Here is a 72,089-nt window from a genome sequence, read left to right on the forward strand (position 1 = left end):
CTGAAGTGATAAGTTTCAAACAGGAGATCAGAGGGCTCAAGCATGAGAATAAACAGTTGCACAGGCTCGTACATGACTATGCTACAAACATGAAGAGGAAGCTCGACTTGCTGCAGGAATCTGATGGTCAGATTTTACTTGATCATCAGAGGTTTGTGGGTTTGTTCCAAAGGCATTATTGCGTTCGTGTTTTGGGGCTATACCGCGTAATGAAGCTTCAAATGATCAACCTTCGATGCCTCCTCCTTCTGGGGTTCTGCCTAGTACTGAGGCTTCGAATAATCACCCTCTGGTGCCTCATCTTTCTGGGGCTCTGCCGACTGCTGAGACTTCTCCTAAGCAACCTTTGTGAAGGCTCCCTCTTGTTTGTTTATTTTGATTCATATATATGTACTTATTTGTAACTTATCGGAGATATCAATAAACAAGCTTTGCTTCATTTCAACGTATTGTGTTGAATACACCAAGGCCTTCTTCACTAAGTTCTTTGAATTTTTCCTTTTGTTGAAGCTTGTATGTTGAAGCTTTGTGAGTGAAGCATGTAGGTTGAGGTAGTGCTCCCTTAATTTCTCGAGTGAGGAAAACTTCTCGTTTGGAGACTTGAAAAATCCAAGTCACTGAGTGGTTTGAGACTTCCGAGTATCAAGGTGCATTAGCATATGGTAGGAGTCTCCCAAGTCTCCGGTCGAGGGAGTTAACGAATGAGGCATTTCCTTTCTAAGTGGTAGCCCAAAACTCCTTCTTCATATATATTTGTTATGAAAGTTGTTAGGCCCAAAGAAGAGGATGCCTAGGCAATTTTTTCTTTTGATTTTTTTTTTCCTAAATTTTTGAATTTTCGAATTTCTGAAAAAAAAAAAATATATATATATATATATATTTTAAAGATTTGTAGGTGAAGCTTTGGTGTTGAAGCTTTGTAGGTGAAGCTTTGAGTTTGAAGCTTTGTTGGGTACCATGAATTGATTTTGCTTCACACTATCTTGATTAAGATAGTGTGAAGCTTTTGTAGGTGAAACTTTTGTGTTGAAGCTTTGTAGGTAAAGCTTTTGTGGTGGGTGAAGCTTTTATGGGTGAAGCTTTTGTGGTGGGGGAAGTTTTTGTGGTGCATGAAGCTTTTGTGGGTGAAGCTTTTGTGGTGGGGAAGCTTTTGTGGGTGAAGCTTTTGTGGTTGAGGAAACTTTTATGGGTGAAGCTTTTGTTGGTGAAGCTTTTATAGGTGAAGCTTTTGTGGGTGAAGCTTTTGTTGGTGGGTGAAGCTTTTCTGGATGGGTGAAGCTTTTGTGGGTGAAGCTTTTGTGAGTGAAGCTTTTGTATGTGAAGCTATTGTGGGTGAAGCTTTTGTAGGTGAAGCTTTTGTAGGTGAAGCTTTGTAGGTGAAGCTTTGGAGTTGAAGCTGTTGTTGGGTACCATTAATTGATTTTGCTTCACACTATTTTGATCAAGATAGTGTGGTCCTCCATTGATGAAGATTTTGTTGGTGAAGCTTTGGAGTTGAAGCTTTTGTTGGGTACCATGAATTGAATTTGCTTCACACTATCTTGATCAAGATAGTGTGAAGCTTTTGAGAATTTGTAGTTGTCCTCCTTTGATGAAGCTTTTGTTGGTGAAGCTTTTGTGGTGAAGCTTTGTTGGGTATGACGAATTGATTTTGCTTCACACTATCTTGATCAAGATAGTGTGAAGCTTTTGAGAATTTGTAGTTGCCCTCCATTGATGAAGGTTTGTTAAATTTCCCTTTTTTTTTTTTTTGGGAAACTAGAAATTTGAAAATATGGGAGAGACAACATATACAAATTTTGCTTCCACACTGTTGAGCAAGAGATTGTGATGCAAGTCACACCTTGTAGTAGTCGAAGGTTTGGATGAACCATATAAATTGAATTTGCTTCAAACAGTCTTGAATTTGCTTCGAAGATTTGAGAATTGTAGTTGCTCTCCATTGATGAAGCTTTTGTTGGCACCATAAATTGGTTTTGCTTTACACTATCTTGATCAAGAATGTGTGAAGCTTTTGAGAATTGTGGTTGCCCTCCATTGATGAAGCTCTTGTTGGTACCATAAATTGGTTTTGCTTCACACTGTCTTGATCAAGAGTGTGTGAAGCTTTTGAGAATTGTGGTTGAACTCCTTTGATGAAGCTCTTGTTGGCACCATAAATTGGTTTTGCGTCACACTGTCTTGATCAAGAGTGCGTGAAGCTTTTGAGAAATGTGGTTGCCCTCAATTGATGAAGCTCTTGTTGGCACCATAAATTGGTTTTGCTTCACACTGTCTTGATCAAGAGTGTGTGAAGCTTTTGAGAATTGTGGTTGAACTCCTTTGATGAAGCTCTTGTTGGCACCATAAATTGGTTTTGCTTCACACTGTCTTGATCAAGAGTGTGTGAAGCTTTTGAGAAATGTGGTTGCCCTCAATTGATGAAGCTCTTGTTGGCACCATAAATTGGTTTTGCTTCACACTGTCTTGATCAAGAGTGTGTGAAGCTTTTGAGAAATGTGGTTGCCCTCCATTGATGAAGTTTTTGTTGGCACCATAAATTGGTTTTGCTTCACACTGTCTTGATCACGAGTGTGTGAAGCTTTTGAGAATTGTGGTTGAACTCCTTTGATGAAGCTCTTGTTGGCACCATAAATTGGTTTTGCTTCATATTGTCTTGATCAAGAGTGTGTGAAGCTTTCTACGAGTTGTAATGTTTGCATTGTTACAGAGGGGAAATGTCTGAAGTAGATGCAAGATGGTTGAATAGCTTGATCTTCGTATGCCATGCACTGAAGTTGTTGTTGGCTTGCAATAAGACTTTATTGATGATTATAACTCTTGTTAGGCATAAGTGCTCCCCTAGTTGAGTTGTCAAGCTTGAGGGTTTTTTATTATTTGTGAATGCTAGGAGTTCACATGTACAAGTTGTACCACTCGTCTTCTGGTAGGTGGAATGAATGGTGAGTTGCTTTCATCATTTGGTTGGTGGTACGAAAATGAGTTCCTTCTTCACCTGGTTGGTGGCATGAGTGGCAAGTTGCCAAATGATATTAGAGTACAGGTTGTACACTTCATCACCTGGTTGGTGGCATGAAGGAAAGTATGAGTTGTACATGTTATCACTTGGTTGGTGGCACGAAGATGAGTTCCTTCTTCACCTGGTTGGTGGCATGAGTGGCAACTTGCCGAATGATATTAGAGTACGGGTTGTACATTTCATCACCTGGTTGGTGGCACGAAGATGAGTTCCTTCTTCACCTGGTTGGTGGCATGAGTGGCAAGTTGCCAAATGATATTAGGGTACGGGTTGTACATTTTATCACCTGGTTGGTGGCATGAATGAGAGTACGGGTTGTACATTTCATCACCTAGTTGGTGGCATGAAGATGAGTTCCTTCTTCACCTGGTTGGTGGTATGAGTGGCAAGTTGCCGAAGGATATTAGAGTACGGGTTGTACATATCATCACCTGGTTGGTCGCATGAAGATGAGTTTCTTCTTCACTTGGTTGGTGGCATGAGTGGCAAGTTGCCAAATGATGTTAGAGTACAGGTTGTACATTTCATCACCTGGTTGGTGGCATGAAGATGAGTTCCTTCTTCACCTGGTTGATAGCGTGAGTGGCAAGTTGCCAAATGATATTAGAGTACGGGTTGTACATTTCATCACCTGGTTGGTGGCATGAAGATGAGTTCCTTCTTCACCTATTTGGTGGCATGAGTGGCAAGTTACCAAATGATATTAGAGTACGGGTTGTACATTTCATCACCTGGTTGGTGGCATGAAGGAGAGTACAGGTTGTACATTTCATCACCTGGTTGGTGGCATGAAGATGAGTTCTTTCTTCACATTTCATCACCTGGTTGGTGAGAATAAGGGCAAGGTGTCAAGGCATATTGTAGTAAGTGTCGAAGACACAAAGTATGTTGAACCCTTTCGAAGCACAGGTGGCTTATGTATAGATGTGTTGGAATGTATGATGTTTATGTATGAATGTGTTGGAATGTATAATGTTATGTATAAATGTGTTGGAATGTATGATGTTTATGTTGATTGATATGAGTGATGCTTATGAATATTTTGCTATGCCTGAAGGGATCCATGCTTTTGATATTTGAACCATGTTGGTTGTAACACTTAGTATCACATACTTTGTGTCAAAGTATGCATGTTGAAGCTCTGAGTTTGAGTATAAGAGTAGGTCAGCGTAGACCAAGTGTTCCAGTGCTAGGAACGCAAAAGACTCAGAAGAAGTTGTCTGAATTCCCTCTTTTTTAAATATTTGCTGAATAGCTTGTGTGACAAAAGATCTCAAGCGGTTGAGAGTCAAAACATTTGTAATGTGTATGCCTTCTTATAATAGCATTTCCTTCAGTACCTAGTCCTCCACTTTGAAAGAGTGAGGCTTGGCCCCATAGTTATAATAGTCGACGGTACGTTCACCCTTGGTTGTCTTGATATGAACTTTTATCCCTCTTGTTGTAATAGGCTTGCTAAGAGTAAAAATCTTTCCTCTTACCAAGAGACAGATGCGTTTGGTGACTTAGCAAGTAGCTAAATGAGGCAGGAGATGATGTAATAGGTGTCTAAATGGCCAAGATCTCCTCACTTGGTAGAACTTGACTTCCACTTCCCACTTGTTGATAGGGGTTAACCATATAGGGGTTCCTTTGGTATGTCCTTACTTCGGGTAAGGTGTGGTTGTAAGCCTGTGCCATCACCTTAGAGTAAGTCTTCCAAGTGTTGGCATTGATCATGTACTTGAAGAAACAATCACGTAGGCCTTGAGGGCGGTATTGTCATCTGCCTCAGCGCAGCGAGAATACTCATGGCTGAAGCAACCGGTATACTCTCGTAGTGACTTGTCTGACTTCTGGCGAATAGTGTACAAGTCATCTGTAGAATGCAAGCGATCGGTCTGGAAGATGTGTTGAGAAACAAACAGTTTCCTCAGTTCCTCAAATGAGTCTATTGTCTCAGGTGGAAGACGACAATACTAGTTTAGAGCTTCACCAGAGAGGGTGGAGGGGAAGAGAAGACATCGCTCTTCGTCGGTGTGCATCTGATATGCCATGGTGGACTCAAAGAAGTTAAGGTGTTCAATTGGGTCATCCCTTCCAGTATATAGTTGTAAACCAAACTTTTGTTTTATCTTCGCTTGAAGGGGGTGTTGAGGATCTTCCTTGTGAGAGGGCCAGGCCTGGGTTGGTTCTAGTCAGGTATCTCGGCCTGACGTTCGGCCTTCAACTTGTTTACTTCTTCAAGGAGCTGTAGGACAAGAGGGTCCTGAGTGGAGCCATGTAACACTGGAATTTTCTTTCGAAAATCTCCATCGCCTCTTGGAAGTAGGAAAGTTTGAGCAAGGGCGTGTGGTTTTTTCTTGGACTCGCCGTACTGACTTATAGGGCGAGTTTGTCAGAATACCTCAGAGTCCCCTGTACCTTCATGTTCTTCTAGGACCTGTTGTTCCTTCCCTAGATTGGCAGCAGGCCTGGGTCGTGGGAGGGGACCGAGTCTTTTAGAAACCTTTGGGTCATTGATATTTGAGCATATGTGGAGAGGATTCTCTCGACGTTGCTTTAGGAAGTCTCGGCAGTCACGATAAACGGCTTTCGATCCTTCTAACCCTTCTGCCAGCATGTGTCTTCCTCCACTTCTCTTGCTTCAGGTCGAAGCATCTGGGTTGAGAGAAGTCTAATGTTGATCAATGTTTTAATGATTAGCTCGCTCCTCATCAGGGATACCCATGTCAAAGGGAGGTGACCCTCTGTGTTGGGGGGTACCCAAATGATGGTTGATGTCCACAGGGGCAACGAGCTCGCGTGTTTGAGTACACCTAGTTTCGTGGAGCGTCTCAAAGAGCTTTTCATACTGCTCCTGGAGGACCTCATTCTTCATTGCTATCTTGTTGTTCTGAGCTTCTAACTCATCGACTTTAGCTTGAAGAGCAACCCTTTTTCCTTCATTCTTTCGTTGTTTCGCACTAGGTGCAAAAAGGGTGTCATTCTGTGTGTTGTGGCTTCCTTCGCTCCCCATGTTAGAGAGGGATGCCTAGTCAAAAAAGAGTGTACGAATGGTGGAAACCAGGTTGGCAAAGCTGAATAGAGTGGGAATAAGTGTCGTTCCCACAGACGGCGCCAAATGTTGATGCACAAAATCAGTGAGGACTTTGGTACAACAGAAAGTGTTAAGTTTGTGACTTTCGCTAGATTGCTCAAGTCATTAGTGTGGATAAGTATGTAAATGGATAGAGACAGGGAAGCAAACACAAGATGTATGTGGTTCACCCAGATTGGCTACGTCCACGGAGTAGAGGAGTTTTCATTAATTGTGAAGGGTTTACACAAGTACATAGGTTCAGGCTCTCCTTTAGTGAGTACTAGTGAATGATTTAGTACAAATGACATTAGGAAATATTGTGAGAGAATGATCTCTATTTATAGAAGAGAGTTTCTAGTTTCATTCTGACATTGACACGTGTCGTGTTGTGATTGGCTTCTAATGTTAACACGTGTCGCGCTATGATTGGCTTCTGATGTCGACATGTGTCGTGCTGTGATTGGCCTCCTGGTTGGAGGGAAACTCTTTTGGGTCCTTGACGGTATAACGTTGACCGGTGCTCAGTAGTTTCGGGATTGGCCAAGTATGGTACAAACAAACTTGATATATCTTTTTTACAAATTTATAGAAAATATTATTAGACAATGGTGTAATTGGGTTTAACTGGTCTTTTTATCCTAAATTTTTTCCTTATATGTTGTCCATGGAACTTCATATTGGGCTAAAAGGCTGGCCCTCCATTGTTTGTGTACGCAACTTCTTTCTTGCTACCATTACATTGGGCTTCGATTAATGTACCAATCTATATATACTTCCGCCCAAACTGCCATTTTGAACTTTATTGGACCAATCTCAAGTGTGTGAAAGAACGAAAATAAAGGGCATAGGGATTGGTTGTTATTTGGACTCATATTCTTCAATTATAAATCTACCAACGCATATCATTGTTTTATTGGAATGAACGCCACATTGGTGGTGAACTAGTTTTACAAAAGTAATTCTCCTTGATAATAGTTTTACTTACACATTCACGATAGAAAAACATAATTTCTTCAATTAAATCTTTTTATGAATTGTTCATTAATGGTGTATTCATTTAAATAACTTTTAATTCTTTTTTTTTTTCAAAGCTGAAAAAGTTACAAAAGCACTATTACTAATAGTCAATTTAATACTGACTGTTGAGTTTGTTAATTTATAAGTGAGATGTCTTAGGTTCAATTCTCATCAAAAATGAATTTAAACCACATTATTATTAACCAATTAGGCTTAACCCACTCTCATATCCCCTAATATAGATATTATCGTTTGTTAAATATATATATATATACACACACACACACATATATATTATCAATTCAAAGTTTTTTCTTTGAGTTTTATGTTCAAAATATTCTTCCTTATGTCACCATGCAAGAATTATCTTTGCTTTTTGTTTTTTATGTTTTTGTTTTTTTTTGAACAAATGATAGTATTTACAATAAGAGGTAGGGGAGTGGGCTAAGCCTTACAATAGGTTTGCCATAATAATGTGGTTAACTTCGTCTTTGGTGAGAATTGAACCTAAGATCTCTCACTTATTACTAGACCATAGTACTATGTGACATGTTTGCTTTTTGTTAGAAGAATAAAAACACAGAGGTAGTAGTTATCACTTAATAATGCACTCTTTCTGGTCACATAAATTTTGCGTAGAAACCTAGACAATATGAGAGAAAACTGTATTAAATTAAAATCTACAATATGAGGAACGTAATTTTGATCCCATTTGATGTTCGACATTATCTTTTAGAAGGACGTCCTAAGTAAAATAGACACGATGATAAACATAAAATTATAGGAACAAATTTGTAGGACTTGTACAGAGAGAAAAGAGGACACATGGGCAAATGGAAACCTCAAAATAACCAGTCAAACCTCCACAAGCAACGGTCATGTATAAGAAAAATCAGTCCCTACAAATCCCAACATCGAAATACGGATACCCAATACTTTGGCGCCAAACAAGGCTTCAATATCAAATTACAGTTACAAAACTTTAACACAATAATCCCCGAGAGAGAGAGAAAAACACACAGAAGCTAAATCCACACACCAAAAAAAAACCCAGAGAGGAGAGAGAGTGTGTGTGGCATCCAGAGAGAGAGAATTGAAGAACATCAAGGGGAAAAAATGGCACAAGCACAACCACGTGGGGAAAAGCCCCAAGAGGTCCCAGAAATGGAGGTGAAAGAAAACCCAAGAAGCCCATCCTTCACATTCAATGCACAGGCACCTGAATTTGTGCCAAGATCACATGCCCAGATGCCCATTTCTGGTTATTTCTATCCCTGTTTTCACTTTCTTGGTGACAGTACTGCTTCCCCTGATTGGTTTTACATTGGGGACCAAGAATTGCCTCCTTACTTGATCTCCAATAATCCCAATATCAATCCGCTTTCCAATCGGTCCAAGAACGCGCTCCCAGATGATCTTCAACAGAAGATCATTAAGCAGGTAACTTGTCTTCGAATGTTCATTCTTTTTATCCGTATTGTATTGTATGTCAAGGAAAATGTGGTTATATCAAACTGTGAATCTTGATCATTGATCAGGTTGATTTTTGTTTGAATGTGTACCGGCATTCAATCGGACAAAAGAATTAAAGTTTCAAAATTATGTACCATATATCTGGTTTTTTATTAGGAATTAGATAAAACATGTCTGGATTTTCTGATCATGTTAGGCAAAATGGAATCGTCCTTGTATGACCTTCATTTGTTCCCTCCCACCATGGCTTTAGTAAGTAGATTACACATAGATTTAGATTCAACTATGTGTGACACATGAAATTTGGAAAACTTAATTGTCAGCCAATTTTTGTAACCGTTCAAGTTTTAGAGGTCTAGGGATACCAGCACCAATTGCCTTAGGGTGGGTTCAAAACCTCCGATTGCCATTGTCCAATTTAAGATGAGAAAGCATTACCAGGTTTTTCAGGCAGGGAATTTACCTCAGAAGCTATTGAAAGTGTTCGTCCAATTTTGTTAATGTTCCACGAGGAAATCTGTATCCAAAAATAGTTGGAGATCTCTCTAGAAATTAGAAGACCTCATTACTCTTTCAAATTTTGCGATGCATGAGATGTTAAATCATTTAACATATAGATTTGTTGTCACCCTTAATGATGTCTATAGTCATTAAACAATTAGGACTGGACTATGACAGCACCTTCTGAACCTAAGGACTATTTTTTTGCATAAAACAGGTGGAGTACCAGTTCAGTGACATGAGTCTGCTGGCAAATGAATCCTTAGCGAAACACATAAGTAAAGATCCTGAAGGATTTGGTAAACATTTTCGGAAACTAATTTATGCAGATTAAGTTAAAAAAAAATCCACAATTCAATTCATGCATGCTTTTGTATTTTATAACAGTTCCAATATCTGTTGTTGCCTCCACCAAGAAAATGAAGTCACTTATTAGTAACAACCATATGCTCTCGCAAGCACTGCGGTCTTCTTTAAAGCTTGTAAGTTGTCTGATTAAATTACTGATCAGGTTTTGTTGTCATTCTTTTCATTCGTGAATGGTATTACTCATTTGATCTTCAAGCTTTCATCCTGATTCTTCAATAAATTTATTGAAGGTTGTAAGTGAGGATGGCAAGAAGGTTAGACGTAAGCATCCTTTTACTGAAAAGGACAAAGAGGAATTGCAGGTAAAAGCAGATGCTTACTAAACAACATGGATTTAAGTGTCTTCATGAATCATTTATATGGTGTGTTTGTTCTTTTATCCGTTCTTGCAGTCTCGCACGGTTGTGGCAGAGAATTTGCCTGAAGATCACTCTCATCAAAACCTAGAGAAGATATTCAGTGTGGTTGGAAGGTTGGATTTTTCGCACCAAGTTTTTCCATGGTCTTTCCTTTTGTATTGTGTTATCATACATTTTGAGAGAATCATCACAGCATATTTACACTTTCTTTCAAGAACAGTGTGAAAACCATCCGAATATGCCATCCCCACGAATCCAATTCTTCCCGCTCCAAAGGCGATTTCATTGTCAGCAACAAGGTACAAGATTAAATTAACCAGTTTTGTCCTATTAGCCTATAATTCACAAGAACTCTTGTAGAAATTTTCTTATGATAATACATTTCTTCTCTAATTATGCAGCTGCATGCGCTTTTGGAGTATGAGACAATGGAAATAGCAGAGAGAGCGGTATGTTTAATGCTGTTATAACTTCAGATTCCATCCTTTGTTCTCTCTTAATATTTTTCATACATCAGGTTGATAAGTTGAGCGATGAAAGGAACTGGAGAAAAGGGCTCCGAGTAAGGATGCTGATCAGATGCTCGGTATGTCTTTATAAACATCAGAGAATGTGGTTGCTTGTAAGTTCAGTATATGCATATAGACCTCCACTTATTTAACAAGGCCTCGTTGCTTCTAAAACACCATGATTTTCAGCCAAAGTCTGTTTTGAAGAGCAGAAAGTCTGATTTCGATGGCATTTTAGAGGATGACGAACCACCGTATGATTGCGCAGTAGAAACTTCTCACCCAAGCAGCCCTGAATTGGTCATTGATAGTCCTAATGTAAGTCCTTTCTTGCATTAAAAAAAATCATGTTAACATGCCATTACATTGTCTTTTACAGCATGTACTGTATTTTCTGATCACGTTTTCATCGACATCCTAAGAGGCAAAATCCACTTATGCAAGAGGATCACACTTTTATCAAAGATATGAGATCAAATGCGATTAGTAAATGTGGTACATTATGTATTTCAAATAACACCTTGATCTCACATGAATACGTTTTTGGGTAGGTTGAAGAAAACTCGGCATTGTCCAAGAAAGGACTGGCCTGGGGGCGTGGTAAGGGACGAGGACGCGGGCAGAGCCAGAGCGGGCGTGGCCTGATTGCCCTGTCTCCGCTATCAACCAGCACCATCCAGTGTGAAGCATCTGCAAAACTGAATTCCAAGGGACCAAGAATGCCGGATGGGACTCGAGGCTTCACCATGGGAAGAGGCAAGCCAGTAAGCGCCATGAATTCGCCGTAAGAGAGTGAGTGATTTTGACGTTACTAGAAGAATATGTATATGGCTCTCTGCCTTCCCTAATTAAGGAGTCTTGACAAGAAGGGAGATTTTGGTTAAGCAGCCATTAATATGTGAAATGGGGGTAATTTGTTTATTGATTTTAATTGAGACGTATATTATGGTAAACAAATTTTGGGATGCCATTAGCTCTTGGCTGTTATCTAGACCCCATAGTGATCACCTTTTTTGTTTGGAATGTTTTTTTTTTTATAGAGGTACTTTGCATTTGGGATGGAATTTCAATTCTCTTTTGTACAATTCTATTTGAATAATGAAGTGGATGGACGAACTCTCTCTTTCAAAACTATCTTTATATAGTAATTTATAATATAAACGATTCTGATCACAAGAACAAAATATCGTAAATCAAATACAAAATGTTTTGTGGAGGACCATTTTGATAGCCAAGTATTGGTCTAACCAAATGCGCAGGTCAGGACACTAAAGGGTATATACTTCAAGGCAGTTTGATAATTATTTTATTTTTGGTTTTTCTTTTAGTGTTAGTGATGGAGGAGAAATACATGGGAAAAGGAGACCTGAGTGAGAGAAATATGTTGAAGAAATGCACACAAATAAAAACTAAAAACCAAAAACTATTATATGTTGTTTTCACTTTCAAGATTTTATTTCATGCATTCTTCCGTATTCTTTCTATTTTTCCTATTACTTTTCTTCTTACCTCTTTCACCATACACATTTTTTTTAAGAGAAAAAGAATAATACTTATGCATTATGGTGTGTATTCAATCCCAACTAATTCTTTTTACATTTTTTTTCAAACGATTAATTTATTAGATTAGATGTTAAATTAGGAAAAATTGAATTGGAAGAGGTGGGGGATGCAACACAAGGACTTCTCAAGAGATCACCTATTCTAGTACTATTCTCGACATACACTTTCTTCATATCTCAAGCACAATAGTAAAAATAAAAAACTAGAAACGAATGATTATTAACAAGTCCTTAGCTTGTAGATTAATTATTGTTTTTCTTAATTTATGAGAATTAATAAACACTTGAGGTAAGTTTAGTAGGAGGGCCTTGGGTCATTCGTCAGAATTGTTTTTCTTAATTTATGAGAATTAATAAACACTTGATGTAAGTTCAGTAGGAGGGCGTTGGGTCATTCGTCAGAAATCCCTTCAATCTTCCTGCAAAAGAAGATGAACACACACACCAAAAAAAAAAAACAAAAAAAAAAAAAAAAAAAAAAAGCAAAAGAAAAAGGTGAAAACGTTAAGAAGTGGCCCATGCAGGTCTCGAACCTATTAGCACGACGCTCTAACCAGCTGAGCTAATAGGCCACTATCAAATTGTAACAATATCTAAAATACTATCGCAACCTGTACCATGACGAAATGACTAAAACTAAGAGTATCCCATGCATCCCACTTTTTTGTTCTATAGTTTATAGCTGATTAAAACATGGAACTACTTTGCTATAAGCGATAATGGTGGGAGGGGAAATCAAATTCAAGGTCTCGGGTCGCTTGCAGTAATCTCTTAATCTTACTATTAAGCAGGGAAAAAAAAATAGTAGCATGAAATCTGTTTCAAAGTTGTCCACACAAATTATGTTTATCATAACAACTTGATTTTGTGATGAGATTTTGGCACAAGCTTTCTCTAATCTAATGACACATTGCGTAAGATTATGTCAGCTAAACATTTGTAAATTCTGAAATGAATACATAATCATCAGCCAACCTTGTTAGAACAAGGGCATAGAAAAACCATTGTTTGTACTCAACTCTTTGAGCACCAAACGTCATATTGTGCCCTATGATCAAAGGGCACGCCCATAGTGGACACATATATTATTTTGGTTGCTGCATTGTTGCTATTATTAATGGACACATATATTGGTGTCCTTAGGTTTCAATAGGCACAGTTAGCTTTTTGTGTGCAGCGGTCATTTTTCTTGTAGCGTAAACGAGAAATTTGTTTATTGGGATGTTTCCACAAAAGATAGCATTTATTGCTCAAGTGCACATGTAGTTTTGAAATGAAGCTCACAACTATTACTAGTTATTAGTCACTCAAGTTCATGTAGACGACTACTTTAGTAAGTAACTAGTGAGTGGTGACAAGCCAGTGGGGATGGTGATAATGTGAACAAAAAGCCTGATACCATCTGTTTGGGTTAATATTTAACTTTGGGCTTAAAGGGAAGGTAGCACAAAAGAGCTCAATAGAGGAGATTTTGCTTGAGGCCCAGAGTCAAGCCCAGATACCTATCTCGAGACAATATGATGGCTTCCCATTAAATGCAAAGGTTAGGTGCTTACAAGGGAAGTGACAACCGATGGAAATCAACCAATTCTCGACCCAAAAGCACTTTTCTGAAGGACAGAACATGTAAAAGTGCTGATGACTCACTACCTTCCAGTTACTTTCTGGCAAGAGCAGAAGCAGCACAGTCGGACTAATTCACCTATAAATAAGGGAAGGGGGTCCAAAGACAAGGACACTTAATCAATCAAACAAACAAACATACAACTTGCCTTTCAATCAAGCAAATATCCAGAAAGCTGTGCTTTGTCCAGATTCTGCACGTTTTTAGCTTTAGACTTCCTTGAAAGACATCTTTTGTCTAAGTAAAAGCTCTATTACCTTCTTCAAATATTGTAGTATTGATTCTCTTGTGTAAACTCATTTACCTTCCATCCCTCTTTCAGTACCAAACCCTTTAGAACTAAAACAAAGAGATCGCAAGACGTTTAATCTTGCTTGATAAGGTGAAATCTTGCTTGCCTTTCATTGTTTTGTCTTTCAATTAATAGATCTATTGTTATAATGTATTCCCCAGTACATATTCAAGTCACTTCTAGTCTTTTGATGATCCAAAGTTCCTTCAGTTCTCAGATCTGGTTCACTTAGTGGTTCTATGGTTATAAGAAGATTAAAAGTGATTAAAACTGATAACTTGATCAGATCTTGATCTCCACCCTATAAGCATACAAGATAAAGAACTAAAAGTCCTTGATCTCAAGGCACAGAAAAGAACTTAATGTAGACTTAACCCATCTACGACAATCCTTTGATAACAAGAATTCAGAATAACTTGGGGCGCAAGTAATCTACTTAAATACACTTGTTCTATATTTGCGATACAGAGATGACAGTGGTACACCTTATCACTTAGTTTGTTTTGACTGCGAGCCTCAAGGCCTACACCTAAGGCCCCACAAAGACACCTTTCAGAACTAACTTTATCTTCTTCTTGCAGCATCTCAGCAAGTCGGAGCCCTACAAACAATCGAAGTGCCAACTCCTTGGGGAGCTGTGTGCTCGAGCCAAAGACCCCTCCCTGCGAGATTCCCTACCCGAACATAGTTTTGGCACGCCCGGTGGGACCACAAATCTTGTATGCCAAGTAGGCAAAAGAAATAACAAACCTTCAAGAGGTGGGGAGCAAAGCAAAAACCACCCCAGTGTATCCCAAGATCAAACATGGCAAGTCTCCCCGAAGACTTGCAAGGACTTGCCTTGACGGAAAGCTCGACTCATTTCGAGAAATCAGGAGAGAAGGTTACAAATGAAGACCTGCAGGCTACCATGATAGCTATCTTAAAAAGCATGGAGAGAAACTCTCTAGAGACAAAAGAGAAAATCAGTAGACTCTGCTCCTTAACAAGTAGAGAGATGATGAGAGAAGCCAGCCCTATGAAGAAACTAGTTATTCCTTTGTTTCCTTTGTTTCCTTTGCTTAAGGAAAAGGGGAATAAAGAAAAAAGCAAGGACAAACCTAGAGCTGATCAACCAACGTTGAAGAAAATCAGGGAACTAGAGTTGCCCAACCCGTTGGTATTTTTATTAGATAGCTGTTTGGACCCAAATTTACATTATCGGCCCGTGCAATCAAGGCCGTTAGACGAGTAAAGTTCTAGACCGTTGGATGATAAAGTGGTTGAGATAATTTTCAATTATTATTAAGGAATAATATTGTGATTTTAAGCATAATATTATCTCTTAATACATATTAGATTATCTAAGCCTAATATTGGCTATATCAGGCAGGTTGCTTAAAGATAAATGGCAAAGCAAATCATATTTCCAACAGAAGTACAGTTCAAACGGGTTTGAGATGTTTGGTACGACTCATGCGGCAATACAATGGGTTAGTCGATACATGTATCGGATAAAGTTAAAATAGCGCAATAATGGTGATCAGGATCAATAACAATTTGTGATAATGGCAGAGTAGGATTTGCAATTGATTTGCAAATGGTTTGCATGGATAAGACAGCATGGAAAAAGGAACATTTTGATGGTCTCCACGTGGAAGGCAACCGACGAGTCATGATCATCAAATGGCATGCACCCTTGGAATTTGAAGTTTTTTTGGCGATGCTTATTTTATGGCCAAGTCATGTTGGAATGAATGGCTAAGGGATGGGCTTGCATGCTAATTATCTACATGCTTTGGTTCCAGTGCCGTGGAGGTCATCAGGTTGGCTGATGCATGCTAATTGTTTGCATAAAATAAGGAGATAATTATGACATCGAAAAGATAGGTTATTGCTTACATTGAGAAGTATTTGACTCGAACTCTAGCTGATGAGTTCGAATTAAAATCAAATCATACACCAATGTGAAGCCACACCACACATCTGCTTCTATAAATACAGAGGCAGTGGCAACGAAAAAAAGGCCTTCCAATTCAACACACAATTGCCCTGCGCAAACTCTCTTAACAACTTTGAGATTTTTTATTTTCTCTTTTCGCTGACACATCTTCCGTTGGCATCAACAGCACTATGAAAGTAACCGGTGATATCTTCAGTCAGTATAGATAGCTCTGTCGTCGTAGAATCAGCCGAGCTCGGCCGATGAGTTGGCACGCCTCGCATTCACCAAAAGACGTAGTTAGCTCGTAGATTACTCGGCCTGCGCGGTAGGCTTGGTTATTTTTAGGGTCAACATTTTGGCACGCCCAGTGGGACACAAAGCTAAAACTACGAAGTTCACATGATCTATCTGGATCAGGCTTCATGGGATGAGTGTCATCGTCTATTAAAGAAGCAAAAACAAGTCCTCAAGAGATTAGGGAGAATTTCTGAAAGGCAAGAGGCCGGGGGGTAAATTTCCGCTTCGGCCTAAGAAAATTGTTAATTTGGCTGAAGAACAAAGGCCACCTATTTTTTTGGTCGAGACTGAAAGTGTGGTAGGCCTAGAAGAAAATGTTCAAGTTTCTGAGCCACAAATTGACTCAGAAAATGATTCGTCAGAGGAGTGCTCCAATGACGAACAAGACCAATACACGACTTCTGACCATAAAACCACATCAATTGATATGGTAATTGGAGACAAGATCTTAGACGCCGAAACCATGACAGTCGATATGGTTATTGGTGATAAAGCCGATATGGAGAAATTCCGTTCGGCTAAGTTGTTCGAGTTAAAAGCCGAAATTAGAAAAATTATTATGCCTGGAAGGCATAATAATTGTTCAACATATTCGGCGGCCGATGATAAAAAATTTTCGTCAAGCCGAACATATTTGCAGATGATCTTTTATTCGGCTTTGGAAAATCTCAAAGTGAAAATTTTGATGTAAAAAGATCTTGGCTTGGAATAAAACATCGTTGGCCTCCTCTTCTTTATTAGTTCAGCCACTTTCGTTTTTTCTTTTGTTAAAAATATATATATATATATATATATATAAAATAAATAAATTATTTTCTTAAACATATGGCTATGCAAGCCGATGTAAAGAAAATGGGGGGCAGACATTTTGTAGACTTGCTCTCAATAAGCTCCTCGGCAAAATTTAAGCAGTGAAGGCTTGCTACTTTTCTTGACTTCGGCCTAATGGTTTGTCTCGGCCCCGCATTATGCAATATGCTTGGCGCAGTGTGCAATACGCACAAAGAAAAAAACAAACTAGTCTATGGCTGCTTTTCTTCCTCGACAAGTGGTTCACTCGATGCGATTGTACTCGTCTTTCCTTTCCAGCTACTGGTACTGAAGGCTTCCTCGAGAGTCATGCTTAAGATTCATGGAGATTATTTTATGGAAGGAAAAGGAAAACAATGGGAGTTTAATTTTTTCCATTCGGCCAAGTCATTCGACCATTAAGACTTGACCATTTGAAATCATAAAAATTGTAGTACTGGTGCTCGGCCATGAGAAGTTTAGTTTTTCCATTCGGCCAGTAAATACATTTGGGACATTTAGTTACTTGATTGAGACAAAAGGAGGAAAGGTGTTAGGCAGCCCACTCATTGATGAGAACCAGGTTGGGACCCCACAGTGAGGTTGGAGATATAGAAAGTGACCCATTTTTGGTGGCCATTCGGTGTATGCATGCTGCATCATTTCTTGGTAGCAAAACGTGCTCAGTGGAGGTTTAATATATAATTAGCAATAGCACATAAGGATGCCATTACCAAATTTTAAAAACACTGAGTGGATGGCTGAATGACCCGTCATCCAGCTGGCCGAGGAATATCCCATGCAGCACCGAGTCATGCTTTGACAGGACCCTTCTAGTATGCATGGCATATCTACATTAGAAGGTTATCTAGGTCATCATTTCAAGTAGGAAAAGGATGTGATAGAGATGCTTGGCCAACAATTCATATAGGCAATCAGGTTACCTATATATATATATATTATTTATTTATATATAAGTACCAGGAGAAGCAGTGGGCAAGAGTCCTTGAGACTTCAACCTTATTTGGTTTCTATCGGCCTTCGACTTCAGTTGGTTTCCTCGGCCCAAATTTCCTCGACGCCAGTTGGTTTTCCTCGGTCCAAATTCGAGATGGTCGAAGAGGTTATTTATTAAAGTGGTCGAGCCTTGTATGGAATTGTGGCAGCCGAGGAAGATCATAGCGTTGGCAATACAGAGATATTGTTGCCGAGTAAAAAGTTTCAATTTCGACGATACGGGAGGTTCTTCGACTGACTAATTTCCTTCACCATTCAGCTTACGGGCCGAAGCTCAAGGAAACTGGGGGGCAATGTTTGGACCCAAATTTACACTATCGACCCGTGCAATCAAGGCTGTTAGACGAGTAAAGTTCTAGACCGTTGGATGATAAAGTGGCTAAGATAATTTTCAATTATTATTAAGGAATAATATTGTGATTTTAAGCATAATAATATCTCTTAATATATATTAGATTATCTAAGCCTAATATTGGCTATATCCGACGGGTTGCTTAAAGATAAATGGCAAAGCAAATCATATTTCCAACAGAAGTACAGTTCAAACGGTGAGATGTTTGGTACGACTCACGCGACAATTCAATGGGTTAGTCAATACATGTATCAGATAAAGTTAAAATAGTGCAATAATGGTGATTAGGATCAACAACAATTTGTGATAATGGCAGAGTAGGATTTGCAAACGGTTTGCATGGATAAGACAGCATGGAAAAAGGAACATTTTGATGGTCTCCACGTGGAAGGCAACCAACGAGTCATGATCATCAAATGGCGTGCACCCTTGCAATTTGAAGTTTTTTTTGCGGTGCTGATTTTATGGCCAAGTCATGTTGGAATGAATGGCTAAGGGATGGGCTTGCATGCTAATTATCTGCATGCTTTGGTTCCAGTGCCGTAGAGGTCATCAGGTTGGCTGATACATGCTAATTGTTTGCATAAAATAAGGAGATAATTATGACATCGAAAAGATAGGTTGTTGCTTACCTTGAGAAATCTTTGACTGGGACACTAGCTGATGAGTTGGAATTAAAATCAAATCCTACACCAGTGTGAAGCCGCACTACACATCTGCTTCTATAAATATAGAGGCAGTGGCAACGGAAAAAAGGCCTTCAAATTCAACACACAACTGCCCTGCGTAAACTCTCTCAACAACTTTGAGATTTTTTATTTTCTCTTTTCGCTGACAAATCTTCCGTTGGTATCAACAGCACTGTGAAAGCAATCTGTGATATCTTCAGTTGGCATAGATAGCTCTGTCGTCGTAAAATCAGCCGATCTCGCAGCATCTTCCGTTGGCATCAACAGCATTACGGCGATGACAGTTGGTTATCTATCCAAGTGTCGGTCGAGAAGGATTTCTGAATCCTTATTGAGCTTATGGCGAAGTGAGGTGTTACAGCTTACTGAGCTCGGTGCATTGCACGCCAAGTTATTTTATGATTGGATACTCTCAAGTGAGATTTAGAGTTCAGCATTCAAACGGCCGAACCACGTTCATTATTAAGACTTATATCCGCTTTGAGTATTTGTGCCCTTACACTTTGGTGTCGATTCAGCATGAGTTTACTCTGACGAATACCATCACTGTGACCGAATCCGACGATGACGATTCGTGAACTTTGTAAGAATAGTAGCCTTGTCTTTAAGTTCGAGAACCCAAGAGGTCGAGACGTGTTCCTTCCTCTGCCGCAATCGCAAGACGTAGAAATCAGCCGCGCACCCAACGCAACATCAACAAATTTTACTCCTCGGCCGAGCTCGGCCAACGAGTTGGCATGACCCGCATTCACCGAAGGACATAGTTAGCTCGTAGATTACTCGGCCTGCGCGCCACGTGGGCTTGGTAGTTTTTAGGGTCAACAATAGCAGGGGCAGTATGGGTCAGAAATAAAGCAGTCACTGAAAAAACCACAGGCTAATACAAGGATTGATATTGACCATTTACTACAAGCCCCAGTCAACATGATCAACCTAACATAGGTAGAGAAATGGAAGGGAAATGCCACGTGGGAGGTAAAAGCAGAAATGAGGCCAATCGATAGACCAATTGAGGGAGTTATTAAGCTGCCCAAGAAGCCTAAAGCTGCCATAATCAAAGGAGTAGTACTATACAGTAGATGTTAGTGTGAATGCGAACTGAAGGTACCAGCAGCTGGAGCCGTCATTGATCAAGAATTGATCAAAAGAAGGAAGGAGGAAGAACATGAAAATCACATGAGCACCATTTGAGCAGCCGAGAGGGAAACCTCTAGGAATGTCTTTCAAAGGTTGGGCGGAGACTCTCAGCCTAAAAACTTGTCAGAAGTGTTTAGAAACTATAAAGCTTCAAAAGAAGTGGAAGACAAGGAGGCCAAGATACCAAAGTGGGTAGATGTAAAGCCATCCCAGCCAGGTTATGCCGGAGGAGATGTTAAAATGAAAGGAATGACAGTTAATCCGATCACAAAGAATAATCTTGCCCGACTCAGGGTAAAAATGGTACATAATCGGAAATGATGGGAGACCTTTTAAAGAGATGGGAGCCTCCATGATCAAGAGGGTTCAAAGGCAACATAAGGCCCACATGAACTCTTTGAAAGTTCCCACTACATCAGAAACCTCGGAGAATGTGAAGTTCGAAAATGTACCTCATAAAGGAAAGAATCAACCTCATTGGAGGAGTAAGAAGGAGGTGAAGAAGGCAAATAACAAAAACGAAGAGGAAGGAGACCATGTGCCCCCGAACGTCCATCTTGGAAAATACATAATATTGAGAAGAGCTCAAGAAGATATGGTGATGATACCTACTTCAGGATGGAGCCCAAAACCAATCTGTTTTGGAACTATCTTACTCGAGAGAAGGTTGCCTGCACCATTGTTAGTAGATACCATCTGCAAGTTAATGTTGCCCGAATGAGCACAGGCTTGGTTGGATGAGTTTATTAGCCACATTCGGGGCAAGGGGAAAGATTTACCTGGACCTAGAACTTCCACGTAAACATGACATATGTTTTATTAGCCATGTTTCAAGCCAAGCATAATCAGCCTCCCATGATTGAAGGTGATTACTTGGCAATATAACCAATGATAGTGCATGTTAGTGTCGAAGAAGCAGGACAAGGAGAACCCAACCAGAGGCTTGCCCGAACAATCAAGAAAGAAGCCTGAAAGAATATACACAAAAAAGATGGTCTTCGTTCGACCAAGTTCGGTCATAGCCAACCATTTCAAGTCCATATATGTGACTGCTCACCTTGAAGGAGTACCTTTCAAGAGGGTATTGGTTGATGGAGGGGCCGCAGTCAATGTGTTACCATATAAACAGATGAAGAGAATGTGCATGAGTGAAGAGGACCTTATCCCCACAGATTTTACAATTTCCAGGTTCTCGAAAGCTATCATCAGGACTCATGGGATACTACCATTAGAGGTCGATTTGGGTTCAAAACAAATCATGCTAGCCTGTTTTTTCTTTTTTTTGTAGACAGTACATCCACTTATGGGGCTTTACTGGGTAGAGATTGGATTTATCAGAGTCTCTCTGTGCCATCTACCTTACACCAACAAATGGCTGTTTACCACAAAGAAGGGGAAACGGGACCTGGGTTCTAGGAGATAGTAGAGGCCGAATCATGATCGTTCCTCCCTACATCTAACATCGCAGAAGCCAACTTCTATGATCCCAGTATTGGGATTCTTCAATGTTCAGAAGCTAACAAGAATGGCCGCCTGACTAAGGTGATGGCCCAAAAAATTCTAGAGCAAAGGTTATCTCACACAAGAGAAGAATGAGACACACCCTACATCATCCCAAATCCCCAACACCCTTAATGTCAGAATAGAAAATGAAGGACCAAGTGATTGCAGTTAGGTCCTTAATAAAAAGACTATTTGTGTACGAGAGAGAGAAAAAACAAGAAAGGGAGAAATCAGCCAAGGAATAAGAAGAGTGAAACGGAGAGGCTTCAAGCAGTCGAGTGAAAAGAAAAGAATCTTTTGGAGAAGAGTTAGAAACAGCCATCCAAATGGTTGAATGTATATACAACTTGGATGGACCAGAAGATTTGCTCGAGACTCCTAAACTGGTTGAGTTTTTGTGTGTAGAACCCAACAAACCAACCCCAAAAGTGCAAGATCCCTTGGAGACCATTAATTTGGGAACTAAGGAGGATCCAAGACCAATATAGATTAGTGGTTTGTTGGAAACCGAGAATCGGGCAAAGATTGTCGACCTTTTGCATGAATTTAAAGATTGTTTTGCTTGGCATTACACCGAGATGCCAAGTTTAGATCTAACCTTGGTAGAACATAGGATGCCAATTAAGGAGGGGTTTAAACCTAATAAGCAAGCACCACGGAGAATGTCCAAAGAAATTGAAGAAAAGGTCAAAGAAGAAATCGAAAGGTTGGTGAAGGTCGGATTTATTAGGCCTGCCAAGTATGTTGAGTGGTTCGCAAATATTGTACCTGTTTTAAAAGCTTTAACTAAAGCTGTTAGATGTTGTGTTGACTATAGAAACATTAATGGAGCCACGCCTAAAGACGAATACCCCATGCCCATGGCTGACCTATCCATAAATGTAGTGGCCAAACACAAAGTGCTATCTTTTATAGACAGGAATGCTTGATATAATTAGATAAAAATGGCTAAATAAGATATACATAAAACAGGTTTTAGGTGCCCCGTCCATGTTGGAGCATATAAGTATTTGGTAATGCCATTTGGGCTCAAAAATGCTGGTGCAACTTATCAAAGGGCAATGAACGCCATTTTTCATGAATTAATTGACCATAGCATGGAAATGTATATTGATGACATTGTGGTAAAATCCAAAACTGAATAGTAGCATTTGATGGACCTCAAACAAGCCTTAACAAGAATGAGGATCCATAAGCTAAAAATGAATCCACAGAAGTGTGTTTTTGGAGTAAAATCGGGCAACTTTTTGGGATTCCTCGTTCATCAAAAATGAGTGGAGGTTGACAAGAATAAAGCTCGGGCAATAATGGAATCACCTCCCCCTACTAATAAGGTACAACTACAAAGGCTGCTAAGAAAAGTCAACTTTTTAAGAAGATTCATTGCCAATTTGGCAGGCAAGATTCAGCCACCAACTCCTCTACTGAGACTAAAAGACAAAGAAGAGTTTGAATGAGGCCAACCGCACCAAGAGGCTTTCGACAGCATAAAGGCCTACTTAGCCTCTCTACCAATGCTCTTCCCACCTCAGAGAGGGAAGCCGTTGAAGCTTTATATCTCTGCCTCAGAGAAGTCAATTGGAAGCTTGCTGGCCCAAAACAATGAAAGTGGGAAGCAGCAAGCTATATATTACCTCAATAAAATCCTTACCGAGGTAGAAACAAGATACACTCTGATGGAAAAATTATGTTTGACTTTATACTTTACTGCTTGCAAGTTAAGGCATTACATGTTGCCTTGCAACATTCACATCATTGCCAAGACCAACGTGATCAAATATATGCTGTCAAAGTCAATGTTGACAGGAAGAATTGGAAAGTGGATCCTTGCATTATCAGAATTCAATTTTCAGTATGTACCGTAAAGGGCGGTAAAAGGGCAGGCAATAACGAATTTCTTAGCCGAACATCAAGAAATAGAATATGAGACTATTAACATCCCTGGAACTCTGAAGGTATCTAACCTTTGGATCCCACCAAGCAAAGCCTTCTCGGGCAGAGAAGAATGGATTCAACAGGAGGTAAAAAGGATATCTATATCTAGCCTTTGGGTTACTCCATGGAGGCTGTATTTTGATGGGTCTTGTACCCAAAATGCTGCTGGAGCTGGGATTGCGATCATCAATCCTAAAGGTACTCACCATTGTTATTCCTTCCTCCTAGATTATAAAAAAAAAAAAAAACTACCAATAATCGGGCAGAATATGAGGCCTTAATAATTGGCCTAGAGATCTTGATAGAGTTAGGGGCAACCGAAGTTGAGGTATTTGGTGAGTCAAAGTTGGTGATCAATCAGTTGAATGGAGAGTACAAGTGTAGACACATCACCATGGTCGGCTATTATTACTTAGCGGCCACTCAATTGTTAAGCTATTTGGCACTGAAATATCAGCCAGTTACACTCCTAAATAAGTAAATGCAATGGCCAACGAGATGGTACAATTGGCCTCTGTAGTACAAATCCAGGAGACGAAGTTTGAAGAGGATATAGTAGTCTAGAGAAGAAATCTCCCTTCTATCTTAGAAATGGGATTTAGACGTGATGACTGAAGAATGGAGGACACTTGTTCTTTGATATTTAAGAGATCCATCCTTCCTCACAAGTAAGAAGAATAGACAACAAGCAACTAAGTACGTCTTGTGGGGAGAAAATTTACTAAGGAAGACTCCATATGGGTTAATGCTAAAATGTATGGGCCAAGAAGAATCGATGAGAGTAATGGCTGAAGTACATGAAGGGATCAGTGGAGCATATTAAGCGGGAATCAAGATGAGGTGGCTACATAAAAGATATGGTTATTTCTGGCCCGAGATAGAGAAAGATTGCAAAGCTTATGCCCGAGGGTGTGAAGAATGCCAAAGACATGGACCACTCCAACATGTGCCTTCAGTACCCTTAAACACCATGGTCAAGCCTTGGCTCTTGAGAGGATGGGCAATGAACTTCATTAGGCAAATTCACCTAGCTTCTAAGAAAGGACATATGTTCATAATTGTGGCAACAGATTACTTCACTAAGTGGGTAGAAGCTTCAACAATAAAGAATATCACTTCTACTACAGTTAAGAAATTCATGAAACCAAGATCTTACACATATTTGGGGTGCCTGAGACAATTGTCACAGACCACGGACCATCTTTTATTTCAAAAGAAGTAGAAAAGTTTGCCAGTAAGTTCAAAATAAAGATAGTCCAGTCTAGTCCTTACTACCCCCAGTCAAACGGGTAAGTTGAAGGCAGCAATAAGATCTTGGTAAACGTTATTAAAAGAATGGTGGCCGAGAATCCAGAGAAATGGCATGAGAAGTTGGGAGATACTTTATGGGCATATAGGACTTCCAAAAGAGAAGCAACTGGAACTATTCCTTATGCTCTGACTTTCGGGCAAGATGTTGTGATTCCCATGGAAATTAATGTGAGTTCAGTTAGAATTCAAAATCAATTCAGGCTACACAGTGAAGAGTACATTCAGGTTATGTGTCAAGGAAGTGAAGACCTTGATATAGCCTGAATTGAAGCTCTAAATAAAATTCAAGAAGGAAAGAAGGCGGTTGCCCAAGCCTAGAATAAAAAGGTCAAGTTGAAGAACTTCAAAGAAGGAGAGTTAGTATGGAAGGTAATTTTTCCTTTAGGAGCTCAGATCAAAGGCTTTGGAAAATGGAGCTCGACTTGGGAAGGCCCCTTCATTGTTAACCAAGTATTAGGTAAGGGTGGATATTACTTAGCAGATTTGGAATGAGACTTACAGAAGCATCCAATCAATGTTAAATTTCTGAAGAAATATAGCCTAACTTTGTGGGATGTTAGGGATTGCTATATAGAAAAAGAAGTACAAGCGTTGCATGAAATCTAACTCTAGTTTTTCACTCGTCATGAATCGTAAGGAAAATACAAGACAAAGCAATTTAAAGAAACCATGTTCATTTCAGCTAAGGTTGAAAGTTACATCAGATTTCGCTTAATAGTTTTACATCCCTAACTTGGGCAGTTATCCTAGAATGGTGGGTCTACATTTTATCCGACTCTTCCTAAACATTGTTACTATTGGCTAAATAGATTTCAACATATCCAACTTCCATTTGCTGTCTCAATTCCTTTTAATCTTCTGCGCCTTCGCCCGAGAGCCCTACCGATGAAGTCATGATAATTGATCCCGAAGCATACACCTATGATGATGAAGTGATCAAGAAAGCAGAAGCTATGGGGAAGTCTGGGCTTGTGAATATCAACATGAATGGAATCTACCAGTGCGATTAAAGCTGCTCGGTTACTCCTCAATACCATAGAAGTCCTAAAATGGAAGCAGGGAGTAGTGCGCCTTTCTGATGATTTTATAAGAACTGATTTCTCCTTAGGCATGCTATCTCCAACAGCAATTGAGACTTGAAAAGTCCATGTAGGTTCCAAGGGATTCATTTCTCCCTCATTGAAAGAGAACCCAATATAAGAACCTACCCAAAGACGATGAGGGCCATTTAGAAAATAATGCATGATGGAAATCATTTCACTGGTCATAGAAGAAAATTAAAATCATGCAGCTTTGAGTACCTTTGAGAAGATGGGAAGAAAGTTGGGATTATAGGGGTCTGAAAGCGTCTAAGGATTCTAGGCCATCCTGGAAAATTTTAAAAACTTAAGTTGGTTAAAATCGTTGGCCAAGGAATGGAATTGAAGGGAGTTTTATAGCAAAGGATTGGGTGACGATAGGAATTCATGGGTTAGTGCAAAAGGGTCTCAGAAAAGCAACGGTTGCTTTTAAAACGGTGCAAGTTCTGAGAAAAGAAGTGCGACAATCGTTAATGAAAGGCAGCTGTTCAATCATTATTAGCGCCTCGGTTTGTAGGTTTAACAACGATTGAATGGGGCACTGTTTGGGTTAATATTTAACTTGGGCTTAAAGGAAAGGTAGCCCAAAAAAGCTCAATAGAGGAGATTTTGCCCGAAGCCCAGAGTCAAGCCCAGATACCTATCTCGAGACAATATGTCGGCTTTCCATTAAATGCAAAGGTTAGGTGCTTACAAGGAAAGTGACAACCGATGGAAATCAACCAACTCTCACCCCAAAAGCACTTTTTCGAATGGCAGAACATGTAAAAATGCTGATGACTCACTATCTTTCAATTGGTTTCGGGCAAGAGCAGAAGTAGCACAGTCAAGCTAATTCACCTAAAAATAAGGGAAAAGGGCCCAGAGATAAGGACAATTAATCAATCAAACAAACAAGCATATAACTTGCCTCTCAGTCAAGCAAATATCCAGAAAGTTGTGCTTTGTCCAGATTCTGCACCCTTTTAGCTTTAGACTTCCTTTAGAAAGACATCTTTTGTCTATGTAAAAGCTCTGGTACCTTCTTCAAATGATGTAGTATCGATTCTCTTGTGTAAACCCATTTACCTTTCATCCTTCTTTTAGTACCTAACCCTTTAGAACTAAACCAAAGAGATCGCAAGACGAACCTTGCCCGATAAGGTGAAATCTTGCCAGCCTCTCGTTGTTTTGTCTTTCAATTAATAGATCTATTGTTATAATGTATTCCCAGTACATATTCAAGTCATTTCTAGTCTTTTGATGATCCAAAGTTCCATAAGTTCTCAGATCTAGTTCACTTAGTGGTTTTATGGTCATAAAAAGATTAAAAGTGATTAAAAATGATAACTTGATCATATCTTGATCTCCACCCTTTATATACAAGATAAAGAACTAAAAGTCCTTGATCTCAAGGAACAGAAAAGAAATTATTGTAGACTTAACTCATCTACGACAATCCTTTGATAACAAGAAGTCAGAATAACTTGGGCCGCAAGTAATCGGCTTAAATACACTTATTCTCCATCTACCATACAGAGATGACAATGGCACACCTTAGCACTTAGTTAGTTTTGATTGCAAGCCTTAAGGCCTACACCTAAGGCCCCACAAATGCACATTTCAGAACTAACTTTATCCTCCTCTTGGAGTATCTCAGCAAGTTGGAGCCCAACAAACAACCAAAGTACCAACTCCTCAGGGAACTATGTGGTCGAGCCACGGACCCCTCCCCACGAGATTTCCTACCCGAACATCATCACAAGAAACATCACTTATTTTACATTGGTTTCTTTATGTCCATGTTCAAAATGGATTGGCTTTTAGGGAAAGAGAAGAGTTAGCTCTGAACCAAACTAATAATGCACATAGTTTTGAGAAAGAAAAAAAAGCCGACAAGGAATGCTTGGATTAAAAAAAAAGAACAAAAAGAAAAGCTGGTAGACCTGAGCTATGTTTGTAAACATTGTACGACATCATTGAGATCTTTATCCTTGTCTCTCAAAACCCTACCTTTTATTATTTCTCCTTCCCCAAACACTACGTGTATCCAGTACTATCTTTTTATATAAATTGGATATGCCAAAAAAAACAATGTAGTATGATGAACTTTCTTGATCATCATCAGCAGAAGCAACAATACAAGCTCATAGACATATTCTTTGCTTAATTTCAAACCGCATTCTATATATCTTGTGCATTGGTCTATGCGACTATCTATCTCTTCCTTTGACACTTATTAGTCATCTACAGTTTAATGAGACTTCAAAGTTTTACACTGGATTTGAGTCGGTATAGACTGAATGAGTAAGTTCTATAAGGTACTGTTTGGTACGCAGATGGGACGGGACGGTTGTTTCGTTCTGCGTTTAGTAGTTCATGGACAAAACAGAACAAAAAGATTAAATGACTAAAATACCCATGTTCCGTATGTTGTTTGGTACAATATTTATGTGTGGAACGGGACAAGACTTTTTTTTATTTTTATTTTTTAACTTGTTCAAATTTGAACACTATATGCTTATCCATTATTTGTTTTTCTTGGTCCAATTTTATTAGGTATATGTTGTGTTCCACATGCAAAATCCTTTAAAATTTGTAATTTATGTCTTCTATGATTTAGGTTGATGAAGTCAGACTTCCTCGAGTCAGTAAATATTGGAAATGATGAGATGGTTAGCATGAATGAGATGGCTGATATGGTTTTGTCTCTATGGTCATGGTTGCCATGCAATGTTGAGAAATATATAAGTTTAATGATCATGCATGTCGTAAACGTTTTAGGGTTTAAACATTCAGAACTTAAACAAAGAAAATGAAATATCCAGAACTTAAACATGAAATATCCGAAATCAAACATTCGTCCTGACTTAAAAAACAAATAATGTCTTGCTAAAACAATAATGAAAACACTAGAAGTTGATAAAGTTCATCACACTAAAACCGCAAATACGAAAATGAAATCTAGCTTCTGTGAGTCATCCAAGGTAGACCAAATATGCATCAGACCGATATCTTCCACTAACTTATTTGAAATTCTTAGCACCTGATCGTATGGGAGACCCATGGCCTGAAGCTCAGAAGGTAGTCTAGCTTTCGCTTCTCCAAAAGTAAAACTTTCACCTAATTTCTTCATTTCAGTAACAGCTTTATTCCAACATTCACTAATAACATATACAATATTTGCATTACCATCATTCCTACTCCTCTTCTTCTTCCTAACAGGTTGAGATGCACTAGATATAGCAACAAAAGAAGATGGGTAGGTGAAGGTGGAGGCATCTCGGAAGTCTTGCAATCCTCACTTTGCAAACCCATATTTTTGATTGCATATGCTACTGATTCAGACATACTACCTGCGGCCTGGTCTCTCCCAAACACTGTACATAAGCGTGGATACAACGAGAATGACTTGTTTGGTTTGCAAGATGCATTTGGATGTTTCTACAATAAGAACCCAAAGAAATCAAGGTTAAGACTTTCAAAGCAACTAATTGAGAAAGAATAAGAAACAAAATTTACCTTCATCCATTCCTGTAGTATTTCGTCACTATCCACAACAACACATTTTTTGTCATCATCCTAACCAAATCCAGATGTATTCATCATGTCATATGCAGATAAATATTTTTCTTTCAGACGCTTCAATTTGTTTTGTCTTCTATATTAATGCCAGGAATCTGTTCCGTCATCTTGGAGGCAACCATTACAAAAGTACCAGCCTTAAAACTGCCGATCTCGCACCTAACACCATCAGCAACCATCTCCTCGAGGATTGTAAGTAGTACATCCTCCTCATGATCAATCCAATTACTTGAGGTGGCCATATAATATATCAAAGAAGCCATATATTACATAAGTAACACAAATAAACATATTAATAAGATTATGATCTATTGCCTACTAGAAATCAAGGTAGAATATAATTACCTCGCACAGAAGTAAGACTACGATGGAGGAAAGAAGGCAAAAAATGTACTACAATATGAGTACTTGATGACGTCCCTGTATGGTACCCACATAATTGATCAGCAAGCAATGATGAACAATCTTGTGATAATTCCAAATCATCATTTTTTTTAGATGGTAATTCATTCAACACTTCAACAATAGAACTCCCATATACAAGGAGAAGTGATGAGTGTATATGAGAACACCAAATAAACACTGGATGCCAGAGAATTAAAATAACTAGGCAATTCATCAAACAATGAAAGACAATTACAACAACAAAAGACAATTACAACTACCATCTCAAGCAATTTTCAAGCCCTCCTTCCTCTCCACTCATCATATATTTCTTTTGCAAGATCATCCCTCCATTGAGTCCACATCTAGCTTGACTCAATGGTTTCAATGTAGGCTAAGACTTCGGGTAAATCTTCCCCTATAGGCAATTCATCAAATGCAAGCCTTGCATTTTTCCTCAAGATCAACCGCCATATACATTCTGATAAAATTATGAAGTAAACTACATGTTGTGATCATTGAATAGTAGGAAGGACTTTGCAAGATAGCCCAACGTTTTTTGAGGAGGCCAAAACATTAGAGTTGAATCGACCAATATTTTGTGTTTTAGAGGAGATTTTATCAAATGGTATTGATATTATTAGGAGTGTTCAAGCGTTAACCTATTAATAACTTGATATGACATTGACACTAACTATGTGTTTGAGCCCACTTCACAATCTTTTTTTACAAAGATCATAAAAAAAACATCATACAAAGAACATCCTTATAAAAATTCGTCCAATCGTATATCATTTAGCAAGTTGATTATTATCGTGAACAATTTATTGTGTTTTCCACAACATTCTTTCTGTAAATTTTTCTTTGTCACAATAAGATATTGAAACACTTTCTCATTTGGATAAATTTTTGTAAGGATGATATATGACTAGAAATCTAAAAAAAGAAGGGTTTTTATCACAAATGGTCCCTGAAATTGACCCTCACCATCAAGATGGTCTCTGAAATTAAAAATCAATTAATGTAGTCCCCGAAAATAGGTGTTGTAAATCAACGTAGTCCTTCTGTCACAATTCAATTAAAAAATTTCGTTAAATGCTGATGTGGCACGTAAATGGGTCCCATAGATCCTTTTTTCTCACAATGGTCCTTGAAATTGACTCGCGACATCAAAGTAGTCCCTAAAATTGACTTGCGACATCAAAATGGTCACTGAAATTGAAAATCGATCAATGTAGCCCCACAAGTAAGTGTCTCAAATCAATGTAGTTCTTCCATCACGATTCTGTCAGAAGTTCTATTATGTGCTAATGTGACACATAAATGGATCACACAAGTCTAATTAAATATTTTTAAAAAAAATTACAAATAGGTTTAATAATTTAATAGTTAATAAAAAGTTATGAACCCAAAAACTCAGTCCTGCAATCACCTTCGATCCCAGTCCACATTCCTCTACCTCATTCACTGTTTACTCTCTAAAAAAAAAATCTCAACACACCAATCTTTACACAGTTCGACACCCTTCACCAAATTGAACTTGGATCGAGATCACTCTTGGTGATGACTTGGCTGATTAGCAATGACTTATGGGACATCACTGTTAATATTTAGGTGATCAACATCCCCACAACCTTAAGCTTGTGAGCTTGTTCGGCACTTCCCTGGTGGTCTGGTGACTTAAAGAACAGCAAGGTCAGCCTTGAGATAATGAGGTTATAACCGAGTGCATCTATTGTTGGTTGAAAACTATTTCCAAACCCTCTTTTAAGCCTTGTACCTTTGAGAATTTATGGAAGGGATCTCTCTTAGGCGTAGGTCCTACTATAAGAAAAAAAATTCTATTGTACAAAAAGGTAATCAGACAACTTTTTTTAATTAATTATTAAACCCACATAAGCAATAACAAAATTTTATACAGAATTGTGGCAAAAGGATAATATTGATTTGTGACACCTATTTTCAAAGAATTCAACAATTTTCAATTTTAGGAATCATCTTGATGGTTTGGGTCAATTTTAGGGTTCATCTTGATGGTTTGAGTCAATTTGAGGGACCATTTGTGATAAAAACCTGTAAATCTTATGGGGCCCATTCATGTGCCACATCAGCACTTAACGGAATTTTTAATAGAATTGTGACTGAATGACTACATTGATTTGCGACATCTATTTTCATGGACTACATTGATTGATTTTCAATATTTGGGACCATCTTGATGGTGAGGGTAAATTTTAGGGAACTTTAACCAAAAGCTCCCGGTACTGTTTACTTTAACAAAAAACCACATTTTTACACTAAAAAGTCGATCTTGGTACTATTCCTTTTACCCTTTATTTTGTCATTTTCGTTAAAACTCAAAATTTTCAAGCCTTTTTCATTAGTTTTCCCTTAAGGATTATTTGTGATAAAAATCCAAAAAAGAATGATTAGATCATGAGAAAATATATGCTCGACTGTGTGAATAGTGCTGTATAAAGTTACTAATAGAGCGCACATGTTGATCTTAGTTAGATAAAAATAACACTTGTATTGATATTAGTTAAAGAGAAGAAATGTTTCACTTGATCTATGCTAGAAATTGAAATGATAAGTGATCTATACTAAATGGTAAATTACACTTTACCACTTCAAGTTTGGGGTCAATTTCAATTTCTTACAACATTTTTAAAACATTTCAATTTCTTACAACATTTTTAAAACATTTCAATTTCATACCTTAAGTACTATTTTATTTCAATATAATACATCCGTTACATTTTTCATCCATTGATCCGTTAAGAGCTGACATGGCTACCATATCTATGCTACGTAGCAAAAAAATAATTTTTTAATTAAAAAAAAAAAAAACTGAAAATTCAGAACCCCACCCCCACCTCCCCCGTAACCCCTCCCCACCCATCTTCTCCCTCCCGAGCCTCCCAACCACCTCCCTCTCCTCCACTCTCTTCATCTGAAACCCAACCCACATTTCTCTCCCAGCAACCCATCCGGGTTGCCTCCAACCCAGATCACCATCTCCTCTTCCTCCACATCTCCACCATGCTTTGCCCCCTCTTTCATACGATCCCACCACCACCACCTTCATCTCCTCTTCCTCAGGTTTTCTCACATGCACCGACCCCGTCGTGAAAGAAGAGGGTAGTCATCATCACATGATTGACCACTTGATGGGGTTTGCTTCCAATTCCACCTCCTTTCTACTTTTCGCCACAACAACCACCACCATCCCTACATGGATCCACAGTTCCCTCACTCCCACCGTCGCCGTTCAAGAAATGAACGCCAAGCCATTTTTGTACCCCCCTCAAAACCTCCACCCCCTCAGAGATTTCGACCACCAGCAACCTCCCTATGACAATCAAGTTGTCGTCTTCAAACCAAAGCCTCTCTCTTTGTCCCTCTTTTCTTCCCAACCACCACTCCCAGCACACCTAGCAAACCCAGAAAAACACAAACAACAACAATCTCCAGAGATTTTGTTCGACTGGGATTAATTATGATTCACTAAATTCTGGCGTTAGTGTTGCTTCTATCCCTTTTAGACAGTTCACGGGGTACGCTTCGATTCTTAAGGGATCTAGGTTTTTAAAGCCGGCGCAGTAGTTGTTGGAGGAATGGGAGATGAAGAAGGGTGGAGGAGAGGGAGGTGGTTGGGAGGCTTGGGAGGGAAAAGAGGGGTGGGGAGGGGTTGCAGGGGAGGTGGGATGGGGTTTTGCGTTTTCAGTTTTTTCTTTTTTTTTTTGTTTCTTTTGAGAAGATTCAAGTTTTTTTTTTAAATAAAAAAAAAAAAATTTTGCCACGTGGTACAAATGTGGCAGCCACTTCAACTTTCAACGGATCAATAGATGGAAAATGTAACGGATGTATTATATTGAAATAAAATAATATTTGATGTATGAAATGAAACGTTTTAAATATGTTATAAGAAATTGAAATCGATCCCAAACTTGAAGTGGTAAAGTGTAATTTACCCTATACTAAAATATGAAATTTTTATTGACCTAAATCAGATTTCCTAAATTTCACTCCATTAAAGACTAAACGAAAGACCTGCATATGAAACTAACACATGAACATCTCACACAAATGATTAATTGAGATTTTATGATGCGCCAAATTGGTGGAAAAATTGGCCAAAACAAAACAAACAACTGGTGGAAATAAAACTCATTGATTCAAGACCAAGAACACATTTAGCCCTGATCGGTTACGTTGTGATCTACCTGGCTTCAATGGTTGGCCAATCAATCCTTTTCTTTTTCACAAAGCAATTTTCTAATAACTTAATGCATGAAATTCAATATATACTAAAATTCAAAAACTGTTGTAAAGGTTATGGGAATTGAATGCTCACATGGTTTAGTCAAAAGTGAAAAATAAGGACTAAAATTAGTTGTATTGTCAGATTTTGTTGTTATTATATGACATGTTTTCCAACATGCATTAATTTCCCTTGTATAATCAAACAACACAACAAGATCAAGAGTGAAAACAATAATATCAATATCTCTCCCCTCTCTTTACCTACATCATTTGTCTGATACAATTAAAAAAATAAACAGTGTGATACATTGCACTCGTTCCACTTCTATTTCTAGCAAATGTTATCTTTTTCTCTCTCTCTCTCTCTCTCTCTCTCTCTCTCTCTCACTCTTGTCTATTTATAATATTTTATCAGCACAATTCTCTAACCCTAATCAGTTTTTATTTCCTTCGCCAAAAAAATGTTTCCCATAAGGGATATTATTGTTCCTCTTCCTGCTCTGCCTCACTTGCTTTGTGTTCTCTCGCCAAGAGCTGCTAGCACCATGCTTTCTCCTAGCACTCAATTTAATAATTACTTATATTTGTGATTTCTTATTTGGTTTAGCTCCTGATTACTAATTTTGCATTGTAATTTTAGATGGTGCAGTACAATCATCCATCTTGAACTGCATTTTTAATTTTCCTACAATTTTTTGTGGTATAATCACCCATCCTAAACTACATATTTAATTGTTTGCTACTTGAATGATGCAGTATTATCTCTCATTCTACACTATATTATTTTAATGAGAGTGGTGTTGTACAATCACCTTCCTCATTAATTTTCTTTCTTTATGGTAGTAATACTCTATATTTATGGCAGTGCTTGTGTAGTGAGTATTACTAACTACTTAATAATTTTTGTTAATTAACGTCTAAGTTATATACATTTGGAGCCTGAAGTTTCGACTGCATATCATTTTGGCCTAAAGTTCAAAATGAAAAATTTGTAAGAACCAAAAGTTATAACACTACATCATGCCAGAATCCATATTATTACAAGTTCTTACACATCTCATTTTTGTATAAGACAAAAAAAATGGTGAACTTGGCAAAACTTGGTTTTGCTGCCTTTGATATCACTGGCAAAAACTATCTTACCTGGGTTGTGGATGCCAAGATATATCTGGAGGTAGGAAATCTTGGAGACACCATCAAAGAGGGAAACACTGTATTCTCTCAAGATTGGGCGAAAGTTATGATCTCTATTCGTCACCACCTCAATGAAGAATCGAATAGCAAGTACCAAATAGTTAAAGACCCACTGACTCTCTAGAATGCATTGAAGAATAGATATAATCACTAGAAAATGGTGATTCTCCTAGGAGCTCGTTATGAGTGAACACAACTGAGAATCCAGGATTTTATAAATCTGCAATGTTCATAATTAGCTCCCAAATGAAACTTTGTGAAGAGACTATCACTGATGAATATATGCTAGAAAAAACTTTTAGTATTTTCATGTCTCCAATGTTCTCCTGCAGCAGTATAGAGAGCGAGGCTTTACATAGTACAACTAGCTGATATTAGTGCTTCTTGTGGTTGAACAAAGCAATGAACTTTTAATGAAAACTTATCAGCCCTAACCAATTGGGTTGATGTCATTCTTATAAGTGAATGATGCCTCCCTTGAAGCAAACAATATATTCTCTCGTGGGAAGGGAAAGAACCATGGTGTTCAGTTTTAAAATTAGGGTCCAGGGCATAATTCAAGCCGAACTTCAAAAATGTAAACGGCTATAAGGGTAAAGCTCATATGAATAACACTTATAGAAATCCTTAATGAGGCTGTCATAGATGTGGTGGCAATGGGCATTGGGAGCATACCTGCTGTACCACCAAAACATCTTATAGATGTGTATCAAGCCTACCTCAAAGAAAGAAGTGTCGAAACCAATTTCATCGACCAGGCTAACCTAATGGATATATTTGATCCAGTATTCATTTTATCAAGCCAAACGAACACAACCCATCTGGATGGTTTTAGACTTTGTTGCGGAAAGGGGGAATGAAGTATATCAGTCCAATTAAATCATTTTCATGTTTAATATACTCCTGCTTCATTATTTGAACTTGTCGTTTAAAGCTTGTATTTCAATTCAATAAAAAGTGGCATTGCAACTTTCTTTTATTATGAATAAATTGTTATTAACTCTGATTGTCTTACTCTAAAAGCATGGATAAAAATCACGGTTGTTCTCAAAACAAGAACAATGACTGAGCTATTTGTCTTGCAGACAGCGCAACCATGCATACAATACCTTGAGATCGAAAATATTTCTTAAGCTTAATGCTTACAAAAGTATAGGTAACAACAATATCAAGCTAATCAGATATAATTGAAGGCTCAGGAAAAGCCCAGGTCATGCTACCAAATGGAACAATATTGTCCATGCAAAATGCATTGTATGCTACTCGATCTACAATAAATTTGAGTTTGAAAGATATACGCTTGAATGGATACCATATTGAAATGAAAAGTGTAGATGATGTGGAATATCTCCATGCATTACCTCCAATAATAATACCCAAAATCGTACATTGAAGAAGTTGTGTGGTTTATTAAGTGGATTGTATTATACATACATAAAAACAATTGAAGCACATATTGTCATGAACCAGAAATTCATTGATCCAAAAGTTTACATGCTTTAGCATGACTGTCTGGTCATCTAGGATCCACCATGATGGTAGGATCATTACCAACTCTAATGGGCATTCATTATTAAGTAAACATATTGTTATATCAAATAATGACTATTGCAGTGCTTATTTTCAAGAGAAATTGGTAATTAGACCATAACAATCAAAGATTGACGTTAAGTCCCCATCATTTTTGCAAAGAATTCAAGGGGATATATGTGAGCCTATTCAACCACCTTGTGGACCATTTTGATATTTTATGGTTTTGATTGATGCATCTACCCGATGGTCAGATGTTTGCCTCTTGTCTACTCAAACTGTAGCTTTTGCGAGACTTCTTGCTTAGATAATAAATTACGAGCACAATTCCCAAATCATCCTATTAAGTCAATTTGACGTGATAACGATGATGATTTACGTCTCGAACTTTTCATGATTGTTGTATGACACTAAACATTGATGTTGAACACCCTGTTCCTCATGTTCATACTCAAAATGGTATAGCAGAAGCATTTTGATAGGGATTTTACCATCTCCAAAAGTAGGGATAAAAACACTTAAAACACTTGCAAGAGAACAAGGTTGTCGTGTATAAACGGCTCAAGTAAGGTCGCTTTCCGCTAGGATTATTTAAAACAATATATGAAAAACCAAAATTTATAAAGATTGGAAAAGGTTGATTTTGAATTTAGAAGTATGAAAAATGAATTTTAATAAAAGTAATTTAGGAAAAGCAACTATTAACCAATTAAAAAGGAAACAAATCAAAGATAAAAGATTTTGAGAAACAAATTTGGAAAAGCACTAGGGTTCTGCTGCACCCTAACAATCGTACGTAGTTCTTCTAATTCCTTATGAATTACACATGCATATTTTGAAGGTTAGGTTTTCCTAAAGTATGCCCTACTTGGAACCCCCAACATAGAATGTATATCTAACATGTAACCCGTCCATGGCGTCTAGATTGAATGTGAACATGCAAGACTCATTAAGTTTTATGAAAATCTTTTGAAAAACCATATAACTCCATCCTAAGTAGTTACACATGTTAACCACAAGAAGCCTTAGTCAATTTTAAGGACAACTCTCCACCAAAATTGCATCAAATTACTTTTCTAAATATCCTAATGGTCGCGAATCACTAAGACAAATAGATAGTTTAAAGCACAATGATTAACAATCCAAAACTTGCATGCATAAATTCATAAGAAACTTAAAAAGATACTACATATTCTTGCTAAGGATCATGGCATCAGCCTAGAAAAAAGGATTAGTTACGCATATTCATAATTAAAATTAACATAATTGTTTTAAACTAGAAAAGGAATGAAAACACCTGAAAGTATAAGTCTTGAAATCTCTAAGTTTTACCCAAAATCTTCTTCTCAAATCTTGCATACGTAGAAGAGAAAACCTAGGTCTGCCAAAATGCTTATTTATACTACTCTAAATAAAATCCTCCTAGTAAAAGGTCTTAGAATCAAACTAGGAAACTAAATAAATTGAAATAAAATAGGAAACATAATCTTAAATTAACTTGGTAAATTTGTCTAGAAATCTGCACAGCCACGTTTTAGACCCATATCAGCTCAAAAACTAGCCCAAAATAGCTGGATCTAAAGCTTGGACTATTTTGAACACTTCTTCAGAAGGCCACGAACCCATCTGAGGTCATATTGGGCTCCAAAAACGCAATTTTAAGCTCAGAAACGTCACTTTCCAGCAACGTGCACTTTAATAAATTGCCAGAAAATAACCGTTTGGTAGAAAAATCTCAAATTTTGACATGAATAAGCCAAGAGACACACGAACATCCTCCAATTTGAATTGCTTCAAAATTCGTCTGTTTGATCATGTTTTGCTCCAGAGGAAGTAGAATATCCTATATTGAAAATATAAAGCAAAGTATCAAAATTCTACCAAAATAATTACCAAATTATACTAAGAATATGATGAAATATATAATATAATATTGACTCATCACATTTATCAAGTGGCTTCAATTAATAGCTCATGCTCTGCTTATGAAAACAAAATTGCTAGTTTCTACATGGGGACATGTCATCCTACATGTTGCATCATTAGTTTCCTTGAGGTCTATTGCCAACCATCAATACTCCTCAGTACAACTCATGTTTGGGCATTAGCCAAATATTTCACATTTATGAGTTTTTGGTTGTGCAGTTCATGTACCTATTGCACCACCATAATATTCTAAAATGGGAACTCAGCGCATACTGGGAATTATGCGAGTTTTGATTCAGCATCTATCATTAGATATTTGGAACCCTTGACGGGTGTTATTTTTACCGCTCGTTTTGTCGATTGTCACTTTGATGAGACAATTTTCCAACCATTAGGGTAAAAACAGACCATGCCAGAAGAATGACGAGAATTAACATAGGATGTACCCACATTGTCTCATTTCGATCCACGAAGCACTCAATGTGAAAATGAAGTGAAAATAATCGTTCATCTTCAAAGTATTGCTGATCAAATTCCAGGTATTTAATGATGCAATGAAAGTGCACAGTTGCAAACGCGCCTACAAGAATTGATGTCCCTGTTGGACGAAACAAAGTGATAGCAAATGATTCATCCAGTGCACACCTAAAGAGTGGTAGACCCCCATTGACACACCCCGACCCAGAGGATCAAGGCGTGCTGGCCGTCACGTGAATGTGACGTAACCATAAGCGCGACACGGAAGCAAAACACTAACATACATAAGAAGGAATTCAAACCAAACTCTAGCAGAACAACCTACTAGAATGACAGGACGAGTTAAGATAAACACATAAATTCAGAGCATAGGTTTAAGTGCAGTCAAGTAGGACAAAAATAAAAATACATCACCCTCAGGTGAGTCCTACATGTCAAGAGTCTGTCAGAATGCCGGAAAAAGACCTCGAGAGCCACCAACTGCTAACTAGAACCTGGAGGGGCGCAAAAACAAAATGAGTGGGTCAGTAAAATCAAATAGTTTTCCAAAACAGTTCATTAAAAACAATTATATCCCCTCGCCGTAAAAACCTGTATACTTTCCCAGAAAATAGTATATAACATATATATATATGGGCAACCTCATAACTCAACATATATTCATCATCATAATATCTCAGAAATGATATGCCAAGCCCAAAATATAATCAGAATGCATCAAAAATAGTCAGGTGAATAATAAATCAACCGGAGACCCTACAATGGTCCTGTACGGCTGATTCTAAACCTCAACATCCAATCCAACCGGAGTCACCTCGGTGACCTGTACGGTGCAACTCTGCACGTCACTCGGAACTACATATAGTAGTCTGTACGATGACAGGTGTATGAATACACTCTAGTGCTCCTCACATCAATCATCAGGGCACATAACTAAGGTCACCCACTAGTTGGAATCACATCTAGTGATCTGTATAACTAGCATGTCGGAACCCTCACATGGTCTGTACGACATCCACCTACTTGGATCCAAGACGAGCGTGCGGTGTGGTGAATAACAATATAAGCACTATCACCTAGGTGCAGGTTATGAGCTTTCAAGGCAATTCACATATATAACTCAGCTGAAATATAAATAAAACTCACCTGTGCATCCACCGCGTCAATTCACATATATATGCATCAATTATCAATCTAGATATCTCAACAATTGCATGCATTGCAAATTAATTCATAACTTTCATAAAAACGTATTTTCTGGGAAAAACAGTTGTATATAGGTAATACGAAATCAAAACTGCCCACTCACTGATAAGTCGACGGGTCATAACCCCCGTGGCGTCCCTGGATGCGATCGTCCTCGGAATACGTCTCACCTATATGCGAAACAACTATAAAAACGTTAATTTAAGCACATAATCAATAATTCGAAATAACTTCTCATACGATGCTCAATTTGGGTATATGAATATACCACATCGACCTACTCGACGTCACGAGCGTCGGGAAATTTTTAGAAATTTTTTTGGAGGTCTCACGCACCCCCACGCGCCGCGTGTGGCACGGGTCCACGCGCCCCCCACGCGCATCTCCTTCTTCCTTGGCTCGCCGGACTGGTTTTTCAGGCGGCCGTTTTTCGGCGAGTTTTAAAACTCTTCGTTCTCCTTCGCTTTTCACCCATTTTCTTCGTATTTTATACCAAATTGAAGCCCCAAACATGTAGAATCACGATAGACTAGTTTAAGGCTCTAAAAATCAAGAAATCTCACCGGGAAAATTGTAAGAAATTCGGCCAAACTTGAACCACGTGATCTCGACGTCCAAATCCTTCAAACGAAGTACTCCGAGCCTCCTAGGAACCTCACTAAGCTTACTACAAGCTTAGAATTCCCTGAAACACAACATTTTACGTTCGCATGAACAGTGACCAAAAATGGAGGTTCGGGTTCCACGCGATTTCGAGGGTTTTACTTCCTAAAACTAGTACCAATGAACTCAGGACGTCAAAAGGATGAAGATGCATACCTTGGTTGCCTCGATCCGTCGAGTTTTTGGAGGATTTGGGTGTGTGCCGTACGTTTTGGGTGTGTGGGAGTGTGAGAGATCGTGAGGGAGAGAGACAGAGAAGACACGGGGAAGGAGAGGGAGAGAGAGGTCCTGTGTGTGGTCCAAACTAATCCACACCATCCATTTTCATCCTAACCATACAAACAAAAAATGCAAACCAAATTATCCCCAAAACTTATAATAATTTAACCCAAATAACGTTACGCACACATACCTTAGTAACGTCAAGGGTAAACCCGTCAACTCACATCCCCGCTATATAATTCCCGGGACAGGCTGTGACAATCTCCCCTCCTTATAAAATTTCGTCCCCGAAATTCCCAGACCCAAATAAACCACTTAATACCCATAGAATAACCTTGGGTACATCTCTCCCATCCAATCTTTCGTCTCCCAGGTAGCTTCCTCTACACAATGGTTCCTCCACAACACCTTCACCAAACTCACCGTCTTGTTCCTTAGAACCTTATCTTTCCAATCCAATATAGTGACTGGTTCTTCATCATAAGTCAAATCCGGATTAATCTCTAGCGGTTGAGGAGGGATCACATGAGAAGGATCAGAAATATAATGCTGAAGCATAGAGACATGGAACACATTATGGACCTTAGATAACTCCGGAGGCAGCTCCAACCGGTAGGCAACTTCACCAATTCTTTCAGTGATCACATAAGGTCCAATGTATCTCGGACTTAGCTTTCCTCTTTTTCCAAATCGTACCACACCTCTCCAAGGTGACAATTTCAAAAACACCCAATCGCCCACATCATATACTCGATCAGTAGTATGCCGATCCGCTAAACTCTTCTGTCGATCCTGGGCTGCTTTCAGGTTAGACTTAATTACCTGAACATTTTGAGTTGTCTCATCCACAATCTCGGGGCCTTCTAATACCCTTTCACCAACCTCAGACCAACATAATGGCGTTCGACACGCCCTACCATAAAGTGCCTCAAATGGTGACATACCAATGCTCGAGTGAAAACTGTTATTATAAGCAAACTCCATCAAGTCCAGACGATCATGCCAGGAATCACCAAATTGTAATACTGAAGATCTCAACATATCCTTCAACGTCTGAATGGTCCTATCTGATTGCCCATCAGTTTGAGGATGATAAGCTGTGCTATACAGTAATTGTGTACCCAGAGCTTCCTGAAAAGCCACCCAGAATTTAGAAGTAAATCTTGGGTCTCGATCAGAAATAATATTCACTGGAACTCCATGGTATTTCACAATCTTCGTAATGAACAACTTAGCCAATTTATTCAAAGGATATTTCTCCCTCACTGGAATGAAATGCGCTGACTTGGTAAGTCGATCTACGATCACCCAAATACCATTAAATCCATTTCGTGTACGAAGAAGTTTATACACGAAATCCATGGTTATATTTTCCCATTTCCACTAGGGAACGGGAAGTGGCTGCATTCGCCCAAATGGCTTCTTCCTTTCTGCTTTAACTTGCTGGCAAATAATACATCTACTTACATACTCAGCAATTTCTCTTTTCATACCCGGCCAATAATAAAATGGTCTAATGGTATGATACATTTTAGTTCCTCCTGGGTGCATCGCATAAGCTGAACAATGCGCTTCATCCAAAATTTCCTTCTTTAATTCTTCATCATTCGGAACATACATTCTATTTTCCTGCATAAGCATACCATCTGATTCCCGAATTCTGAGGTCTTTCTTTTTTCCTTCATTTCTTAATTAAACCAGCTCCTGAATTTCCTCATCCACCATCTGAGCTTCGAGTATACGATCAATCAAAACTGGCCTGACTTGAAAACTAGCAAGAAAGGCTCCACTTCGATCTTCCAACTCCAACCTTACTCCAGTTGCCCTTAGCTCAGCAAGAAGAGGAACACGGCTAGCATATAAGGCATTAAGCCTACCTTGAGGTTTCCTACTCAGTGCATCCGCTACCACATTAGCACGACCCAGATGATACTCAATAGTACAATCATAATCACTTAGCAATTCCATCCACCTTCGCTGCCGAAGATTAAGATCATGCTGATTAAACAGATACTGAAGACTCTTGTGATTAGTGAAGATCTTACACTTCTCACCATATAAATAATGCCTCCAAATCTTCAAAGCAAAAACAATTGCTGCCAATTCAAGATCGTGAGTAGGATAATTCCTTTCATGATTTTTCAATTGTCGAGAGGCATAGGCAATCACCTTATTATGTTGCATCAAAACACATCCCAAACCATTTAAGGAAGCATCACTATAAATCTCGAAATTACCGCTATCATCAGGAAGTACCAACACTGGAGCATGAGTGAGGCAATATTTCAATTGCTGAAAACTCTGTTCACAATTTTCATCCCACTCAAATTTAACATCCTTCCTGGTCAACTTCGTTAACGGCAAAGCAATCATAGAAAAATCCTGAACAAACCGTCGATAATAGCCTGCTAAACCAAGAAAACTTCGTACCTCAGTGACGGTTCGAGGTTGCTCCTAATTCTCCACTGCCGCTATCTTTTGAGGATCAACTTGGATTCCTTGAGCTGATACAACATGCCCCCAAAATGCCACTGCAGTCAACCAAAACTGACATTTACTGAACTTAGCATACAACTGATGCTCCCTCAATTTCTTCAACACCAAGTTAAGGTGTCGGATATGATCTGCTTTAAGAGTATACCAGAATATCATCAATAAAAACAATAACAAATTTATCAAGATATTGCTGGAATACCTCATTCATCAATCTCATAAAAGCTGCAGGTGCATTAGTTAATCCAAACGGCATAACCAGAAATTCATAATGTCCGTAACGAGTTCAGAAAGCCGTCTTAGGTACATCATCTTCTTTAATCTTCAATTGATAATACCCTGATCTCAAATCAATCTTAGAGAAGACACACGCACCTTTCAGCTGATCAAACAAATCATCAATGCGAGGCAATGGATAACGGTTTTTAATCGTTACCCGGTTTAATTGCCTATAGTCAATGCATAACCTCAGAGTTCCATCTTTCTTCCTCACGAATAATACTGGAGCACCCCAAGGTGACGAACTAGGTTGAATGAAACCTTTATCAAGTAATTCTTGCAACTGGGTTTTCAATTCTCTCAACTCAGCAGGAGCCATTCTATAAAAAGTCAGAGATATAGGATCAGTACCTGGAAGCAAATCAATAGCGAATTCCACCTCTCTGTCTGGCGGCAACCCCGGCAAATCATCAGGGAATACATCCGGATAATGTCTGACCACACCAACTTCTTCTATACTAGTAGGAACCACATCATTTAACACCACATGTGCTAAATATCCCTGACAACCCTTCGATAATAATTTCCTCGCCCTTATGGCAGAAATAACACCATGTCTCACCCCACTTCTCTCGCCCACAAAAGTAACCTCGGGTAATCCAGGACGATAAAAAGTAACTGATTTACCATAACAATCAATATGGGCACGATTATAATGTAACTAATCAGCCCCTAGAATCACATCAAAATCCACAATATCTAACGGAATAAGATCAGCTGACATAATCACGCCCTCAACCATCACTGGACACCCCAGATACACACTATCAACATAACATTTATCTCCTCTAGGCATGGCAAACTCTAAATCAAATCCTAGAGGTGAAAGGTGAGGTTGGGTCATTTGAGCAAACGTATGAGAAATCACAGAGTGCGTAGCACCACAATCAATCAAAACCTTAGCAAAATGACTAAGAACATTTAACGTACCCATGATCAAGTCGGGATGGTTCTGAGCCTCTTGCAATGAAATATGATTAACTCGCCCCTGAGCTTGCTGTCGTCCACCACGACCTCTACTGCCTTGATTACCTCTCCCCTGGGGAACACGTCCCTGACCAGACTGACTAGACTATCTAGATGATCCTGCACCACCAGTAGCAATTTCCCCCTGACGGGGCTGACCTCCCTGATGCCACTGAGATCCACCAGCTGGCATAGAGGAATAAGAAGAATAACCTCCAAAATCCTGAGAATACCCTGCCTGAGGATAAGGCTCCTGGGAATACTGATAAGGTCTGGGAACATATGGAGCAGCATCCCCCTGGTAGTGGTAGGCACCACCACGACTCGACTGGCCATAACCGCCTGATCCAAAGCTCTGCTGAATCGACGCTGGAGGTGGCATATTAGTCTGCTGAGGTCTCTGCTGACCCTGGGGACATGAGAAGCCCGATGTCCCATTTGCCCACAAGTAAAGCAAGCACCATTACCTCTCCTACACTCACCATGATGACGGAAATTACAACGGCGGCACCATGGAGCGCCAGAACCACCAGCACCACCAGAATCCCTCTGCCTCTGAAATCTAGGCCCACCAAAAAATCTACCACCACCTCTCCTCGGGCCAGTAACACTAAATCCACCACTAGAAGAACTCGAACTTACTCCACTCTTCTTAAAATTCTGAGTCTTGCGAGGTCCTGGAATAGTAATACCCTTACCTTTATCATCCTTTTTCTGACCGTCATTCTTATTCTCGTCATCGTCACTCTCACTGGGAAGATTATCAGAGTCCTCCATCCTGACCAAAATCTCGAAAAACTCATGGTAATCGGTGCAGGGAAATGCACTGGCAAAAGTACGCCACGTCTTCTTAGATCCCAACTTGAAACGTCGAAGCATCTCTCCCTGATTACCAGCTGTATCAGGGTCATAACGAGACAAATCAGTAAACTTTCTATAGTACTCATGAGCTGACATATTCTTCTGTTTCAATCGAGTGAATTCCTGTTTCTTGCGATCAATATACTCTGGGGGAACAATTCTTTTCCTGAAATTATCTTTAAATACTTCCCAATCAGATGCCATAGTTGGGGACATAAACTGCGTCTGATTCCTCCACCAACCTGCCGGCTCTCGACCCAAAAACCAGGTAGTGGTCTCAACCCACCTATCAGCCGGAAAGTTCCCCTGACTTTGCATTACCTAAAACGTCTTTTCAATATGATCTAGCCATTTCTCTGCCCCGTCGTGACCTTCATCACCCATAAAGCGATCCAATTTCAAATTATACATGGTCTCCAGGGGTGTCCTCTGAGGTGGGGGAGGAGGATGAATCACATTCTGGAAAGCCTGAGCCATTGCTTCCCCCAACTGAGTAATATCAGGAAAATTAGGATCAGGAGTACGGCGGGACTCCCTACGCTCTCTACGAGGCGGCATAATTCTGACAGAAAACATCAAAAGATCATTAAAGCATTAACAATTATACAGGACTGCAACCTAAGCTCTGATACCAAACTAACACACCCCGACCCAGAGGATCAAGGCGTGCTGGCCGTCACGTGAGTGTGACGTAACCATAAGCGCGACACGGAAGAAACACTAACATACATAAGAAGGAATTCAAACCAAACTCTAGCAGAACAATCTACTAGAATGACAGGACGAGTTAAGATAAACACATAAATTCAGAGCATAGGTTTAAGTGCAGTCAAGTAGGACAAAAATAAAAATACATCACCCTCAGGTGAGTCCTACATGTCAAGAGTCTGTCAGAATGCCGGAAAAAGACCTCGAGAGCCACCAACTGCTAACTAGAACCTGGAGGGGCGCAAAAACAAAATGAGTGGGTCAGTAAAATCAAATAGTTTTCCAAAACAGTTCATTAAAAACAATTATATCCCCTCGCCGTAAAAACCTGTATACTTTCCCAGAAAATAGTATATAACATATATATATAGGCAACCTCATAACTCAACATATGTTCATCATCATAATATCTCAGAAATGATATGCCAAGCCCAAAATATAATCAGAATGCATCAAAAATAGTCAGGTGAATAATAAATCAACCGGAGACCCTACAATGGTCCTGTACGGCTGATTCTAAAGCTCAATATCCAATCCAACCGGAGTCACCTCGGTGACCTGTACGGTTCAACTCTGCACGTCACTCGGAACTACATATAGTAGTCTGTACGATGACAGGTGTATGAATACGCTCTAGTGCTCCTCACATCAATCATCAGCGCGCATAACTAAGGTCACCCACCAATTGGAATCACATCTAGTGATCTGTACAACTAGCATGTCGGAACCCTCACATGGTCTGTACGACATCCACCTACTTGGATCCAAGACGAGCGTGCGGTGTGGTGAATAACAATATAAGCACTATCACCTAGGTGCAGGTTATGAGCTTTCAAGGCAATTCACATATATAACTCAGCTGAAATATAAATAAAACTCACCTGTGCGTCCACCGCGTCAATTCACATATGTATGCATCAATTATCAATCTAGATATCTCAACAATTGCATGCATGGCAAATTAATTCATAACTTTCATAAAAACGTATTTTCTGGGAAAAACAGTTGTATATAGGTAATACGAAATCAAAACTGCCCACTCATTGATAAGTCGACGGGCCGTAACCCCCGTGGCGTCCCTGGATGCGGTCGTCCTCGGAATACGTCTCACCTATATGCGAAACAACTATAAAAACGTTAATTTAAGCACATAATCAATAATTCGAAATAACTTCTCATACGATGCTCAATTTGGGTATATGAATATACCACATCGACCTACTCGACATCACGAGCGTCGGGAAATTTTTAGAAAAAGTTTTGGAGGTCTCACGCGCCCCCACGCGCCGCACGTGGCACGGGTCCACACGCCCCCCACGCGCATCTCCTTCTTCCTTGGCTCGCCGGACTGGTTTTTTCGGCGACCGTTTTCCGGCGAGTTTTAAAACTCTTCATTCTCCTTCGCTTTTCACCCATTTTCTTCGTATTTTATACCAAATTGAAGCCCCAAACATGTAGAATCACGATAGACTAGTTTAAGGCTCTAAAAATCAAGAAATCTCACCGGGAAAATTCTAAGAAATTCGGCCAAACTTGAACCACGTGATCCCGACGTCCAAATCCTTCAAACGAAGTACTCCGAGCCTCCTAGGAACCTCACTAAGCTTACTACAAGCTTAGAATTCCCTGAAACACAACATTTTACGTTCGCATGAACAGTGACCAAAAATGGAGGTTCGGGTTCCACGCGATTTCGAGGGTTTTACTTCCTAAAACTAGTACCAATGAACTCAGGACGTCAAAAGGATGAAGATGCATACCTTGGTTGCCTCGATCCGTCGAGTTTTTGGAGGATATGGGTGTGTGCCGTACGTTTTGGGTGTGTGGGAGTGTGAGAGATCGTGAGGGAGAGAGACAGAGAAGACACGGGGAAGGAGAGGGAGAGAGAGGTCCTGTGTGTGGTCCAAACTAATCCACACCATCCATTTTCATCCTAACCATACAAACAAAAAATGCAAACCAAATTATCCCCAAAACTTATAATAATTTAACCCAAATAACGTTACGCACACATACCTTAGTAATGTCAAGGGTAAACCCGTCAACTCACATCCCCGCTATATAATTCCCGGGACAGGCTGTGACACCCATGTTCATAAGATTCAGCTCCTCAAAAGAGGAAGATGAAGGCACACCTGACTCCAAATGAAATCATTCATGAAAAGGAAATGAATGACCAATCCACAATTCATGATTTTGTACTTCCTGAAAAAGAAAATGTCTTTGATGAGACACACGTCCCTGAAGAGGCAGAAGTATATGAAAGCAAAAAAATCTCTATAAATTATACATGTAATAATGAATTGTGGGATTGAAATGAAATAATCATCGACGATATATTTGCATTCGCAGTAACCACTGAAATCATACTAAGCGATGATATTAAGCCTTGCTCTGTTGATGAATGCAAACAGAGATAAGATTGGCCTAAGTCGAAAGATGCAATCCAAACAGAATTAATTCCTTGGAAAAACGAAGTGTGTTTGGACCAGTAATCCAAAACCCGCCTAGCGTGAACCCCGTAGGTTACAAATGGGTATTCATAAGAAAGCACAATGAGAAAAACAAGATTGCAAGAGATAAAGCATGACTTGTTGCAAAATGTTTATCCTAAAGGTCTGGAATTGATTGCCAGGAGACATAATCTCTTGTAATGCATGCAATTACGTTCTGTTACTTAATAAGTTTGGTGATTTCAGAAAAACTTGATATGGGACCAAGGGCGGAGCTAGGATTTTTTTCTTGGGTAGGCTACCTGAAATTAGTATCATAAAATCATATGTTTAAGAAAAAAATTATAATCAATATAAAAAAACAGCAATAGAACATAAACAATTCTTGAAATCATAACCCTAACCGACAACTTCAAGGACCATATAAATAATTAACCTATTAAATAAATCAAGAATAAGTAAATAAAGCGATTAAGAATGTACCAAGGTTACATTCAATGGAAAATCACAACGAAAAGTATGGAATTGTAGAGATAGGGATTTAATTGTAAACTAAAATAAAATTCATTTTTCTTTTCTTGAGTAAGAAGTACAAAGGCTAAATCACATAGGATAAATGGTATTTTTCTTTAATGAATAGGATAGAAGGGGAGGGGAGATAGAACTAATTTATTATTTTTAGCATAAAAAGTTTTATTTATTACCTATCCTCTACTAAATATACAGGAAATAATAACCTGTATTGGAATTGAGTGGAATTATAGGCTACACTCATTAACATAAGCCATTAAAATACACATTTAAAAAAAAATAGTGTTATTCACACCTTTATTAATTTTTTAATAGTGATCTTCGTCATTTCATTCGATATGAAGGCCAAAAACTGAAAGGGATATGTGAGAAATAAAAATGGGTGTAGATAGCACTACACTTACAAAAAAACCTCCTTGGGCTAGAGCCCACCTTAGCCTTATGGGTGGCTCTGCCCGTGTATGGGACATATGGATGTCATCACTGCATATCTATATGGAGAAATAGATGTTGATATCTATATGATAGTCCTAGAAGGACTTAGATTGCATGAAACGACTAACAAACCATGAGGTATGCTCTCAATCAAATTAAGGTGATCATTATATGGGCTAAAACAATCTGGACGAATAAGATATGATAGTCTCAGTGAATATTTGATCAAGGAAGGATATACCAAAAATGTCATTTGCCCTTGTGTGTTTATTGAAAAATCAAACCCTAGATTTGCTATAAAGCTTCTAAAGAGCTCAACAAGACTGTTGAATATTTGAAAAGTGAACTTGAAATGAACAACCTAGGGAAAACAAAATAATGTATTGGCCTGCAGATCGAGCACTATGCTAATAGAATTTTGGTTCATCAATCAGCTTACAAGGAAAAAGTCCTAAAGCGATTTAGCATGGATAAGGCTTATCTCAGTACGCCAATGGTCGTTCAATCTCTTGACATTAAGAAATATCTATTTTGCCTAAAAGAAGATGATGAGATGGTATTTGGTCCATAAGTACCATATCTGAGTGCAATTGGTGCTTTATTGTATTTAGCACAACGTACTAGACCATATATAGTTTTTTTCAATCAACTTGTTAGCAATGTTTAGCTCTGCTCCAACAATTCGACATTAGAAGGGAGTCAAAGATGTTTTGCGATAACTTTATAGGACATCAAACATGGGCCTCCTCTGCTCTGAGAAATCTAAAAATGACTAGAATCTTGTTGGATATGCAAATGTTGGTTTTCTTTCAGATTGACATAAAGCCCGCTCATAAACTGGATATGTGTTCACGTATAGAGATACAACAATTTCATGGCACTCAACAAAGCAAACAATAGTTGCTACATCTTCCAATCACTTAGAAATACTTACTCCATCTGAAGCCAATCGTGAATATTCTTGGTTAAGATCAATGATCTATCACATCCAGAATTCATGTGGTCTACTTTCAAAAACAGACACTCTAACTATCATTCATAAAGATAATGCAGCGAGTGTTACCTAAATGAATGAAGGATTCATCAAGGGCAATAAGACTAATCACATATCTCAAAAAAAAATTCAGTGCACATAAGCTTAGAAGGTTAAGGTGATTGAAATCAGACAAATCCGTTCCAATGAAAATCTGGTAGACTTATTCACCAAATCTTTACCATAGTGTACATTTTAGAAGCTAGTGCATGGTATTGGATTATGCCGGCTTATCAATCAGTGAAATTGAAGAATGTGAAATTAGGGGAAGATATACATTAGGGAGCATCCAAAATGCATGCATGCTGTACCCTTTTTCCTTCGACTAGGATTTTTTTCACTGGGTTTTTCTATCAAGGTTTTAACGAAGCAACATAAGCATACTTAACACTATATCAATAATCCAAACAATGCTATAATCTTTTTCCTTCACTACAGTTTTTTCCCACTAGGTTTTTCCTAGCAACGTTTTAACGAGGCAACTAATGTTGATATGTGGGCATCCAAGGGGAAGTGTTGTAAAAATTGTGGGAATTGAATGCCCACATGGTTTAGTCAAAAGTGAAAAGTAAGGACTAAAAATAGTAGTATTCTCATATTTTGTTGTTGTTGTATGGCATGGTTTTCAACATGCATTAATTTTCCTTGTAGACTTCTACACGTAAATGGCTCTATATAAAAAGCATGCGGTGCATGATCAAACAACACAACAAGATAAAGAGTGAAAGTAATAATACCAATATTTCTCCCCTCTCTTTACCTACACCTTCATGTGGTACAATTACAAAATTAAATAGTGTGATATATTGCATCCGTCTCTAGTAAATGTTATCTTTCTCTCACTTTTTCTTATTCATAACAAAAACAACTTAAACACTTTTATTAGCACAATTTGATTATTTCTTTGCATTTACTAAGTTTGTGTTATTACATGTCTGCCATCGTTTTACAAACTATACATACTTTTTTTTTCTTTTCTTCCTTTACCCTTCTTTCTCTTCCCTTTCTGTGACTTGGCGATGGTGGAGAGCTGTTTTCGTGCTCCAAGTCCAATGAGCTGTTTCCATCCGAACGTTTATGAATAAGACCTCCATTCATCTTAGGAACCAAAAACACACATTGCCTGCCTCGATTCGTTACGATTTCGACAAGGGTTTTCAAACTTTATCCCTAATGGTGTTTTCTCTCTCTCTGCACTTTCGCAAGGTTTCAATTTGTCATGTTCTGAAGCTTATGTCTCTAAAAGCACATTAATTTTGTGTTTACTTTGGGTTTTGTGTTTTGAATTTTGAATTTTGAATTTGTAGCCTGATTATGTTGTAATTAAAGTTGGGTTTGAGTAAAACTAGAATCCACACTGCCATTCCCACCATCAAGTACTTGATCGGCCATGGCGTCCTTATCCGTACTACTCACTTGGTAATCTAGGGCTTCAATGAATCCATTCTTTTTCTTACTTTTTTGCTTATTGTAGAATCTGAGTTCTGGTTTTTTTTTTTTTTGGGTGATTTTTTTATTAGTTAATTGGTTTTGTTGTAGATTAGAGTGGCTGGCTTTGGAAAATAATGGCAGCACTAGGAAATGTGATGTCATGCCCCGATGCCGACATACGTCTAGGATCGTTACGTGATACAGAAAAGTAAGAGATATGGTAACATACGTACAAGATACACAATGTACATACTAGAACTAATATCTCAAAATAAACATTATAGTGGGTTCTCTCCCACAAAATATACACAAGTTTGTACACTCAAGATAACAACCCTCACTAAGGCTAAGACATGCTCACATGCTCTTAAAATATAAGTCCCAAAAATAATACAAGGAAGGTAAAGGGGTAAATTAGTCGCTTAAAAACAATCCATTGATCACAGTTTATAAATATTAAATTTAAATTCATACTTTATGAAATCATAATCAAACTCCACTCATACATCCTTGATTGATTTATGTATCATGCTCGTGTGCCATCTTGTGATTGTTGGAATCATGTTTTCTCGTCCTTCTATTGTCTTCACAAGTTTTGTGTGAAGACATATCCAATACTGTATGAATTAAGGAAGTGAAGTTAATTGTGTGAAATTTGTTAGCAACAATTCATGTTTTTTTTTTCATACTACTATTTTGATTACTTACCAAAACAAGGATGGTGCATCTAGTTGTTGTCAATTCTTCTCCTCCCTTCTTCTTTTTTGTGTGTGCTTTGTCAAGCATCTTGAAGAGATAGTTTCTTACTCATTTTGCCCAGTTGTACTTGTTTATCTCCTCCAAGTTCCCACAAATTTTCAGAAAACTCCATGTGATGTAAGTTCTAGAGTTTGTAAACTAGAGTGACTGAATGCGGTGTGTACATATGAGTGTAGCGGTATCTTTTGCACCCTCAGGTATTTGGTCTTGGAGTAATTTCTCGTATGCTTATGTAAGATGTTTCTTCTTAACGATCTTTGTATTTGTGAAGTATTTGGTGATGAAGTGGTCATCTTTGCCGAATTTGGTGGATTTGTTAGTATTCGTCAAACCAATTCCTTCGTTGTTCAATCCAAAGATTTGAACAACATCATCGCTAGAAATCCCCTTTGCTTCATGACGTCCAAATTTGAACTTTTGGTTTTTGGTGTTATAGCATTGAATGATTTTGATCAAGTCCTTGTCTAACTTCCTTTTCCTTTCTGACATAATTAATGTCTTGTCCATGTATGTCTTCAGTAGACTACAAAACGGCATCTCTGCTAATTCATCACGGACGTCTTGACAGTGTTGTAGCATAGGCTTCTATACTTCCATTGCATCTACAGACCCAGCCATGTTGCATCTATTCCAAAGGTATTCCTTCTTCTTTTTAACTTCTTTTCCCTTAGTTTTACTCTTCTCTGCAAGTGTTTTTGTTTGTTCCATCTGCAACAATGAAAATTGTTAGGACACTATTTATTGAACTATAACAAAATAACGCATGTTATTTCTGGAACTACGTTAAATAAACTCACATTATTTATGAAATGAACCACTATGTGCCTGAAAGGTAAGAAAAGAAACTCTATTTATGGACTTACATCAAACTATAACAAAATAAGTTTGTAGCCTTTCATACCAAACTTCTCAAGTAATGTTTAAGCATACTTCTTCTGGTGAATGAAGATGCAGTTTGCTTCTTGAATTACCCCACTTCCAAGGAAGTGATGTAAGAGGCCTAGGTCTATTATCTCATACCTCTTTATCATTTTTTCCTTGAATTCTGCAATCATAGCTTCATCATCTCCAGTGTAGACAACATCATCCACATAGATTGATGCAATGAATGTCTTGTTGTTTTCTATCTTGGTGTAGAGGGTAGCTTCACCAGGGCTCTTCTGAAACCTTTTCTCATGAAATAGGAGTCATCTATAACTCACTATAGGCTCGAGAAACAAAGAGAAGATGTGTACGAACGAGATATCCAACAACAAGAAGAATGAAAATGATTGAATGAAGGAACTCCTGAACATTTGGTGATCTCAGATGTGTTGATAAATCTCACTATACCAAGCCCTTGGAGCTTGCTTTAGGCCATAGAGTGCCTTCATTAGCTAATACACCTTATCTGGGGATTCTTCACTTATGAACCCTCGAGCCTATTCCACAAACACTTCCTCTTTTAGCACTCCATTTACCAATTCAGATTTCACATCCAGTTGATGTAGCTTGTAACCCTTTTTAGCTGTTAAGGCAATTAAAGTCCCTATAGTGTCTAACCTAGCTACTGGAGTAAAGGTTTCATTGAAGTCTACACCTGGTTTCTGTGAGTAGCCCTTAGCTACTAACCTACCCATGTTCTTTTGTACAGAACCATCTAGGTTTAGCTTGGTTTTATACACCTATTTCAATCCAATCATAGGCTTGTCCTTCCCAGCTTCCTCATAAGTCTCTAGTTCTACTACACAAATGTTACAAGTGGCATATATCTCTTACAGGCTCCTTAATCTCACTAGAGTTGAGCTTGGTGTTGTAATCTGTGAATGACTTGGTTGTGTACTCATGCTTACTTGTTGTGGAGCCCCATGTGTCTCCCTATTCTCCGTGACTTCTTCTTAAATTGAGGTCTCAATAAGCTTCCTTGTTTCATTGAATTCTACACTTGGTTTCTGTGAGTAGCCTTTAGCTATGAATCTAGCCTTGTTCTTTTACACAGAACCATCTAGGTTTAGCTTGGTTTTATACCCCAATTTCACTCCAATCACAGGCTTGTCACTTGGTTTATTCACTAGTTCCCAAGTATCATTCTTTTCTATCATCTGCAGCTCTTCTTTCATTGTCTTCTGCCAAACTTATCCTTCTCAGCTTCCTCATAAGTCTCTAGTTCCACTACACAAAAGTTGCAAGTGGCATATATCTATTCCAAGCTCCTCAATCTCACTGGAGTTGAGCTAGGTGTTGTAGTCTATGAATGACTTGGTTGTGGACTTATGCTTGCTTGTTGTGGAGCCCCATGTTTCTCATTATTCTTTATGACTTCTTCTTGAATTGAGGTCTTAATAGGCTGTCTTGTTTCCCTACTGTTGAGATCAAGTTGTAGAGAGACATTGTCTTTCTCTTCTACATTTTTTTCCTAATTCCATGTTGAGTCCTCATCAAAGATAACATCTCTAGATAGATTTATCTTCTGAGTTGATAGATTGAAGACCCTGTACCCTTTTTCACTGGTACCATAGCCCACCAAAACACATTTGTTGCTTGATTTCTCCAGTTTCTGTCTCAGTTGTTGTGGTATGTGAGCATAGCACATTGAGCCAAATACCCTTAGATGCTTCACATATGGTTTTCTTCCACTGAAAACTTCAAATGGTGTTTTCTTGTCTATAGCTTTGGTAGGGCACCTATTCATCAAGTACACTACTGTATTCACTGCTTCACCCCAGAAGGAATAAGGTATATTCTTCTCATGCATCATTGACTTATCCATTTCAACTATAGTCATGTTCTTCTTTTCTGCAATGCCATTCTGTTGTGGTGGGTATGCCATAGTGACTTGCTTCTCCAATCCTATATCTTCACATAATGCATTGAACTCCAGAGAGGTATACTCTCCTCCCCTATCACTTCTTAGCCTTTTTATCTAGGGTCCACTTGGTAACTCCACCATTGCTTTGAATTTCTTGAAAATGGTGAACACTTCTGATTTAAACATCATCTTATACACCCAACACATCATTGAGTAGTCATCAATGAAGTTTAGAAAGTATTTGTTTCCACTAATTGTAGCAGTTTGCATAGGGCTGCACACATCAATGGGAATCAATATAAGTGGCATAGTTGCTCTCTAAGCCTTGCCAACTTCAAATGGATCTATGTGATGCTTTCCCAACACACACCCTTCACAGGTTTCACTGCAGTGATCCAATTCTGGTATACCTTGCACCATTTCATATTTCTATAGATTTTGAAGACCTGTCATATTTAAGTGACCAAGTCTCTTGTGCCATAGCTTCATTGAACCTGTCTCACTTGCTTTCCTTGCCACTTCTTCAAGTTACCTCAAGATAAGTGGAAAGCTTCTGTTTTTCATTTCCACTCTAGTTACCATAGTTGAGAGAGTCCTGTCATCAAATGTATCAACCACAGTTCCTCCAAAAACTAGGAAATAGCCATGCTCCATCATTTCATCAACACTAAGTAGGTTTTCATCCAATCCAGGCACTAGCATAACTTCCCTTATGTATCCTCTCCCCCTTTTGGTTTCAATAACTAGAGTTCCTCAGCCAATGTGCACATCTCCTATTTTTACTTTTCCTGTGAAACTAGTGTCAATGTCAATGAGCAGTGACTCATGTGCAATCATATGATTGTTGTAGCCACTATCAATGTACCATACTTCAGTGTTTTTCTCAACTTTGGCACTAAAAGCACAAAACACAATTGCCTCTTCTTCCACTTGATTTGCACAGTTCACATGTTGCACATTTCTTGATCTGCAATCCTTCATGAGATGCCCAAACTTGTTGCATCTGTGGCATTTAGGCTTGCCCTTGAACTAGCACTCCCCAAAATGGGATTTGTCACAGTGCTTACACAACTATTTGGTTTTGGGACCCTCATTGGTGTTGTTGCTATAGTTAGGTTTAGGTTTTTTATGCCCATTTTCGTCCCATCTTTTGGACTTGCCCTTCCACTGTGATTTCTGTTTGTTTGCACTAGCTTGACTACTAGAACCAATATTGAGAGATTGAAAAGCTCTCTTAGTGGAAGAATCAGCATGCCTGTCGAGACTTTGGTCAAAACCTCTTAAGGATGCCATCACATCTTGCACACTAAGAGTCTCTGTGTCTGTAGTTTCTTCAATAACACTCACTATTGAATCATAGGGTTTACTCAAACTAACCAACAACTTTTGGACAAATTTTTCATTTGGCAGTTCTTCACCATAGGTTTTCATTTGGTTCACAACATCAAATAGCCTAGAGAATTACCCTTTTAGCAGTTCATTTTCCCTCATTCTTGTATACTCGAAATCTCTTCTAAGGGATTGAAGTTTACCTTTCTTACTTTCGTGTCTCCTCTGTATTCTTATTGTAAAACCTCCCAATCACCCTTTGCAGTTTCTTCATTTTTTATCCTTGGAAATATGGTGTCGAAGACAGCTCCTTGAATGATTCCAAAAGCTCTAGCATCATCCATTCGATTATGCTTCAACATTGCAATCTATTTCTCTGCGAAGTCCTCATCTAGAGCATCAACCTTCATCTTAGGTAGCTCATACCTATACTGAACCATATCCCAGAGGTCATAAGACTTGAAGATAGTGGTCATCCTTATCCTCCAAAAATTGTAGTTTTCCCCATCAAAGACAAGAGCTTTTAGCTCACTAGATCCCTTCATTTGAAGGCTTAAAGCTTGAATCTTGGGGTTGTAGACATTATCTAAGTGCTCCCAAAGATACCAAAATGCACAGAAAGCGCCCATAAAATAGAAAGATCAGCAGCCACACTCTGATTCCATGAAAAAGTTTGTTTCTTGGCGTGTTTTGTTTCACTGGCTTTGGTAGTTTTCTTAGGGATTTGAAATGACAAAATGGAATAAGGAATGTTGCAGGTTTTGATGACTACTAGGCTATGCAATTGCATCAGCCATATTTTCATTTATATAGGGAATGTTTGTAGGGTTTTAGTACATTGCCAATTCACAAACTTCTCTATAAATTGCGCTAGGGGACAAACATGTACTATATGAATTTCACCTACTCTACTTCAGATTTAATCCTAGTCTTTCATTGGGGTTTTAAGTGATATAATTTGGAGTATACACTTGTCACTCACTTACACACACAAAAGCTTTAAATAAATAAATAAAATAAAATAAAATAAAAATAAAAAGCTAGCTGTTATGTTCTAAACCCTTGTTTTCTTCTTCATTCTTCGACTTAGCAGCACTCATCCGTTGGAGCTCCATTTGCTGCCTTCGAACCTTGGAACCAGAAGCAATTTAGGTTCCAACACTGCGTTGGGATATTGTCCTTCTTGGATAAAGACCAATTGGAACCTGGGTGTGCGATTTTGGAAATGAGGGTTTTTGCAAAATGTGGAGGTGAAGAGCGTGGAGGAGAGAGAAAGGAGAAGAGGTGAAAAGGGTGGGGGTGGGTGGGGTATAGAGGATTGGGCAGGCACAGAGAAGAGAAGGAAGGGAGGGGGTCGTGGGGGTGAGGAGCAGCCCAAAATAAAAAAGAAAAAAAATTTGTTTTGGGGCCGGACAGCTAGGGCTAGAAGAGGGGATTAAAAATTTTATTTTTTTATTTTTTAATCTTTTAATATTTACATGGGCCCATAAAGACACGTGACATCTAATTATTATCAACATGAGTGTCACGTCATCAGTTAACAGAGGTTCTGATAGAAAACTTAACGGATATATAAAAGTGTCTCATAATTAAAACTTTAGGTACCAAACTGGGACAAAAAAAATTCATATACTAAATGTTAAAAATCAAGAAACTTCATAGTAATAAACTGATATTAACCTTATACATTAATATATTTCACATGTGTTAATTAAAATTTCCAGCATCGCACGAGCTGATTTGCTGGTTTCCTTAACTAAAGAAGTTTAGGCTTTTGTTTCTTCATTTCCCTTCTGAAATAATTGGAGGGAGGTGGGAAAGACGGAGAAAAGAAGAGAGACTTTTGGTCAAATTGGCCTAAAGGACACAATTTTTAACTTACTTTTTCAGAAAACACGTAACTTTTTGACTTTTTTTCTATACAGAAATGTTGAACTTTTTGACTATCAAGAAAAGCAACCTTGTTTGGTCCACAAATTTTAAGCGACATCCCAATGTAATGACATGATGTGAATCATGAATTCTTAAATCCATGGAGTGACTGGGATTATTTAGTTGATATAAAACGGAACCGATTCAAACTAGGCTTATTCTTGAGCTAAATGAAAATAGTTCAAAATGAAAATGGTCACCTAGAATAAAGTGCTCAAGGCTTGAAAAAGAGAAATTATGTGGTCCGACAACAAAACCACGGTGTCACTGCAGACCAAGACTCAAACAAACCTCATACCCAACTTCCTTTGATTTTGAGACCCATATTTACACCACTCTGGTAAGTCTAATCCCACCCTTTCTTTCACACTTACTCATTCCCTAACACGAATCTCTCCTTGAAACGCATAGTACCTTTGCACATCAAGTCCCTCGGGCGTTTCTATTGAGAAAAAGCATCACCTAAAAGCGGTTTCGAATTTTCTTACATTCCCCTCTAATTTGAAAAGGGTTTATCTTGGGTTTTGGCCCCCTAAACATTCCCATAGATTCCTCCCTCTCCTTTTCCCAAATCTTTTTTTTTTCATTTCTCACAAACCAATCAATCCCATTATTTATTCACATACCACACACACCCAACAACCCCCCACCCCCCCCCCCCCAAAAAAAAAAAAATCTTTTTCCGGGAAAAAAATTCCAGCTGACAAAACAAAACAAAAAATGCAACTTTTTACGAGTCTCTTCTAAACCCTAAAAATCTTTTCATCCTCTTGGATTCAAAAAACTTGACACAAACTACAGCTTTCACATATGGAGCAGCTGCAACCACCACCCATGGCAGTGACGCAGCAAGCCTACACTACCCATTCGGATCACGGGTCGGTGGGACCCGTTATTGCAGTGGTTGCAGTGATCACCATTCTCGGAGTCATTGCGGTCATGATTGGTAGGCTCTGCTCCGGTCATCGGATCATGGGTCACGGGCGACACTACAACTTCGAATCATGGGTGGAGACAAAATGTTCTTCGTGTCTTGACGGCAGAATCGACCCTTCTCCACCGCCTCCACCACCGGTCACTGTCTCCGGCGAGGATGTCGCCCTGGCAGAGAGGGCAGACGCATCGCAAGAAATAAAGGAAGAAGAAGAAGAAGAAGAAAAAGAAGAACCCCAACAACATCAGCAGCAGCAACATCCTCCGCAGCAGGAACAACATCAGCAGCGGCAACAACATCAACAGCAACAGCAACAACACAAATCCCAAGCAGCAAGTAGTAGTGAGTCTTAATTATTGACAAAAAAAAATGAATTGGGACGGAGCTGCTTAATTTATTCTTGAGTTGGGATGCGTTAAAATTTTTATTTGGTAGTGAATTTTCCTTATCCAAGGTCTAATTATATGTTTAGTTGGGCTTTTTTCGCTTCAAATTGTTATTATATTTCTTGCCTTTACCAATTTTGGTGGGATGTATTCCATGATGGTTCATGACTCATGATAACATGAGGCAATCAAATTGAAATTGGTGGGGCATTTATTTTATTTTTTATGTATGGATCTTTAGCTCTGTTAAATATATATCTTTGACAAGTACTGAATTACTCTAGCAGTTAAAGCATTCCCCCTTAAATCTATTGCGTTCCAGTTTTAAACCTTCTCTCACCCCTTAAAGTCATTTAGAATAAAAATATCACTTTTATTAAAAAATTATATATTTTTATTTTTTTTCCCATCATGGTTATGAATATGAAGATTGTTTGTACCATACTTGACCAATCCCGAAACTACTGAGCACCAGTCAACGTTATACCGTCAAGGACCTAGAAGAGCTTCCCTTCAACCAGGAGGCCAATCACAAAGCGACACGTGTCGTCATCAGAAGCCAATCACAGCTCGACACATGTCAACATCAGAAGCCAATCACAACACGACACGTGTCGATGTTAGAACAAAACTAGAAACTCTCCTCTATAAATAGGGATCATTCTCCCACAATAATCTCTAATGTCATTTTGTACTAAACTATTCACTAGAACTCACTAAACCAGAGCTTGAACCTATGTATTTGTGTAAACCCTTCACAATTAATGAGAACTCCTCTACTCCGTGGACGTAGCCAATCTGGGTGAACCACGTACATCCTGTGTTTGCTTCTCTGTCTCTATTCATTTACGTACTTATCCTCACTAGTGACCGAAGCAACCAAGCGAAGGTCACAAAACCTGACACTTTCTGTTGTAGCAAAGTCCTCGCTGATTTTGTGCATCAACATTTGGCGCCGTCTGTGGGAAACAACACTTATTCTCACTCTCTTCAGCTTTGTCAAGCTGGTTTCCACCGCTCGTACACTCTCTTTTGGCCAAGCATCTCTCTCCGACATGGGGAGCGAAAGAAGCCACAGCACACAGAATGACACCCCCGCTGGACCAAGTACGAAGCAACGAAAGCAGGAAGGAAATAGAGTTACTCTTCAAGCTAAAGTCGATGAGCTAGAAGTTCAGAACAACAAGATAGCGATGAAGAATGAAGTCCTCCAAGAACAATATGAAAAACTTTTCGAGATGCTTCACGAGGCTAGGCAGGCTCAGACACATAAGCTTGTCGCCCCTGTTGAGGTCAACAATCAACTGAATGCCCCCCAACACGGAGGGTCGCCGATATCCGACACGGACATCCCTGATAGGGATCGAGCTACACATCAATGTGATAATCAACATGAGACTTCTCTCAACCCAGCTGCTTCAACCCGAAGCAGGAGAAGTAGAGGAAAACACCTCCTCACAGAGGGAGTGGAAGGATCAAAAGCTGTCTATCGCGATTGTCGAGACTTCCTAAAGCAACGTCGAGAGAATCCCATCCACATAAGCTCGAAGATCAATGACCCAAGGGTTTCTGAAAGACTCGGTCCTCTTCCACGACCCAGGCCAGCCGCCAATCTAGGGAATGGGCAACAAGTCCCAGAAGAATATGAAGGTACTGGGGACTCGGAAACATTCCGACATACTCACTCTAGAAGTCAGTGTGGCGAGTCCAAAGAAAGATCACGCTATCTTGATCAAACTTTCTTACTTCCAAGAGGCGATGGGGACTTAAAGAAGAAAACTTCGGTGGTGCACGACTCCGCTCAGGACCCCCTTGTCCTGCAACTCCTTGAGGAAGTAAACAAGCTGAAGGCTGAACGTCAAGCCGAGATACCTGACTGGAACCAACCCAGGCCTGGCCCTCTCACAAGAAGGATCCTCAACACTCCCCTCCAAGCGAAGACAAAGCAGAAGCTTGACTTACAGCTCTATACTGGAAAGGAAGACCCGATTGAACACCTTAACCTCTTTGAGTCCACCATGGTATACCGGGGACACACCGACGAAGAACGGTGCCTTCTCTTCCCCTCCACCCTCTCTAGCGGAGCTTTAAACTGGTATTGTCGTCTTCCACCTGAGACAGTAGACTCATTTGAAGAGTTGAGGAAGCTGTTTGTCTCTCAACACATCTTCCAGACCGATCGCTTGCATTCCGCAGATGACTTGTACACTATTCGCCAGAAGCCGGACGAGTCATTACGAAAGTACGCTGGCCGCTTCAGCCATGAGTATTCTCGCTGCGCTGAGGCAGATGACAAGACCGCCCTCAAGGCTTTCACGGCAGGCTTACGTGACTGTTTCTTCAAGTATATGATCAATGCCAACACTTGGAAGACTTACTCTGAGGTGATGACACAAGCTTACAACCATGCCTCCGCCGAGGCAAGGACATATCAAGGGAAACCCCCTACAGTCACCCCTTATCAGCAAGTAGGGAGTGGAGGCCAGATCCAACCGAATGAAAAGACCTCAACCTTCCAAATGGTAGCAGCACACCCCCCTGCCTCATTTAATGCTTCGCCAAGTCAGCAGACATATCAATCTCAGGGCAAAAGGAAAGACTTCCATCCTCACCAATCTCATTTTAATAAAAAGAATAAAGGGCACTATCGCGATAACTCAGGATATCGTCACAATAATACCAGCCCCCAGGCAGTCAACGCAGTGGGCCAATCACGTGTCAAGACAGGCCCTACCCCGAGGTATGAGACATACACCTCTTTGAATGCTACATGTGCTGCCATCTACCCCAGTATAGCTCACCTGATACCAAAGCCAAAGCCAAGACAGCCAGATTACAAGTCCACGAAGAACACAGGAATGTTTTGCTGCTACCACGAGTATAATGGCCATGATAGTGAAAAGTGCATTATCCTCCGTGACCATATTGAAGCTCTGGCACGTGAAGGAAAAATTGACCAGTTCCTCCTTCACCCTCCGAGGGATAACCGTAACCAACGCCAGGTGAATGTGATATATTCCATAAGCGGCGACACACCCATGTCTGAATCTTCCAATAGGGCCATGAAAAGCAGTGAACGAACTTTGAGACCTGGCCATCAAGTGTTTCACGTGGAAGACATCAGAGGAGGCAAGTATCAAAAGCCTAACTGGGATCCAATATGTTTCTACCTTGAGGAAGAAAGAAGTATCATCTACCCTCACAATGACCCGCTGATCGTGGAAGCTCACATAGCAAATTTTGATGTGAAACGAATCCTGATAGACACAGGTGCTTCAGTCAATATCATGTTTGCTGAAGCTTTCAAGGCACTTAATGTAGCGGAACACTTGCTCGATCGCTCGATTTCTCCTCTGATAAGCTTCTCTGGCGATATCGTGCAACCTTTAGGGAGTATACACTTACCCTTCACCATTGGTACAAGCCCCTACACAGCTACTATTACCACTAACTTCCTAGTGGTCAACTGCCCGACGGCATACAATGTCATCTTTGGGCGCACAGGCATCAATGATCTCAAGGCCATGGTATCCACACATATGTTGTTGATGAAGTTTCCAACCCCTTTCGGCAATGGGTACATCAGGGGAGATCAACTTAGTGCTCGATCATGTTACAACACTTCAGTCAAACAACAACACCTGTCTGTCCCCAAGGAGACTATCTCTATACATAACCAAGTCGTAAAGACCAGTCCAGATGAATCCAACTCGGGTCTTTAGGATGGCAACAGTCAACCCGACAACCCTCGAGATGACTCATTCACCCAGCAAGCACAACCCGCTGAAGAGTTAGAGAATGTCTCTATCTCCAAAGACCATCCAGACCGCATGGTGAAGATTGGCACTACTTTGTCACCACCCCTTCGGTTGTCACTGATCTCCTTTTTGCAAGAGAACGCTGAGGTTTTCGCTTGGTCATATAAAGATATGCCGGGCATCTCTCCCGATATCATTTGTCACCACTTGAGTATTGATCCCAAGACCAAACCAGTAAAACAGAAGCGAAGATCTTATGATGTTGAGCGATACGAGGCGATGAAAGCAGAAGTTGAAAAACTCAAGGACATAGGCTTCGTCCGTGAAGTCAATTACCCAACATGGGTAGCAAATGTTGTCCTTGTTAAGAAAAATCCGACCAAGGAAAGTCTCCTGCTTCAAAAGGTCTTGTGGAGAATGTGTGTCGACTACACCGACCTAAACAAAGGATGCCCGAAGGATAGTTTCCCCCTTCCTCTCATTGATAGACTTATAGACTCTACGGCAGGGTGTGAGCTCTTGAGCTTCATGGACGCTTATTCAGGATACAACCAAATCCTCATGAACCCCTCAGACCAAGAACACACAGCCTTCACTACTGATAGGGGATTATATTGCTACAAAGTCATGCCCTTCGGTCTAAAGAATGCAGGAGCAACTTATCAGAGATTGGTCAATTCAATGTTCGCCGAACAGATTGGGAAGAGCATGGAAGTTTACGTTGATGATATGTTAGTCAAGAGCAAACATGCTGACCAACACATCACCAACCTATCTGAAACTTTCACCATTCTAAAGAGGTATCGAATGAGGTTGAACCCCAACAAATGTGCCTTCGGCGTGGGCTCTGGCAAATTCTTAGGCTTCATGATTAGCCAACGAGGCATTGAAACTAACCCCGAAAAGATCAAAGCAATCCTCGACATGAAAGAGCCAGTAACTTCAAAAGACATCCAAAGCCTTACTGGCAAGGTGGCAGCCTTAACCAGATTCATCTCTAAGGCCACAGACAGATGTGCTCCTTTCTTCAAAGCACTCAAGGGAAATAAGAAGTACATTACATGGACGGAGGAATGTGCCAAGGCATTCAGGAACCTCAAAGAGTACATGAGTAAAGCCCCTCTGCTCTCCAAACCAGAAGTTGGTGACACTCTCATTATCTATCTATCGGTTTCGGCTTCAGCAGTTAGTTCTGTTCTTATTCGAAAGGACAGTGGGGTCGAAAGGCCCGTCTACTACGCTAGCAAGGCCCTACAAGATGCGGAGACACGATACTCTAACATTGAGAAATTAGCTCTAGCATTGGTCATGTCTGCTCGGAAACTTCGCCCTTATTTCCAAGCACACGCCATCATCGTGCTTACCAATCACCCTCTTCGACAGATACTCCAGAGTCCTGACACGTCTGGACGAATGATCAAATGGGCGATAGCATTGGGTGAGTTTGACATCTCCTACCAACCAAAACCAGCCGAAAAAGGTCAAGCAGTAGCAGATTTCATCGCCGACTTCATATATCCTGTTGACATTGCTTTTACACCTGAAGCAGTAGCTTCATTACCATCGGAAGCTCAGAAAGTAGAATCAACGACCCCAGCATGGAGTCTGTATGTTGATGGCTCATCCAACCAACAGGGCTGCGGAGCAGGATTAGTCCTCACTACCCCCGACAAAGTGGCGATGGAATACGCTCTTCGTTTCAAATTCAAGGCATCGAACAACGAGGCCGAATACGAAGCCCTTCTAGCAGGCTTACGTTTGGTCAAACACCTTGGGGTTAAACGAATTGATATCTTCAGTGACTCCCAATTAGTGGTCAACCAAGTCACAAACAACTTTGATGCTAAGGATAGCTCCATGGCAGCATATCTTGCGCAAACGCGACTTTTGCTCAAGCACTTCCACTACCAGATCACCCAAGTTCCTCGAGCGGCAAACAGTCATGCAGACGCTTTGGCTCGCCTCGCCTCGGCAGTGGAAGACAAGATTGGGAGAAAAATTCATGTCGAATTGTTGGCAGACCCAAGCACCATGGTCGCGGAGGTGTGCAATTTACAACAAGAAGATAGTTGGATCACCCCAATTTATAAATTCCTTGCTCATGGCACCCTCCCAATTGACAAAGTCCAAGCTAAGCAGATTCGATACAAGTCTGCCCGATACCTGATCATTAATGACCAACTCTACAAGCGCGGTTTTACCCTGCCATACCTAAGATGCCTTACACCTGCGGAGGCGGAAATTGTCCTTCGGGAAATACATGAAGGAGTATGCGGAGATCATGCTGGGTCTCGATCCCTAGCACACAAGACTTTTCACCAAGGATACTATTGGCCAACACTCCACCAGGATGCCATCAGAATATCACGCTCATGTGATAAGTGTCAACGCTACGCAACTATCCCTCACTCCCCTCCCGAGCCGCTCACTCCTATGATCAGCCCTTGGCCCTTTGCCCAATGGGGACTTGATTTGATCGGCCCAATGCCTACAGGGAAAGGCAATGTCCGCTATGCAATCGTTGCAGTTGACTACTTCACAAAGTGGGCTGAAGTAGAACCCTTGGCAACCATTACTGAGGGAAAAATAGAAGACTTCGTATGGAAGAACATCCTCTGCAGATTCGGCATTCCCAATGCGATAGTCACGGACAATGGGCGGCAGTTCGACAACAAGAAGTTCAAGATGTTCTGCTCTAAGTTCAACATCAACTTATGTTTTGCCTCTCCAGCCCATCCCCAGTCTAACGGACAAGTCGAGGCCGTTAACAAAATAATCAAGCGCACTCTGAAAACTAGCTTGGACAAAGCTAAAGGTTGTTGGCCAGAATTCGTACCCCAAGTTCTTTGGTCATATCGCACTTCATATCGGACTTCCACAGGAGAAACTCCATTCTCACTTGCTTTTGGTACAGAAGCAGTTGTCCCGGTTGAGCTTGAGCAAGCAACATACCGAATCCAGAACTACATACAGAGTGAGAACGACAAGCAACTCACCCTCAACCTGGATCTAGTCGAGGAACACAGAAATCAGGCTCACCTGAGGAATGTCGCCTACAAGCAGCGCATCTCCAACTACTACGACTCAAGGGTCAAACCTCGCTCTTTTAAAGTGGGAGACTGGGTACTGAAGAAAAGATTACTCTGTGATAGAGTCTCGAGTGAAGGAACACTCAGTCCTAACTGGGATGGACCGTTCGAGGTCGTCGGCATCAGCCGCCCTGGCTCCTACAAGCTCAGAAGCTCCGACGGCAAGACCCTTGGCCATCCATGGAATGCTGACCACTTGAAGTACTATTACAAATAGACTCACATTGTACAAGTGTTAAGCTACAGCCGTTCGGCATCCTATGTAACAAAAACCATTTGGTATGAATTCAATAAAGAGGTGATTTAGCCAACTCGGCCCTAAACTCTTTTACATTCTGAGCAATGAAACACTCAAGTGTTGAAGCTTCAACGCACATGTTCCCAATACAAAATAAAATCTAAGTATATGTCAACAAGACTATACAAAGGATCTATGCAAACATAGCCAAACATTCATCAATGATAGGGCAAACACTTGAAGCTTGATAATACAAACACTTGCTTGATAATGCAAATACTCATAAACATACAAAACAAAAAAAAACCCTCGAGTTTATAACATGGCACATGCCATACAAACAACAAACTAGTGCAGGTAGAGTACATGCAGAAAGTGAAAGCACTTCTAGTCCTCCTCCTCTGAAGTTGAACCCCTGATCATATCACTCTGAGACCTACCGCCATTTTCTGCATCTCCAACCTCATCATCACCCTGATGACTCTGCTCATCAGCACTAGCATCATCGCCCGACTCATCTGCACTGCTCGAATAAACTGCAAGGTCGAAGGTTTCACCTCTTCGATGATGCTCATCTATTTCTTCACGGTATTTTCGAAGAACGCTTCCATCATCATAACGATCAAGGACAGCCATCCATTTCCTTTTTTCAAAATGAACTTCCCGGGTACAGCGAGGTCTAAGGACATGGAGAAAGGCCGGGGAACCCAAGAACTCCTTCACAGCAGCTTCCTTCTCAGTCGGGATACTACTCTTCAGCTCAGAAACCTCAACCAAGGCACTATCCAACTCCCCTTTAGCCTTGGAAACCTCGAGCATAGTTACTTCCAACTGTTTCTTAGTTGCCTCCAACTGTACTTTGACTCTCAAGTTCTCACCATTCCGCCTCTTCAAACTCTCAAAATGTTGATCCCTGACTTCAATGGCATCAGCCAAAGCTTTGCTCGTCTTCCTGGCATCATTCACAAGCTGCTTATTCTCTTTCAGTTTCACCTTGCACCGCTCAGCCTCTCGCAGTCTGTCGTGATACTCAGTCATGACCTGCATGACAAGACGATCATCGCTACCAAAATAATGCTAATAAAGAGGAGAAAACAAGGATATGACAAAGTAACACTCACATATGAAGATAGCTTCAACATTCGGTCATAATCTGATTCATCTTTAGCTAAAGGCTCTCCGAGCTCATCGAAAGTGAATCGACGCCCTGCCAGGCAATTGTTGATATACCCAAAGTCCTTTGGCCGCATGGCAACCTTCAAATCCTTCCAAGGGACACTGCCAACCTCTTCCTTATCTTTACCCTTGCTGCTAGAACTAGGATCACCTTCCTGCCCAATGTGTTCCCTAATTGGAGGAAAGATGGGATTAATAGTAGGAAGAGGAGGCAGCAATCGCCTATCTTCCCCGGCAACTATGGCAGCAGCACATCCAATGGCCTCAGCTTCAGCTTTCTTCGAGGCAGCAACCTTGAGGACTTCTTCTCGAGACTTAGTTTTACTGATTGGTCTCACTCGGTGCTTGCGAGCTTCCTTGTGAAACAAGATGTCTTCTGAAGGAACTAACATGGGCACTCTCCTCTTCTTGGTGCTAGTCTCCACTTTTTTGCCCACCTTCTCCACTAAACAAGGAAAATCAAAGTCAGGAATACCACATTATATATCTATAAAAAAAAATAAAAAAATAAAAAAAAAACAAGGGAAGAACAAGGATCAAGTGGGGATACAACTTACTCGCTCGTCTCTGGCACTCGGAAACTAAGGGCTGGAAACCGTACTTTCGAAACAAGGGTCGTAGCTTACCCAAGTGTCTATCTTCTTTAGGTACCCTCAGCACTTTCTCTACATCAGCTAGCTCTTGTCCGGAAAGTTTGATGGTGCCTCGTGTCACTGCATGAAGAAAAATCTTAGAAGCAAGAGAAAATCATAACAATAGCAAATAATGAGAAAATGGATACATTACAACCTACAGTCTGGAAATGAGTAGGAACACGTCGCTCAGGCGTAACACCCTTAGCATGCTCCCAATCATTATAAAGAAAGCACCAACGTTTCTTCCATGTGCAGTACGACTTTCTCTTATCAAAGACAACACGCTCTCTCTCACTCCGACATGCACATTCAGCATAACCCGTACATGCTTTCACCGGGCGCATCTTATAACAGTAGCGCCACTGATGGAAGGAAGGTTCACCTAATCCACACTCCATCCATATAATATAAAACCCGATCAAGGTATCCCAGAAACCAGGGTTGAGTTGCCCCGGTGCATAACCAATAAAAGACAGCATCCGTTGCAACCACGGATGCAAAGGTAAATTTACCCCCAAGGTCACTAATGTCTGGGTATAGAACATAACATGACCCGTGGGCGGCTCAGAAGGCAATTCTTCACAACGCACCAAACGTATTCCTACACTACGGGGGATACTACATGATTGCCTTAGGGCCTCAAGCTGCTTTTCGCTATCTAACAAGTTATTTTCTAAATGATCCGCTGTGAACTCAGAGCGAAATATGGGTATGGCATCACAAACAACCCCCTCACCCACTCGTATGGAGGAAGAACCAATCTCGGCTAAGGTTTGACAATTGTGAGGATCAGAACGACATATGGGTATGGCATCACAAACAACCCCCTCACCCACTAACATGGAGGAATAACCAATATTGGCTAAGGTTTGACAATTGTGAGGATCATCCAACATTTCTTTTGTACAAGACTCTAACAAAGGCCATGAAGACCCCGACATTGCAGGCTCAAACCTAGAGCCCGAGCTAGGGGAGCCCTCATCACTAAGACTTCCAGACTCCGACATCTACAACAAACAGAAACAAACTCTATTACTACATGAAGGATCAAAACATAAGGAAGCTCACAGGGCATGAAGAACAGCTCAACCAGTTCATTATGTTCGTCGCAAAATACATGAACATTCCAACAATTCAACAAAAAGGAAAACATCCAATGTAGTGGAGACGACTACCAACCTGAAGATGGTGCAGCAACGCAATGCTAGAATCCCTCTCAAGTAAAAAGCACTTTGTCTTCAACAATCACTACAAGATGAGCAAATGAAGGTAAGGTAAAGAATGGAAACTTATCCTTCTTATATATAGTTCAACATGGCTATTAACATTCAAAATTCAAATTCAAACCATGAGAAAGCCCCACATGGAGAATCTTCAAACTTCTAACATTAAGGAGTTTCAAATTTCAAATGTTTCAGTTCCCCCCTCCAAAAAAAAAAAAAAAAAAAGGAAGGGGGAACACAGCAGCTTCATCAATGGGATTCAACTCCCAATCTCAAAAGCTTCGCACTATGTTCATCAAGATAGTGCGAAGCACAATCAATTCATGATGCCAACAAAAGCTTCATCAATGGAGGACAAATATCAATCTCAAAAGCTTCGCACTATGTTCATCAAGATAGTGCGAAGCATAATCAATTTATGGTGCAAACAAAAGCTTCATCAATGGAGGATAAATACCAATCTCAAAAGCTTCGCACTATGTTCATCAAGATAGTGCGAAGCACAATCAATTTATGGTGTCAACACCAAAGCTTCACCTATAAAGCTTCACCACCAAAGCTTCACCTATAAAGCTTCGCCAACCAAAGCTTCACCTATAAAGCTTCAACACAAAAGCTTCACCTATAAAGCTTCAACACAAAAGCTTCACCTATAAAGCTTCAACACCAAAGCTTCACTAGTCAAGCTATCTACCCAAGCACAAATCTATAGTCAATAAACCTTACATATTAAACTATTTTCCAAACACAAAACCTTGTGGCAAATAAACAAATTTTGTTTACACAACCAAGATTCTCTTGAACTTGTACAACAACACATGAGTGCACCCAAACTTTTTTGTTTTACATCCACAATATCCCTATCATAAACAGACATACATTTATATAAAATCCAACCCAAGCAACCTTTTTCTTCCTCTCCCTCTTCCGCCTCTTTCCATCTATCAAATTTCTGCAACCTTTGCTCTTCTCCAGTGGAGCTGAATTTTGGACACCCTATAGTTCTTGAGCAGATGAACAACTTTCAAGAAGGAATCGTTTCTGTTTGAGCGACGGAAATTAAAGTGTTGAGGCTCCAAACACGACAGTCGGATTCCCGCAAATTTAAAGACTGCTGTGATGTTTCGAAGATCTGGAAATATTTAACCGTTAGTTCATTCTGAATTTTTGATATGTCATGAAAGAGATGATAAGGAACAACTTCGATGAAGAAAGTATGTTGATCTGAACAAGAGAAAATGGAGTTCGAAGCTCACAACAAGTCTGACAGGTTGACAGAAAAATGATGAACAGTCACTCATCATACCTGAATTTCTGGATTTGTACTGCTCCGATGTATCTCAAATTTGGATATGTTGTAGCTGACAAGGTGAGGAACAACTTCGATGAAGAAAGTATGTT

General features: G+C 39.6%; 2 protein-coding genes, 1 long non-coding RNA gene and 2 pseudogenes across 3 annotated transcripts in view; 3 read left to right on the top strand and 2 right to left on the bottom strand.

The window, feature by feature from the left end:
* The first annotated feature begins 8,042 nt into the window (after positions 1-8,042).
* LOC126584895 (la-related protein 6C-like) lies at positions 8,043-11,439 on the top strand. Its single transcript, XM_050249271.1, has 10 exons — positions 8,043-8,537; positions 9,289-9,370; positions 9,459-9,553; positions 9,671-9,742; positions 9,833-9,912; positions 10,020-10,098; positions 10,201-10,248; positions 10,317-10,385; positions 10,498-10,626; positions 10,860-11,439. Exons 1-10 carry the CDS (start codon positions 8,214-8,216, stop codon positions 11,094-11,096), a joined length of 1,215 nt encoding a protein of 404 aa, XP_050105228.1. The 5' UTR covers positions 8,043-8,213; the 3' UTR covers positions 11,097-11,439.
* Positions 11,440-32,724: 21,285 nt separating this feature from the next.
* Positions 32,725-34,700, top strand: LOC126584249 (uncharacterized; annotated as a pseudogene).
* Positions 34,701-59,439: 24,739 nt separating this feature from the next.
* On the top strand, positions 59,440-60,876 carry LOC126586155 (uncharacterized). Its single transcript, XM_050250858.1, has one exon. The coding sequence runs from the start codon at positions 60,060-60,062 to the stop codon at positions 60,534-60,536; it is 477 nt and encodes a 158-aa protein (XP_050106815.1). The 5' UTR covers positions 59,440-60,059; the 3' UTR covers positions 60,537-60,876.
* Positions 60,877-67,642: 6,766 nt separating this feature from the next.
* On the bottom strand, positions 67,643-70,579 carry LOC126586152 (uncharacterized; annotated as a pseudogene).
* A 1,229-nt stretch (positions 70,580-71,808) lies between these two features.
* Positions 71,809-72,089, bottom strand: part of LOC126586157 (uncharacterized) — a 2,775-nt gene continuing 2,494 nt past the window's right edge. The window contains exon 4 of the long non-coding RNA XR_007610756.1: positions 71,809-71,820. This is a non-coding gene — a long non-coding RNA (uncharacterized LOC126586157). The remainder of the gene's footprint in view (positions 71,821-72,089) is intronic.

Source organism: Malus sylvestris, chromosome 10, assembly GCF_916048215.2.
Source record: "Malus sylvestris chromosome 10, drMalSylv7.2, whole genome shotgun sequence".
NCBI classification, from domain to species: Eukaryota; Viridiplantae; Streptophyta; class Magnoliopsida; order Rosales; family Rosaceae; genus Malus; species Malus sylvestris.

Coding starts and splice junctions, on each gene's coding strand:
- LOC126584895 (XM_050249271.1), top strand. CDS start 8,214: ATGGCACAAGCACAACCACGTGGGGAAAAGCCCCAAGAGGTCCCAGAA. Junction 9,743..9,832: donor AGGACAAAGAGGAATTGCAG/GTAAAAGCAGAT, acceptor CCGTTCTTGCAG/TCTCGCACGGTTGTGGCAGA. Junction 10,099..10,200: donor ATTTCATTGTCAGCAACAAG/GTACAAGATTAA, acceptor CTAATTATGCAG/CTGCATGCGCTTTTGGAGTA.
- LOC126586155 (XM_050250858.1), top strand. CDS start 60,060: ATGGAGCAGCTGCAACCACCACCCATGGCAGTGACGCAGCAAGCCTAC.